At 47.3% G+C, this 60,948-nt stretch overlaps 1 protein-coding gene and 1 long non-coding RNA gene across 2 annotated transcripts; both read right to left on the bottom strand.

The window, feature by feature from the left end:
• Positions 1-949: 949 nt before the first annotated feature.
• Positions 950-18,986, bottom strand: LOC146356651 (uncharacterized). The gene is made up of 3 exons (XR_014787469.1): positions 18,777-18,986; positions 17,256-17,338; positions 950-1,523 (listed from the first exon to the last, which is right to left on the bottom strand). It is a non-coding gene; the product is annotated as an uncharacterized LOC146356651 (long non-coding RNA).
• Positions 18,987-24,557: 5,571 nt separating this feature from the next.
• Positions 24,558-39,178, bottom strand: LOC146356650 (vomeronasal type-2 receptor 26-like). Its single transcript, XM_084830239.1, has 5 exons — positions 39,117-39,178; positions 38,708-38,803; positions 36,503-36,788; positions 28,310-28,436; positions 24,558-25,462 (listed from the first exon to the last, which is right to left on the bottom strand). The coding sequence occupies exons 1-5, from the start codon at positions 39,176-39,178 to the stop codon at positions 24,558-24,560; spliced, it is 1,476 nt and encodes a 491-aa protein (XP_084686365.1).
• Positions 39,179-60,948: the final 21,770 nt, after the last annotated feature.

Below are 60,948 nucleotides of genomic sequence, written 5' to 3'. Positions count from 1 at the left end.
AGCAAAACTGAATAAAATGGCTCATTTGAAAACTGCTGCATTTTTGTTTTGTTTTGTCAGAAACATTTTTGAAAGAATCATTAAACATAGAAATCACAGGGATTGCAAGTAAAAACTTCAAGGGTCTTTAAAAAGTAAAACATTCCTTAAGCGCCACTTAGATTTTCTAAAAAAACCTAGCTAGGGACCCCCAAAAAACTATGTGCACCCCTGTAAAGTGACTTTTGAGATGAAGAAGACACAGATCAAACAAAGGAGTCCACAGAATGTCAGGATCCAACCACAACGTTCCCCTCTGTTGTTAGAAAGTTTTATGTCCTTTCTGCAGAGCACTTGTTTTTTATGTTTAAAACCTACTATAAGCTTACCTGCAATCTACCCCATCACCCTAGGCACATTTAAAAATGCTGCTAGGATTCCCAAAAAACTATGCTCACCACTGTAAATGACTTTGTAGCATTAATTCCCATTTTTGAGATGTGTCCTGAAACCCCATTACGTGCTTTGAGTAGGGTGTTTTAAATTTTAGGAATCAACTTTTTATCACTAGTTTCCATTACAGGGTAGAGGGGGGTGGGTGGGTGGGCCCCGAAATGTCTCATGCCGCATGTCTCCAGATGGGGGTTTGAGATTACAGGGGACCTGAAACCCCATTACGTGTTTTGAGTAGGGTGGTACTAACTTTTAGTGATGGGTGGGAGGCCAACCTCAGGGGCGGGGGGATCCTCAACTTTATCCAATCACAGTACCAGAATTCACACAATAGGACTAGTGCTGATAAAAAGAGCCCACACTTCTCTGAGTCTTTACACACACATACACGCACACACACAACCTGAAGGGAAGGACCTGGAAGCCTACCTACATGTGACTATACCTTAACTCTTTTTCCTTTGGCCAACTAATGTAGATGGGTGCAGATAAACTAAAATAAAATGCAATACAGTTTATGCTTCTTTTCCCAATTTATCCCCGCAGAAAAACTAAAACAGTATTCTAAGAGGCGCAGTATGCCTGCAGGCAAGTTCATTTCATATATATATATATATATGTTTCTCTTTCTGGGGTTGTTATATTGTAAAAAAAGAAAAGAAAAAGCTCTTTCTCTAAAACTGGTCTGTCTTTTTTCTTATTCATCGAACAATCCTCAAAGGCAGTCTTGATGTCGCAGGTCTATCAAGAAGGCATGCATTTTCTAGTTAATTTGTATGTTTTAACGGGGGGGGGGGGAAGCCACCTGCTGCTATCCGCAAAAATGAATCTGCATGACCAGTGAGTGCCAGTAGGTGGCGATGCAGGATCACAAATAGATCTCCAGGTTGAGGTTAACCATTTCTTATTTTTTATACTTTCAAAATTTATATTTTCATTCAGAGTTGTTGCTGCAATCTCTATGCATAGAACAACAGCCATTTTAGGGAAAACTAGTGCATGCAAGCAGCTTTGATTTTTGTCTTCACATTGTAGGAATGTGTAGGAATCCAGGCGTTTCTATCTTCAAACGTCCTTACAAATCCTTTTTCCTGCAATAAAAAGAAAATAGTAGCTTTTTTTTATGGAAGGTAAAACATTACAGTGGGGTCTTGTTTTTAATACAAGATCAGTATAACTTCATCATCTTAGAACCCACACCCAACTGAGATATCCCCCCCCCCATAATAAATATTAAAAGAACACACATCTGTAGCAAGGGATATGGGATCATAGGGTGGTGGGTTGTTTCAAACTTACCCATCCATCATGATCCATGATCAAATTTGCTTTGGTGTTTATGATATAGGCAGTGATAAAATTAGCAACTTCTTTTATATTCTGTCTTGTTAGAGTCCCATCGTGTGTCTGTGTAGCTTCTGTACAATTATACCTCCAAACAGAAAAATGGTTGAAATCCGCCCCAGTTGATTTTTTCATCGGCACACTCAGTCTGCATCACCACAGTAAAAGTGTTGAACGGATCAGCCAGACTATGAATTTGGAGATCAAGGATGAGGGGGTTTAACTGCTGTTCAATATCGTCTTGAATTGTAGAAACTGTTTTTTGCAAAATTAAGAATGTTTTGCAATTTGCTATTTTATGGGGTATTTGTCCACAAGCTGTGCTTAAATAAGCATGAACTAGCATAGCCGTTTCCCCCTCCATTCTTCTCAGGGGTTCTGCTAGAAATGGTCAAAAGGCTCTCACACCATACATAGTGCAGGGTGCAGAGCAAAAGTTTGAGGCAAGACTCTACATGCCTTTGGGTGATCAAACTAGCACCTTCTCCTTATTTACTATCTCATGAAATCACACACCTGACAGAGATGCGCCAAAATTAAGTCAAATGATAAAGAACTGTGTAAGGCCTGGGGGGGGGGTATTTTTAATGTAAAAACAACAACAACAACAACAACAACAACAACAACATGCTGTTTCTGAAAATATTGGCTATGTGTATAATTTTTTTTTTTTAATTGCTTTTTTTACAGAAGACTTTATGGCCAGCCATCCTTTTAGCAAGAAAAGGCCCAGGTCAGCACTCATACCGGCATCTGGTAGCGCGGATAAAACAGAATTGTTCTAATAATTGTCAAGTGGTTTTTAAGATTTCCTGTAAAGCTGAAAGCAGTGTGTGTGTTTTCTTTTTTAGAAACCACAACCAATGTTCAGGAGGGTGCTGTGATTAACCCCCCAAAGAAGGCCACAAGAAAAACTAAGCACATAGACTCACCACCTTCTGATGATAAAATAGGTAAAAAGTTAATGTTGGTAAGGGGTTCGGGGGGTCATATCTAAAGTAGGAATCTACTAAAGTGGTTATTGCTTTTTGCAGTGAACATGACGCCTGTTAGAGCGCCTTTTAAAAAACCAAAGGCTACCGGACCGCCAGCAGGCAAGGGTAAGGCATTGACTGTGTGTGTGTGTGTGTGTGTGTGTGAGAGAGAGAGAGAGAGAGAGAGAGGTTTGTGCCTAATTATAAGGATGTGCCCTACCCCTTCTCATTTTTGGTTTTAGAACAGAAACCTGCAACTGTGAAAAGTGCCCCTGCAGAACCACAACACGCTACAGGACCAAAGGCCAAGAGATCAAGATACGAAGGGCACCCAGAGTCTGCAATCTCTAAACCAGGGAGGGGGCTTGCTAGTTGGCTTGAGCATACTTCTAAAAGACTGAAGGAAGGCTGTGAGCTCATGAAGCGCCGTACAGAGACTGAAGCAGCCATACGCAAGTTTTTAAGTGCTGATAATGATGGGGTATCTGAAGTAAGCTCTTTTCAGAATATTAAAATGCATACAAAGCATCCTGCACATGGCAACACTTTCTTTAGACACGTACAAGTTGGAGGTGGTAAACCACACCGGAGGTGTTGGAAAAGATGGCATAGGAAGAACACATTCAACAAAGCATGATTTTACTGGTGGAGGAGGGTTAGTACAATATTAAACAGGGCTAAAAAAACACTCTCTGCCTGTAAGAATCAAAGGTCTCCTAAGAAAAGCTGCTCTCCAATGGCAGATTCTCAGGATGCCTCACAGTTTTCTGAGGCATGCATAGAGGGTGAGCCTCCAGAGGTGGTGTCTCAAGATACCTCACAGTCTTCTGAAGCTTCCAGGGATGCTTCAGGGTTGGACCAAACCCCACCCACAAATAACACAAATGCGGACCAACCCCCACAAGTATACGCAGAACTTGTGCGTAGGTGGGAGTGGGAACATGAGCGTTACAGGTCGATGCACATAGGTGAAGAATTTAGATTTGTTAATTTAGAGCACGTAACATCATTCTCACAGGCTGTGACTGCATTATACACAACGATCCAGCAAATCCTGGATGATGTTAATAGGAGAATCTCCCCTCAAGATTTTGTCCGATTTAAGGCTGGACAGTGGGGGATTGAATTACCCTCTTTTTTCAGTTAAAAGACATAGGGATGTTTTGAATGTAGAACATTTTCTTTCTCATATCAGTAATCTCATGCAAAGCCGTGCTGAAATATGTGGGGATGTTACGCTGCGGTTGATTGTTACAATTGTGAGGGCTCCACGGGGCGGTGGGAATCGGAGTAGGAAAATAGGTTCTCTCCTGAACAGTCAAATCATCCTTAGAAAACAACAACATTTGGTAGATCTAAATTACACAGGCACCAATCTCTGTTTTGCTGGGGGGGCTTTTGGCAGTAATGGCCAAGAGGACCCCCACAGATGCAGAATTGTTGACCGCCACCAGACAGTTACATATGGAACTTGGTTGGTCTGAACACAAAAAAGTAGCCCTGAGTGACATTTCATTGATTGAAAACCATTTAAGGGTCAACTTTCAAGTCATACATTTCGCAAAAAAAGGTTGGGGGCTATTTAAAGTACCAGGGCCTAGGTACCCCAAAACCTATAAGATGCTGCTACATGATGAGCATTATTATGGGGTGCATAGTGTAAAAGCGGTTTTTGGAGCTCAAAACTATTGTGTACAGTCTTTACCCACAGTAAGCGGTTTTTGGAGCTCAAAACAGTTGTGTACAATCTTTACCCACAGTCATAGTTGTCTATGGATGTGCAGGCTCTGCTTGAGTGCAGATTGTGCTGTAAATGTCAGTAAAATGAAGAGGTGCGGATGTTGTCGGTTGAACTGCAGATCCAGCGCCTGCTTAAATAGACATAGAGAATTGGCCTTAGAGGGTAAAGTAAAATGTGTCTTTAGAGACTATTGTGAACACTGTTGGACTTTCCAGAAAGGTGATCATGACTTTGAGCATTGTCCAGGAAGGCGGTGCACTGTCTTTTGGGGGTTTATCATATATGGTGATACACATGAGGGCTATATGGGGCGTCTTCAGAAGCCTAAAGTGTCGGTGAAATATGTGTTTTATGGCTTTGAAGCACACCAGTCTTCGGGATTTCATGTTCCTAATTTCTGTTTTGCAAAAGCGCTTGCGGGTGAAACTGTAGAACGCTTTAAGGATAAACCAGGTAAGGGCAAGGAGAAGAGAAAACGGCGTGTGAAAGCGTATGGGGATGTAAGCCCGTGGGCTATGGCTGGCAAAACGTGGGAGTTTAAGGGTGATTCCTGTCTCTCTGAATTTAGCAAGACCTTCACAGACAGTGCGCAGTTCAAAGGGTGCACTTTTATAGCCCATAACTCAAAGGGGTATGATGGTTACTTTATTCTCAGCCAGCTGATAAAAGAGAAACTGACTGTAGATCTAAGTACTCAAGGGGGGAAATTGCTATGTATCACAGTGAAGGGGCTAGATATAAAATTTATCGATTCATGCTGTCATCTACCCATGGCCCTCTCAAAGCTACCAAAAGCCTTGGTTTTTACTAGCACCAAGGGCTACTTCCCACATTATTTTAACAAACCTGAGAATTGGGACTATGTGGGCCCGCTGCCTAAAGCAGAGGCCTATGGTGCCCAATACATGATACCTGGAGAGTGAGAGAGGCTTTTTTAGTGTGGTATGAGGAGAACAAGTCAAAAACTTTTGAAATGCAGAAGGAGTTGATGTTTTACTGCAGGCAAGATGTTAATATTTTGGAGCAGGCATGCACAAAGTACCGACACGAAATCATGGAACTGACACAGACAGTGAGAGCATTTTAGAATGGTAAGAAGTATGTGAAGAAAAGGTTAGCAATAGATCCATTCCAATACCCCACTCTGGCTAGTACATCTTTTGCGATGTATAGGTTTAAGTTTCTGACGGAGTTTACCATTGCCATATCCCCACCAGATAATTATCACCGGCAGTGTAAACGGTTTTCCACCCCTGCAATTCGGTGGTTGAGCTACATAGAGCATAAAGAAAAGATTCAGATTCAGCATGCCTTAAAGGGTGGGGAATTCAAAGCTGGCCCTTATTTTCTAGATGGCTATGTTGTCATAGATAATAAGAAGACAGCCTTTGAATTTCACGGCTGCTTTTGGCATGGGTGTGTAGTGTGTTATTCTCCGGAGGATAAGAACCCCCTACAGGGTAAAGCATATGAATTCCTGTACAGCTCCACACAGAAAAAGGCTGCTGAAGTGAAACTGATGAGGTTTGAAGTCAGGACTATATGGGAACATGAGTGGAGGCATATGTCAAAAACAGATGAGGGCCTCAAGAGTTTTCTTGCTGATGCTCATTTTCCAGACCCTCTAGAACCTAGAGACGCCCTCTTTGGGGGGTGTACTAATGCGGTCTGTCTGTATTATAAACCTGAAGATGTGGAACGGATTCATTACTATGATTTTACAAGCCTGTATCCCTATGTGAACAAGAATAAAGCATACCCTTGTGGTCACCCTGAAATACTTCATGAGAACTTTAAACTGCTCTCAGATTACTTCGGGACTGCAAAGGTTAAAGTTTACCCACCCCGAGGTCTTTTCTTCCCGGTCCTCCCTACCAAGGTGGGTGGTAAGCTCATGTTTGCCCTGTGTGCAGCATGTGCAGCAGTGCATCAGCAGGAAACGTGTAAACATTCTGATGAGGAACGGGCTCTGCTAGGAACATGGTGCACTGTTGAGCTGAATGCAGCTGTAGAAAAGGGCTACAAGGTTGTGAAAATTTATGAAGTCTGGCATTTTGAAAAGCGGACCACCTGTTTGTTTTCAGATTACATTGACATGCACCTTCGCCAAAAACAGGAGGCTTCAGGGTACCCACACTGGTGTGTCAGCGCAGAAGATAAACAGCAATATATCGCTGATTATCTCCAAAATGAAGGGGTGGCGTTGCGCCCCGATGAGATTGCCATGAACCCTGCAAAACGGCAAATTGCAAAATTATTTTTAAATTCTCTGTGGGGGAAATTTGGCCAGAGGACAAACCTGCCTAACACACAAGTGGTGAGAGACCCTGATGAGTTATTTCAGATTCTGTTTTCTGATGCTTATGAGGTTTCAATGTGCGAACTTATCGATGCTGATGCAGCCTGCATGTCCTGGAAACATTCTGAAGACCGCATGATGACTCTAGGTAGGAAGAGCAGCCCTCATAGCGGCCTTTACAACAGCATATGCTCAGCTGAAGCTCTACACTTTGCTAGACAGCTTGCAAGAGCGCTGTTTGTATCATGACACAGATTCTGTGATATTTGTGAATAGGGAGGGGCAGTGGATGCCCCCTCTCAGAGATTACTTAGGAGACCTCACAAGCGAAATCCCTGCAGATGAATTTATCACAGAGTTTGTGTCAGCTGGTCCTAAGTCTTATGGTTTTAAACTTTCAGGACAAGGGAAAGTTTTTTTGAAGGTCAAAGGCATTACATTGAATACCACTAACTGTGAAAAAATTAATTTCAACAGTCTCAAAGACTTAGTTTTTGCCTACGTCTCAGACAGGAAACACAGACCGCCTTGTGAGATTGTCGTACAGCAGCCAGGTATTGTAGGGAACAAAAGCCATTGGACTCTGGAAAGTAAGACTCAGGAAAACTCAAAAGGTGGTATATGTTAAAAGAGTTATTACTGAAGGGTTTAACACACTGCCTTATGGATTTTGACTATGGATACATGCTGGCAACACCCCTTTTCAGCCATTCTAGCAGGGCCTAGCAACTGTGGGAAAACCTTTTTCATCAAAAATATGCTGGACAATGTTCACAGTGTGTTCTCGGTTGTACCTGAAAATATTGTGTGGTGTTATGGTTGTTGGTAGCCTCTGTACAAAGATTTGCTATGTAAATACTAGGGATGTACGAAAGTCACTTACCTGGTCCCGCAGCTTGCTTCACGGTGGGGGGGAGGCGCTTCGGTTCTCCCCCCGAAGTTCAGGCCGGGGGGGGGAGGCACCCTGCCTCGCCTGGCTGAAATTCAGGCCGGGGAGAAGTGCCTCGTCTCCCCGGCCGCGAAATACAAAAGTGAATGTTTAAAAAACAAAAAAACAAAAACATGATAGGCTACGTAATGATTTACGTACCCTATTACGGCTAGATTTCCAAAGTCAGCCGTGAAAGGATACATAAATCATTACGTAGCCTATCACGGGTGACTTTGAAAAAAAAAAAAAGTGCGTACACAAATGGCGGTGCCCATGGGCAACTATGGGCAACGCTATTTGCGTTCCCCTTATTTTCGCCGTACTCTACGTAAATCTTTACGTAGACTACAGGGACCAAATAAGGAACGCAAATGGCAGCGCCCTATGGGTGCCGCCATTTGCGTACGCGCTTTTTTCCCCCCAAAAGTCACCCGTGATAGGCTACGTGATGATTAACGTAGCCTATCACGGCTGACTTTGCAAATCTAGCTGTGATAGGCTACGTAAATCGTTACGTAGCCTATCACGGGGGTGGTTTTTTTTTTTTTTCGCCGCCGGGTAGACGGGGCGCTTCTACCCGGCCTGAATTTCGCCGGCGAGGGATGGGGCGCCTCCCCCCCGGCCTGAATTTTGGCCGGGCAAGGCGGGGCGCCTCCCCCCCCTCGCATGAACTTCGGGGGGAGAAGCGAAGCGCTTCCCCCCCACCGCTAAGCAAGCTTCGAGGACAGGTAAGGGACTTTCGTCCATCCCTACCAGCCGGTGCTCTCCAGGTAGGTTGTGGGGATGGGTATTGACTACTAACCCCACAGGTCTTTGGTGTATCCTCCCACTGGGAAACATGTCACAAAGAAACACGCCGTAGAAAATCTTTCTGGTGTAAGGTCTTGAAGATGGCACACGAGTTAGCTGCATGCTGTTCATGTTACATACAGTCAAACAGGACATTTCTCCTGTGATTTATTTCTACCACATTGTCAAAAACACCATACACAATCATGTTGACCATGGCGGCCAGGGCTTTAGCAAAACGGAATTCTGCTCTCAGGTTCCCAGTTTTAATGAAAGAATAGTGATCTCCGCATTCTTGGTCTGGCGTCAGGTCGTGTGTGTAACCAGTTGCATACTCCTCATGGTTAATTAAAAGGGCCCTATCTTTCGTATGTTTGCTGGCTGTTTGTACCAGACCCATGTATTCTCTTACACAGTTTCCATCTTCAAAATTGGGTTGGAGTGGCTTCGTGGGGATTTGCTCTCCATCCAGGTAAAGAGCTGCGAAATTAATATCATAATGCTGAAAATTAAATGGATTTTTATTGAAAGCTCCACTGAAGAAATCATTATCCACTAGGCCTATAACGACCTGTTTAGGCAGTTGCCCCCAAAATAGGTTTTCCTGATTGGCAACGCGGCTTCCTCTTGAAATGCTAAACACTTTCATACTCACACGATCCACGGGGTATTTGGCATTGGTGGTCAACAGAGCCTCTGCATGGCCTAAGTGAATGCCAGGGGCCACCCTCTAAGACCTCTTCCTATTGGTCCATGGTGGTGTGGCGAGTTCGTACAGGGGTCATATGACCCCGCCGGGCCAATCCAGGCATGGTTTGGAAATGGCCCTGTGGGCCATCTCCGTGCCTGTACCTGCTAGGGCTCTAAAACATCTTCCTATTGGTCCATGGAGGCATGACGAGTTCGTTCAGGGGTCACATGACCCTGCTGGAGCCAATCCGGGGGCGGCACAACTATCACCTTCGAAAATGGGGCATGGTTTAGAGTTTGATGCGAACCCCCCTCCTTTACTACTTGCCAGTGATGCAGCAAACAAAGACACCTCCAGAGGAACCCAACATTGTGGATGGAATGTTGGATGAGGAGGACCAGAAATGCCAAACCCCACTCAGTCATGGGACTCCCTCGCTGCCCTGAATTGTGTGTGGGGGGAGATGTAGTGTGTGTGCGTGCGCGTGTGTGCTGATTTCAAGCAGTGCCTTCCTGCAGCCACCATCAGAACCAATCTTGAGATTTTGGTAGACGCCTCAGTGAAAATGTCACCCCAGTGTATGGCTGCTGCGAAAGAGGCAAATCCCATGTTAGGCATAGTTAGGAAAGGGACGGAAAATAAATCTAGGGATGTGCAAAAGTCACTTACCTTTTTGATGGAGTGATTCGTGGTGGGGAGGAGGTGCTCCTCACCTCCCCCTGAAATCCTAACCTGGCCGGCTCCGCTCCACGGAGATTCCGCGGAGCCGCCGGCCAGAGCCACCCATAGCCAGACATCCTGCCGCTGGGCAGCCTGCAGGCAACCCCCCCCCCCAACTGCATATGCAAATGGCGGCGGCTACAGCGGCCGCCGTTTGCTTTCCCTTTTTTTCGCTGTTTCAGCCTACGTAAATATTTATGTAAGCTATTACGGAGAAAAAAAGGGGAACGCAAATAGCGCCCACTATGCTATTTGTGTTCCCCTTTTTTTCCACCGTAGTAGCTTACGTAAATATTTACGTAGGCTAAAACAGCGGAAAAAAGGGAATGCAAATGGTGGCCGCCGTGGCCGCCACCATTTGCGTACGCTGTTTTGTTTTGTTTGGTTTGCCGTGATAGGCTACGTAAATACTTACGTAGCCTATCACGGCCTCCGCAGGGACGCAAATGCGTTAGCCCTGCGTTAGCCATGATAGGCTATGTAATTATTTACGTAGCCTATCACAGCTATGATGAGGAAGCGAATGGCGGCCACATCGCAGCCGCCATTCACAAGTTAGCACAGATGGCAGCAGGTAAGTGCTCCTTTTTGCACGCCTTTCATGGGTTGGGGGGGCGGGGGCTTCGTTCCACCACGGATTTCAGGGGGCCGTATGCACTGGCATTCGGCCTCACTGAGATCCGTGGTGGAATTCTTTGACATCCCTAAATAAATCTGCCAAGATCCTGGGGCCCTTATACAGATCTATGGTGTGGCCACACTAGGCCAGACAAATGGGGAACTGGTGATGCTTTAATTGGAAGGGGAGAGATGAGTCGGAAGGTGTAAGGCTGATCCTTGGCTGGAAGATCTTCTTGTGCTTAGCCTGCCTAGTTAGAGCTTCCTGAGGCAGCCAGTTGTTGTGCACAGCAAGCACGATGATCCTTGTGCTACTGAGAAGGCCCTGAATCATGTCTAAGTCCTTTAGCAAGATAACCAGAGCGCCCTTCTTCAGAGTCAACTTGCTTGGTGGAAAACCACTTTGATTGAGAGTGTTTAGGAACTCCAAAGCGTATTGCACATCACGCCTGGCATCATTGCCAGTGACTTTGTCTGTGCTCATGTAAGTCCTTCCCTCACCTTCCATTTTGTAGGGATGTACGAAAGTCACTTACCTTTTCGAGGCGCTCCGTCCCTCCCCCCAAAATTCTCTCCGCTCATGTCCGCTCCGCAGAGATTCCACGGAGCCGCCGGCCGGGGCCACCTGCAGCTGGACATCCGGCCACTGGGCAGCCTGCAGGGACGCAAATGGTGGCTGCAGTAGCCGCTGCCATTTGCATCCCTGTATTTTGCCGTGATAGGCTACGTAAATATTTACGTAGCCTATCACGGCAACCCCCCCCCCAAAAAAAAAAACAGTGAACGGAAATGGTGGCTGCTACGGCAGCCACCATTTGCATTCCCTCTTTTTTTGCCGTGATAGGTTACGTAAATATTTACATAGCCTATTACGGCAAAAAAAAGGGGGTGGGATGGCCACTACACCATTTGTGTTCTTTTCTCTCTTTTTTTGCCGTTATAGCCTACGTAAATATTTATGTAGGCTATCATGGCAAAAAAAAGGGAACGCAAATGGCGGCCGCCATAGCCGCCGCCATTTGCGTTCCCTTTTTTTTGCTGTGATAGGCTATGTAAATACTTATGTAGCCTATCATGGCTTCCGCAGGGATGCAAATGGCGTCCTTGCATTAGCTGTGATAGGCTTGTTGTTGTTGTTCAGTCGTTCAGTCGTGTCCGACTCTTTGTGACCCCATGGACCATAGCACGCCAGGCCTTCCTGTCCTGCGCTCTCTCCCGGAGCGTGCTCAAGTTCATATTCATTGCATCCGTGATGCTATCTAGCCATCTCATCCTCTGCCGTCCCCTTCTCCTTTTGCCTTCAGTCTTTCCCAGCATCAGGGTCTTTTCCAGGGAGTTTTCTCTTCGCATTAGGTGGCCAAAATATTGGAGCTTCAGCTTCATTATCTGTCCTTCCAATGAGCACTCAGGGCTGATTTCCTTTAGGATGGACTGATTTGACCTCCTTGCAGTCCAGGGGACTCGTAAGAGTCTTCTCCAGCACCACAGTTCGAAAGCATCAATTCTTCGGCGCTCAGCCTTCCTTATAGTCCAGCTCTCACAGCCATACATTACTACTGGGAAAACCATAGCTTTGATTAGACGGACCTTTGTCGGCAAGGTGATGTCTCTGCTTCTTACTATGCTGTCTAGGTTTGCCATAGCTTTCCTCCCAAGGAGCAAGCGTCTTTTAATTTCATGGCTACAGTCACCGTCTGCGGTGATCTTGGAGCCCAAGAAAGTAAAATCTGTCACTGCTTCCATTTCTTCCCCTTCTATATGCCAGGAAGTGATAGGGCCAGATGACATGATCTTAGTTTTTTTAATGTTGAGTTTCAAACCAGCTTTTGCACTCTCCTCTTTCACCCTCAACAAGAGGCTCTTGAGATCCTCTTCGCTTTCTGCCATTAGGGTGGTATCGTCTGCATATCGGAGGTTGTTGATAATTCTCCCGGCAATCTTAATTCCGACCTCTGATTCATCCAACCCGGCATTTCTCATGATGTACTCTGCATATAAGTTAAATAAGCAGGGTGACAATATGCAGCCTTGTCGTACTCCTTTCCCAATTTTGAACCAATCGGTTGTTCCATGTCTGGTTCTTACTGTTGCTTCTTGACCCTCGTACAGGTTTCTCAGGAGACAGGTAAGGTGGTCTGGTACTCCCATCACTTTAAGAATTTGCCACAGTTTGTTGTGATCCACACAATCAAAGGCTTTAGTGTAGTCAATGAAGCAGAAATAGACGTTTTTCTGGAATTCTCTTGCTTTCTCCATGATGCAGCGAATGTTGGCGATTTGATCTCTAGTTCCTCTGCCTCTTCGAAACCCAGCTTGTACTTCCGGTAGTTCTCGGTTCGCATACTGCTGAAGCCTAGCTTGTAGGATTTTGAGCATCACCTTGCTGGCATGTGAAATGAGCGCAATGGTGCGGTAGTTTGAACACTCTTTGGCGTTGCCCTTCTTTGGAATTGGAATGTAAACTGACCTTTTCCAGTCTTGTGGCCACTGTTGAGTGTTCCAGATTTGTTGGCATATTGAATGCAGCACTTTAACAGCATCATCTTTTAGGATTTTAAATAGCTCGGCTGGAATACTGTCATCTCCGCTAGCTTTATTGTTACTAATGCTTCCTATGGCCCACTTGACTTCACTCTCTAGGATGTCCGGCTCAAGTTCAGTGACCGCACTATCATGGCTATCAGGGACATTCAGATCTTTCCTGTATAGTTCTTCTGTGTATTCTTGCCACCTCTTCTTAATCTCATCTGCTTCTGTTAGGTCCCTGCCTTCTTTGTCCTTTATCATGCCCGTCTTTGCACAAAACGTTCCCTTGAGATCTCCAATTTTCTTGAAGAGATCTCTAGTCTTTCCTATTCTGTTGTTTTCCTCGATTTCTTGGCATTGTTCATTTAAGAAGGCCTTCTTGTCTCTCCTTGCTATTCTCTGGAACTCTGCATTCAGTTGGGTATATCTTCCCCTTTCTCCTTTGCTTTTCGCTTCCCTTCTTTCGTGAGCTACTTGTAAAGCCTCATCAGACAGCCACTTGGCTTTCTTGCATTTCTTTTTCTTTGGGACGGATTTCGTTGCTGCCTCCTGAACAATGTTACGGACCTCCGTCCATAGTTCCTCAGGCACTCTGTCTATCAGGTCTAATCCCTGAAATCTATTCCTCACCTCCACTGTATATTCATCAGGGATATGATTTAGGTCATACCTGAAAGGTTTAGTGGCTTTCCCTACGTTCTTCAATTTAAGCCGAAATTTTGCAAGAAGCAGCTCATGATCTGAGCCACAGTCAGCTCCAGGTCTTGTTTTTACTGACTGTATGGAGCTTCTCCATCTTTGGCTGCAAAGGACATAATCAATCTGATTTCGATATTGACCATCTGGTGACGTCCATGTGTAGAGTCGCCTCTTGTGCTGTTGGAAAAGAGTGTTTGCTATGATCAGCGTGTTCTCTTGGCAAAACTCTATTAGCTTTTGCCCTGCTTCATTTTGTACACCAAGGCCATGCCTGCCTGTTATCCCGGTGATTTCTTGACTTCCTACTTTAGCATTCCAATCCCCTATGATGAAGAGGACATCTTTTTTTGGTGTTAGTTCTAGAAGGTGTTGTAGGTCTTCATAGAACCCATCAACCTCAGCTTCTTCGGCCTCAGTGGTTGGGGCATAGACTTGAATTACTGTGATGTTGAATGGTTTGCCTTGGATTCGTACTGAGATCATTCTATCATTTTTAAGATTGTACCCCAGTACTGCTTTTCCCACCCTTTTGTTGACTATGAATGCTACTCCATTTCTTCTAAGGGATTCTTGCCCACAATAGTAGATATGATGGTCACCTGAATTAAATTCGCCCATGCCTGTCCATTTGAGTTCGCTGATTCCCAAGATGTCGATGTTCAATCTTGCCATCTCATGTTTGACCACCTCCAGCTTACCTTGATTCATTGATCTGACATTCCAGGCTCCTAAACAATATTGTTCTTTACAGCATCGGATTTTCTTTTCACCGCCAGACACATCCACAACTGAGTGTCCTTTCGGGTTTGGCCCAGCCGCTTCACTCTTTCTGGCGCTACTTGGAAATACCCTCTGCTCTTCCCCAGTAGCATATTGGACACCTTCCGACCTGAGGGGCTCATCTTCCGGCGTCATCTCTTTTAGCCTTGTGATACGTTCCATGGGGTTTTCTTGGCAAGAATACTGGAGTGGGTTGCCATTTCCTTCTCCAGTGGACCACATTTTGTCAGAACTCTCTGCCATGACCTGTCCGTCTTGGGTGGCCCTGCACGGCATAGCTTATGGCTTCACTGAGTTACGCAAGCCCCTTCGCCACAACAAGGCAGTGATCCATGAAGGGGTGTGATAGGCTACATAAGTATTTATGTAGCCTATCATGCCTATATGGAAGAAGCGAATGGCGGGCACAGATGCGGCCAGCATTCACAATGCAGCGCGAACGGCAGCAGGTAGGTGCTCCATTCTGGGCCCATTTCACGGGGTGGAGGGGCGTGGGGCTTCTTTCAGCCACGGATTTCAGGGGGCCGAATGCAGTGGCATTCGGCCTCACCAAGATCCGTGGCGGAATTCTCTGACATCCCTACCATTTTGTCCCATACCACCTGGTTGATGCAGTCACAGCGCTCGTTCTTGGGACAGAGAATGCCCTCATCTGCATCAGCAGGTACAGCTGCCTCGATAAAGTCAGTCCCATAGGCAGCAGAGACAAATCCCTCATCGACAATGCATGAACTCTTCTGCGGTACCATTACCGACAGTCAGAAGGTAGACAGCAAAACCAGATTCACTCTCCAGGGTGTGCATGTGTGGGGGGAAACAGTAAAAGTCTTGGGGGGGGGTAGAAAATCAGGGGTTGCCAATTTCTCAACCATCTCCTGTGCCCTTGAAAGCAGCTTGATGATCTATAATTTTCAACGAGTGGTAATGCCACTCTAATCTAATCTAATCTAATCTAATCTAATCCTGCATTGAGCAGGGGGTTGGACTCGATGGTCTTGTAGGCCCCTTTCAACCCTACTATTCTATGATTCTATGATTCTAATCTTTTGCTAACATGATCTGGAGAAATCAGCAAGTTGGAGCATTCCAAGGCTATTTGCGTTGCCCTTATTTTTGCCGTAGTCTACGTAAATCTTTACGTAGACTACCGGGACCAAATAAGGAACGCAAATGGCGGCGCCCATAGGGCGCCGCCATTTGCGTACATGCTTTTTTTTTTTTTTCAAAGTCACCCGTGATAGGCTACGTGACGATTTACGTAGCCTATCACGGCTGACTTTGGAAATCTAGCCGTGATAGGCTACGTTAATCGTTACGTAGCCTATCACGTTTTTTTTTTTTTAAACTTAACTTTGTAATGCCGCCCCCGCCCCCGACGAAAAGCTGACGAACTGCCGCCGGGACCCGCCGCCGGGAGGGACATTCGGCCACGGTAAGTCCCATCCCGGGGGGGGGTGGCGGGGGGGGAGAATTTCACCGCCGATTTTGGGGGGCCGAATGCGTTGGCACTCAGCCCCCCAAAGATTCGGGGAGAAATTCTCCGCCATCCCTAGTCACTGATAACAGACACCATTGTGAATGTGCCAAGAGTCATGATGAAAGCATCATGCCCACGTGAGTAAGGTATAACTGAGCATGTGCAGAACCTTTACTGTGTCATCTTAATATGATTGGTTGTAAGTTGCCGCCAGATGTTGCTATTGGCTGTGTAACCCTTGCATGGAGGCTGCCTTGACGGCGGAGCCGCCCCGCCCAAAGGCTGCCTCTTATGTGTATCTATATGTGTGCCACCATTTTGGAGGTGTTGTTTTTCTCCTCTCAAGAGAGCAACCTCATGCATGAATAAAGTGCTTTACCAAATCCTCTGAACACATGTGACTTCCAGTCTTTTGGACCACTATTTCCCCGACACATGTCACGAGCAAGCTGGAATTTGAGGACACCATTCCAGGCATTGCATTTCTTCACTGACTGGCCAGTGATGGCTACACAAGTGCCCTGCAGGAGGATGGGCATGGTCTGTCTAAAATCACTGCCAAACACAATAGTCTTGCCACTGAAGAGTGTGTCATTGCTCATGAGCTTCTTCACCAGCTTGCTGTAATGGCCCCAGGAGTGCAACCAAGTCACCTGTAGTTTTACAGGGGCCTAGAGATCCATATTGCTTGGCTTAGGTTCATTATTGGTGCAATTCCCTTGCTAGTGGGCCTCTGAGCATGTGAGATGAATCAAACATTGATAGTAGCGGCCTCAGCACATTCCATGCTAAAGAAGGCTAGTATCTTATCAGGGCCTAGGATGTGCCTGAGAAGTGAGGCTATGTTTATGCAGAGTTACAGGTGGCTGTGCTGGGAAAGTTCTGTTTTCCTTCTCAACAAGCACTGTTAGTCTATGCTGGGAAAGTTGCAGATGAACGCTAATGAATGCTTGCTGCTGTCGTGCTGCCTCACTGCTGACATGTATGGTATAAAACCCATTGTACCCCATGGCTCTGGGTTCAGAGAAGCTGTCTGATGATCCAACCATTGGGTACGCCTGTGTGCTGTAAGTACTCAATAAAGGCTCCTTGTAAGCAAACCTGGGTCTGGCTTATCATTAGGGATGTCAGAGAATTCCGCCACGGATCTCGGTGAGGCCCCCCGAAATCTGTGGCGGAATGGCCTGCCACCCCCTGCACCCCCCGCGGACCCCCCCCCCGGGATGAGACTTACCTAAGGAGGATCTTCCGGGCGGCGGCGGCGGATCCGGCGGTGGCTTTGGTGGTGGCGGTGGCGGCGGCAGCTGGTCTTCTTTTCTTGTAAAAAAAAAACCACAGCAACATGATAGAAGCCTATCATGGCTGGGTTAAAAAAACAAACAAAAAACCACGCATGCAAATGGTGGCGGCTACGGCCGCCACCATTTGCGTTCCTTATTTTTAGCCGTCTTAATCTACGTAAATATTTATGTAGACTATGACGGCGAAAATACAGGGGAACGCAAATAGCGTAGCGGGCGCTATATGCGTCCCTTTTTGATTCGCCGTTATAGCCTACGTAAAGATTTATTTACGTAGAATTTTGATTCCCCCCCCCACAATAACTCTCAAATCAGAGAGCTACACCTCTCAGCCATGCACCTCCTCCTCCTCCTACCTGCTTGACTGTCAAGGACCACCAGCCGTCTCCTGCTCACAAGGGGGAGACGGCCAGCTAGTGGCAGGGTCATGTGCCATGCTGTTGGTCGGCTGTCATTCACAGCCAACCAGGGAGGAGGAGGAGGAGGAGGTGAGGTGCATGCCCCCACTGCTAGCTGTCTTCTGCTCACCAGGGAGAGATAGCTAGCAACTTGGATGTGCACCACGCCTCCTTCTCCTCCTGCCTGGAAAATCCATGGTGCTTTTTGCATATAAGTCTATGTGCACATAGGCTTCAAATCTCCATGTCTTTTAATACCATGGAGATTGCGATGGAGGTGGAGGGACCAGCGAGTGGAGCAGGGGCTGGGCAGGCATCCGGAGAACCCAGACGGCTGTGGGTTTTCACATCCCAAAGTAACGCTACCAGAATGATCTTTGTTTCCGAAATGCAGCCATTTTTCTCCAGTTATTCAGTCTCCCCACCACCACCACTGTCACTGATTGGAGATTGCTGGGTTATGTTCAGCCCTGATTTGGCAACTAGAGTTTCCATTCACCAAAGCTCCCTCCCTCCTCCTCCTCCCCCTCCCCCTCCTTTCCCTTTCCCCCCTTCCTCTTCCTCAACCCCTTGCTGCTGCTCAGAACACATTGTAAGAGTTCCGAATCAGTGAGTCGGACATAGTGCCTCGTATACAAGCTGCTTCGCTTCAGGTTGCCTTGTTGCTGTTCTGCTCTGCCTCGTATCATGCGGAGGCACCTCCAAAGCAGCCCACTTCAATTTGCTATTCGGGCTTTGGACTGAAGCGGTTGTTGTTGTTGTTCAGTGCACAGCCCTAATTCAAAATGAATCAATCAAAAACAAAACAAAACACCTGAGTATAACCCTTCATGCATCTGTCCATAAAAGGTTCTGCCTGAATAAATCTGGAAGTCTTCGAAGTGCCACAAGGAGGAAAAAGGTGGGATGTAAATGTAATAAATAAAATCAATAAATATATTTTGAGAGAACCTCTGAACAAAGACATTTGCCACACAAGGCATGTTCAGGCCTGCCCAGCCTCAAAATTCCCCAATATGAACAACCCACAGTTAGGGATGTGCGAAAGTGACTTACCTTTCGCGGATTATGTTGATGGTGGTGGGGGGGAGGCGTTCTATCCCTCCCCCTGGAATCCTGGCCAGGGGGGCAGGTGCTCCGTTCCTCCCCCCCCCGGAATCCTCCAACGGCCGGCTGTGCTCCGCAGCAGCTCCGCAGAGCAGCCGGCCAGGCCTGGCCAGGCCAGGCCAGAGCTGTCCTCAGCTGGATTTCCGGCTGCGGAGGGCTCTGGGTAAAAAAGCAAAACCAAAAAACAACACGTACGCAAATGGTGGCGGCTACGGCCGTCGCCATTTGCGTTCCTTCTTTTTACCATCTTAATCTACGTAAATATTTATGTAGACTATGACGGCGAAAATCAAGGGGAACGCAAATAGCGTAGCAGGCACCATTTGCGTCCCCTTTTGATTCCCCGTTTTAGCCTATGTAAAGGAGCTGCCGCCACCCGGAAGATCTGCCCCAGGTAAGTCTCGTCCCGGGCGAGATCTGCGGGGGGGGGGTGGCGGGGGGGTGGCAGGCCATTCCGCCACAGATTTCGGGGGGCCGAATGCACTGGCATTCGGCCTCACCGAGATCCGTGGCGGAATTCTCTGACATCCCTACGCAGTTGGTGTTTCATGTGTTTAAACATGACTTAACCAAGGGAAGGGGATTGATGGGAGATTCAGGAGAGATAAAAGAAGGACTCCTTCACACAGCACATAGTTAAACTATGGAATTCTCTACCACAAGATGTAGTGATGGCCACCATCTTGGACGGCTTTAAAAAGGCTGCCTCCAGTATCAGATGCAGTATGCCTACGTACACCAGTTGCTGTGGAAGAGGAGTGGGAGGGGGTTGCTCCACTTGTATCCTGGCAATTGACAAACAAAACAGCCCCAGATCCATTCCTCAGTGACCAGGTGAATCCACTTTTCTCAAAGAACCAGGTGAGCAGAAGGAGAAAAACAAAACCTCTTGTCTGTTTGTATAAAGTCAGATACATTTCTTGCCCATCAAAGAAAATTCTTTTTAAATAGTCCCCAAGATATGCTCTGGGTGGAATAAAGAAGAGAAAGAAAGAGCAGGATAGGGAAGGGAAGGGAAGAATGAGAAAATAAGAATGGTGATTGGAAATGGAGGAGGGAGAGAGAGAGAGAATACCCCAAGCCAAATATGTCCATTCAGAGGACTTTAGGAGGCTGTGAAGGCTTCATAAGGATTGCATATACAGTCAGGGCCAGAAATATTGGAACAAGGATAACTGTTTTGGCAGTTGGCCTCTGTACACCACCACATTGAAGTTGAAAGGAAACACCCAGATGGGAGCGAAGTCAGGACTTTCAGCTGTAATTCAAGGGGCTTGACAAAAGTGGGGCTCTAACCATTCAGGAAGGACAGCCAGTGGCATACACACACACCCATCGTTGGTGGCACATAAGTAATGGAACGAATGGCTGACAAGCAGCTGCATGGCCAGGTGTGGCCTGTTTCCTGGGTGCCCCATGACCAATCAAGCAGAGAAAAGGCCTGGAGGTGGTTCTGAGTGTTACATTTGCATTTGGTAGCTGTTCACTGGAACTCCCAACATGAGGTCCAAAGAGGTGTCCATGCGAGTGAAGGAGGCCATCATTAGGCTGAGGAAACAAAATAAACCCATCAGAGAGATAGCAAAAACAGTGGGAGTGGCCAACACAACAGTTTGGAACATCCTGAAAAAGAAGGAATTAACTGGCAAGCTCAGCAACAGCAAAAGGCCTGGCAGACCATGGAAGACAACTAAAGTGGATGACCACAGAATGCTGCTCATGGTGAAGAGGAACCCTTTCACAACATCTAGCCAGGTCAAGAACACTCTTGTGGAGGTGGGCGTGTCATTGTCAGCATCTACAATCAAGAGACGGCTTTATGAATGTAAATACAGAGGCTTCACAACAAGGTGCAAACCACTGGTAACGCTCAAGAACAGACAGGCCAGATTAGCCTTTGCCAGCAAACACCTAAAAAAGCCTGCCCAGTTCTGGAATAAGATTCTTTGGACTGATGAAACCAAGATTAACTTGTGCCAGAATGATGGGAAGAGAAAAGTATGGAGAAGGAAAGGAACAGCTCATGATCCAAAGCATACCACATCATCTGTCAAACATGGTGGAGGCAGTGTTATGGCATGGGCATGTATGGCTGCCAATGGAGCCGGGTCACTGGTGTTTATTGATGACCTGACTAAAAGCAGCAGGATGAATTCTGAAGTGTATAGGGCTATACTTTCTGCTCAGATTCAGCCGAATGCTGCCAAACTGATAGGATGCCGTTTCATATTGCAGATAGATAATTACCCAAAACATACAGCTATAGCTACCCAAGAATTTCTCAAGGCAAAGAAGTGGGATGTTCCTCAATGGCCAAGTCAGTCGCCCGATCTCCACCCAACAGAGCATGCTTTTCACTTACTGAAGACAAGACTGAAGGCAGAAAGACCCACAAACAAGCAGCAGCTGAAGGCAGCTGTAGTGAAGGCCTGGCAAAGCATCTCGAGGGAGGAGCCTCAGCCTTGGGTCATGTCCATGGGTTCCAGACTTCAGGCAGTCATTGACTGCAAAGGATTTTCATCCAGGTATTAAAGGCAACCCTTAAGTTTGAAATGATGTTGGTTTGTTCCATTACTTATGAGCCACCAATGATGGGTGTGTGTTTATGCCACTGGCTGTCCTTCCTGAATGGTTAGTGCCCCACTTTTGTCAAACCCCTTGAATTACAGCTGAAAGTCCTGACTTGGCTCCCATCTGGGTGTGTTTCCTTTCAACCGCCAAAACAGTTATCCTTGTTCCAATATTTCTGGCCCTGACTGTAGTACTTAAATTTATGAGGTGAGGTGGCTGAGGGCTTTTTCTTGCTTTTTTAAAACTGTAAAACATATTTTAAAGACCCTGCACTTCATGGAACATGACATCACTTAGTCCTAACCCTCCTTTTGGTATAATCTGAGGCCTGCAGCTATTTAGGAGAAATTAATTAGGGATGGGCGGATTCCCTACCTGCTGGTCCATGGGGAATCCGCCTGCAGGGAGAGGCGATCCATTCCTCTTCCTGGAATCCTCTTCAGCCAGCCCCGCTCCACAGCGATTCTGTGGAGACGCCGGCTGGCTCCGAAGCACCAGCGATACGGCCGCCATGCCATATTGCTGGCTGAGGGGTATTGACTGAATGCGGACACAAATGGTGTCCAGGATGCCATCTGTGGCTGTAAAGGTCTTAGTTTAAGGTAAATGCAGCTGTAAATGGCTGCATTTAGCTTAAACTAAGACTTTTACAGCTGCAAATGGCATCCTGGACACCATTTGTGTCCCAGCTTTTCATTCATTCAATAGGCTACACAAATATTTGCGTAGCCTATCACATGAAAAAACAGGGCTGCAAATGGCATCCAGGATGTCCATTTGTGTCCGCAGTCAGTCCCCTTCAGCCAGCGATATGGCATAGCGGCCATATCGCTGCAATCCAGAGCCGGAGGATCCGAAGAGGATTCCATGGGGAGGCAGAGGTAAGTGTTCTGTTCCGCCACGGACTCTGGGGGGCTGGATTCTTTAGAATCTGGCCTCATTGGAGTCTGTGGCAGAATTGTCCGCCATCCCTAATTAAAATTGGGAGGGAGAAAGAAGTTTGTGGAGGCTGATTGAATCCTTTCCTCTGCAGAAGCCTAAAGTTCCAGTTTTGGTCAGTAAAACCAGATGCTTTGTGAAATACCATTATTTCACATGGAGTCCTTCCCGCCCTTCCCTCTCCCTCTTCAAAATTTCATTGCAAGCAAGCTCCCAGCAGTGGGCATGTAAGAGCAGAAAAGTAGGGGGAGAGAAAACAAGCGATGTTCAGACTGTGGAAGGAAGGTGGCAGTCTCCCTTAAAGTTTAAAAGACTCATGCTAGACTTGCTATTGGTCTGCTAAGGGAGTGAGTCCTAAGGTCTCTTAGAAAGTGCAAGATTACTGAGCTCAGAGGGTAGAAGCAAGCTTGTATTAAGGTAGATGATGGCAATTGGGGCAGCTCTAAAGATCTGGGGACCAGCTCGAAGAACTGGGGCCCATGCCAAGCTGGGCCCTTTCTCTAACAACACCTATGCCTGGCATTCTTTCTTAACTGCAGATGCCAGGATTGAACCTGAGCAGACCTCCACCATGTAGAGCAGGAGTACTAAGACTGGTATGGACCCTCACCTCCCCAAAATTGTAAGTCTGGCAGTACACGGATCCTGCCTAGGTTTCCATGGGAGTCAATGCCACAGGAAGAGAGTCCCTGAGCTTAAATGCAATCCCATCTGCCAGGACAACAGGAAGCCTCTGAGGAGGGTTTGGTTAGAAACGTCCCCCTTAAGTCAGCGTGGAGAGTTCAGTTCAGTTGCTGAGTCAGGAAGGCAGTTTGTATTTTGCAAAAAATACTGGATTTGGGCTGGGCAGAGAAAAGATGTAGGAGGGTTTATGCTTTGAGGGGCAGTTCAGGGCCCAGGAGAGGAGGGGGTATTTTTACCATCTGAATAAATATCACCACCCCTCCCTGGATGTAACTTTTTCTCCTTCTCTCTTTTTTTAGCAACACCCATCCACCAACCTGCAGGCGACATCTCTCCCCACCTCCTCCCCCAATTCTTTGCCTTTATTTCCAAAAACGTTTGTCCAAAGTGCCTAACACTTTGTTTTAAAATGACCACACAAAGCCAGCATCCAGAGGGGTAGAAGGAGCCCTGCAGCAGCGGGGAATGCAGTTGGTGGGATCCAAAAGGCCAAGAAACACAAAAAGAACAACCTGTGACATGTCCATGCAAAGGTCAGATGTATACAGGAGAAGCACAGTAACAATTCATAATAGCAGGAACTTCCAATGATACAATCTTCCTGGTTTTGCTATAGTAATTTAACACTTCGGGGGGTGGGTGGGGTCATCCATGCTCTCAATTAAGCCCAAAATGAATAGAATCAAACATGCTGATAAATTCTAGTTCAGTAGTTTCACTCTGGAACCTCCATTTTGAGTCTGTATAATGAAGTATGATTACCTTTGGGTCAGCCACGAAGTGTCCACAGAGGCCAAAGTGGTGAGTGCGGATATTTACCTCCTCTCTTGGCTGCAACCCTCTTTGCCATAGCAGGCCCAAGTGAGTGGGAATGCTTGTTTCTGAAAGGAGGAAGGCCAGTGGAGTTCACATAATGGAGCTTTTCCAACCTGTCTCCTCCCGGAAATAACTGCTTCTGTTTCTTTTGGGGCTTCCACTATGAAGCACTAAATCTCCCTTGTGTAAGTGGTAGGTCCCGCTTGTGCAATGTACCCACTTGCAGAAGGGAATTGCTAGGGCTTTAAGGAATCCATGGGGTGGGGGGGCATAAGCACCCAGTTGGATTCTGCCCAAAGGGAATAAACTGGACTGAGAATTCTTCTTCCTTACAGTTTACATAGGTAAGTAAAAATTAACAGGCTGCTGGGGAAAAAACAACAACAATCTGTTCTATATTCAGGGCCAGGTCTGGCTTCTAAAATGAATTTATTTATTCATTTATGCATAGAAATCTTTTTATACCATGTTTTGGCACTGAAATGGAACTACAAGGCATTTTACATTGGGAAAATCTCAAAATACCCGGATAGCATTCAAACATAGAGTAAAACAGTTAAAAACAACAATAACAACAACAACACATAGACAGCAACATTAAAATGTCAAAGGGATTTTCTCTGGTGTGTTTCCAAAGTTGGAATAAAGCCTCTTTTGCCAAGCACAGAATATAGTGGAGAAAAAAATAGCAGAATATTTGGTAAAAAAGAAAAATCTGATTTATACTTTTGTTTTCATCATAAGGTGCTCCTTTGTATTCAGATCTGGTCTCATAATAATAATGTAGCATTTGGGAAGAAAGATGCAGCCCAGCAACCCAGCACTGGAGGCCAAGATGGAAAAGACCTGCACAGCTACCATGTATTTCCCCTTCGTGCTCAGATAGGTGGGCACAAAGGAAATCCAAACACTGCTGAAGACCAGCATGCTGAAGGTGATCAGCTTGGCTTCATTGAAGGCCCCAGGCAGCTTCCTGGCTAGGAAAGCCACTGTGAAGCAGATGGCAGCCAGGAAACCCATGTAGCCAAGGGCACTATAAAAGAGGATGACAGACCCTTCATTGCATTGTAGGATGATCTCCCCAGGCTGAGAGTGCTTGTCAGAATCTGGGAATGGGGGGGTGATTCCCAGCCAGATGGTGCAGATGACAACTTGGACACCGGAACAGTAAAGGACAATGGAGTTGGCCAGACTCTTTCCCAGCCATCCCCTCACCCTGTTCCCTGGCTTTGTGGCCAGGAAGGCCAGCACCACAGTGATAGTTTTGGCCAAGAGAGAAGAGACGGCAACTGAGAAGATGATGCTGAAGGCCATTTGCCGGAGGAGGCAGGTCGCTTTCCTTGGCCGGCCAATGAAGACAAAGGAGGACAAGAAGGAAAGCAGAAGGGAGACAAGGAGTATGTAGGAGAGGTCCCGGTTGTTGGCTTTAACTACTGGAGTTTCTAGGAATTTAATGAAGATTCCTAACACAAACGCTGTGATTAAGGACAAGAATAGGGCAAAGGAAGCCAGGATGATCCCCAAATATTCTTCATAGGAGAGGAAAGTTATCTCCTTTGGGATACATTGATTTTGGTCCTTGTTTGGATGCTGATCATCTGGACACTTGCTGCAATGGTCTGCATCTGGACAAAGGAGAAGAGAAACATCTCCCTTATCTCTTTAGCAATCCCTGTTCCTTTACATTCCATCAAATATATTCTTCTGGTGTGATTAGCAACACACATTAATTTCATGCAGGTGTGGAATATCAGGCAAGCTTTTCATATTTGCACACCATTACTCCTGTTGCCAAGTTATGAAATTATATAATTAGATTCCTCCAGGAGAATTCTGGATTAAAATCTGGGATTCCAAAGTCCAATGCAACTCAACTCAATCTCTTGGTAGAAGAGTAATTAAAATTTTCTCATCTTTGGGGCTTCTCAGATGGGAAATAAAAGTGCCAGACAATTAGTGAATGTTGCTTGGCTTATCAGTACCCTTTACCGATACGAAAGGAATCCAAAGAAGAAGGGCCAGGTTATGCACTCAGGGCACCTTGGGGTTAGTGCTCACACTAGATTGATAGTGACATCGCACTTACAGAATCGTAAAATGACTCATAAAAACAGGAATGTGATCAAAGAAGTAAACCAGGGGAATCGCCTCAGATCATAAATGCAAGTGATATGTTTTGAGAAACAGGATGGAGTCAAAGAAATAATTCTTGTGTCAGAAACACACCTGTAACATGTTGGTCATGAAATTCTGGAATATATTCAAGGTGTGTGTGTGTGTGTGTGTGTATACACACATACACACACACACATACACACACACACACATACACACACACACACACACACACACACCTTGAAAAGAACTTAGAAATTCAGTATTATTATTCAGACAAAAGTGATGGGGAGAGCAATGCTATGGCCACTGGACAGCATCGGGGGGGGGGGATAGTTTGGATTCCTGGGTCCAAGGTCAGAGACAGTGCTTCAACCTTGGTCCCAGGAGTCTGAGCTCCCCTCCCCTCCGCTTCCCCCTCCACCTTGCAGCTGACATGGAGAGAACTGTGCCAGCTGCCTGTCCTAGTTCCCAAAAAGGACCTCCAAGAGAATGGAAAGGGGCATTTCTGTGGCCTAGGAGGAGAGAGGACTGGGGAAGTAGGGATACATGCTATCCCCAGCCCTCCCAGCCTCCTCCCCCGCCCCTTCTCAGAGCCCCTGCTAGATGGCAAAAATGCAGAGCGGGAGAAGCACAGAGGTACTGAGTTCAGAGGCTGATGGGCATCGAGATAGGAATTCATCCTTAAAGAATAGAAATGTATTCTTAGATACATTTTCCCCTAATGGAACATATTCAAATGAAGAAAAAACAATTGAAACATGTGTTACAGCCACACACACACACACACACACATGATTTAAAGCATCGTGGTAAGTCGTTTCTGCTCTACTTAAGAGCTGTCAGGGTGGAAACTGAGCCGATAGAACCCCAGCGCAGTTCTGCTTCTGAGGAGGATCAGCAACTGGTGGGAGAGGAGCACGCTCATCTCTCACAAGCACACCAGCTGGCAGAGATTCCTCCTGCCAGCATTCCTGAGATAGATAGTGACCTTGGTAGTGAGCAAGTGTGGGAGGGGAGCTTGCTAGATGCTCGACGCAGACGCAGGGAGCGACGAGCGATGGAGAGCGCGGAAAGGAGGCGTAGCGCCCGTTTGGTGCTCAAGCAACGGCCACGTCCCATGGACCCAAGGGAAAGAGGGAGGATCTCTCCCTAGCCCATAAGTTCAGGGTCTTCAAGTGATTCTCCTTCAGACGGGGACCAACTGCCTACCCGGAGCATAGGCTACTCTGCTGTTCCTTGCTTAGTCGCTGGTGATTAGCATCTGAAAGAGTCATTAAGTTGTAAAAGGATTAAAGCCTTGAAAAGAATCCTTTCGTCTGTGTCTTGAGTTGGCTATTGGAGTCTACTGAAAGAGGCCTCTAGGGCGCTCCTGACCGTAGCCTTGACTTAAGGTGATATTGAATCTATCATGAGTTTGTGGGGCAATCTACATTACAACTTTAAACTGGTTTTGAACCTGTTTTTAGCAATTACGGCTACCAAATACAGGAATTCTGGGAATTGTAGCTCTAGGAAGAGGGGCCGCTTGGGCAGGGGACAGGGGTCTCTAGCAAAGAATTCTCAGTACTCTCATGAAACTGCAGGATCCCTTTAGATCAACCGGTTTGAAACCAGGCCTCATTATTCTCCAGTATGAACAACCCACCGTTGGTGTTTCGTGTGTTTAGACATGGCTTAACCAAGGGAAGGGGATTGGTGGGAGATTCAGGAGAGGTAAAAGAAGGACTCCTTCACACAGCACATAGTTAATCCATGGAATTCTCTACCACAAGATGTAGTGATGGCTGCCAACTTGGACAGGTTTAAAAGGGCTACCTCGAGTATCAGATGCAGTATGCCGACGTAGACCAGGTTCTGGGGAAGGGGAGCAGGAGGGTGTCACTGCACTGGTGTCCTGCTTGTGGGCTTCTGGCTGGCCACTGTGTAAACAGAATCCAGGACTAGATGGACCCTTGGCCTGAACCAGCATGGCTCTTCTTATGTTCTTATGTTCATTTACAAATAAACTCAAGCATTATAGCATGACACTAAGCTTCCATTGACTTCCTTCCCAAGGAAACCAACCCTTGGTGAGCAATTTCTCACCACTCAGAGAAGTGGGGTGAAGGTAACCATTAACCATGGAAGACTAGCATACAAGGCAAAGTGCAGAAGAGGCATCTAGGTTGGTGGTGCTGATCCCTGCCCCATCCTCTGCCTCCACACCCTCCAGCCCTCAGTCCATCCTCCCAGGTCATTTCTTGGGACTCACTTTGTGAGACGAATTATGGATATTGCAATAAAGGATCCAAGTTGAGGAATGCCCTTAAGGAAAGAAAACCCACATTTCTGCAATTTTCCCCAGAGTCACCCACCTTCTTGGGAGGAGATGGTCCCCTCCATACAGGGAGGACAGGCATAACAACAAATTGGCTTTCCTTCCTGAACCACCTTGACGAATCCAGGGCGGCAGCTTTCCACACACCTGGAGTGAGGCAGGGGCTGAGCACAAAAACAAGGACCAGTAAGGGAAATATGTTAGGTCCGTTTTAGCTACAGAAATGGGAGGCAGAGTTGAAAGGACCCAACAGGGCCTCTACAATTGAATGTGAAGCCTGTAACTAAGCCCAAACACATGCCACCGAAATCACCGCATGTGGCTTCCCAGTTTACTCTCCCTGGGGCTTATCCTCCCCTTCCTCTTTTGTTTCATTGTGTCCAGTTTTAAGGGACCGGTCCACTTGCAGTCTAGTATCAAGTGCCATATAGACTGGAGGTGCTATATAAATGGGCAAATAGTTTAAGTAGCAAGTAACCCGCAACCTGTGTTTGAAGGCAATACTTCTGGTTCAAAGCTGGGAAGCAGAGCTGGGAAAAGGCTCCCCTCTCTCTGAGATCTGGAAGAACTGCTGCTCGTTGGACCTGACAGGGAGTCCAAGGCAGCCCCACCTGCAGTAGCCTCCCCCAGCCTGGTGCCCTCCAGATGTGTTGGACTGCAACTCCCTTCATTCTCAGCTAATGCCCATGAAGGGTTGGAAAAATGGAAGTTGCACTACAATGTATCTAGAGGTCAGCAGGGTAAGGAATGCTGACCGAGAGCCTGTTACATCTACTGGAGGTTTAGAGAGGGTAAAGAACTACAGTGACATGGAAGGAATTATTTTCCTCACCTTGTTGAGCCATTGGGGCCACACAATGGCATCCTGGTCAATGGTGAACTTGAGCTCTGGGGATCCCCGACTTTCCATTCTCCCAAATTTCAATTTAACAAGAGAGTTATTGGGAAACTTCACCCAGTTCACGATGTCAAAGTCAGCTGCTAGGTCTCCGTTCCCGTCCAAATGCACTCCATCCATAGAATTATTGTAAAACTGGGAATTTCTCAGGAAAGGGTGAAGCTAGAAAGGTAGAGAAAACACCACCACTGAGAAAACAAGAAAGCACACTTGATATGGCACTTCTTCCATTTTCATGCTTGTATCTTCTATGGCTCAGGGCTGGTTCCAGACTCAAGTGGCTGTGCGTGTCTCTTAGCATGTGCAAGGGACCTGTTTTCCTCCCAGAAAGTCCTTTTGTCTGCTTTAGCAGTTTAGGAAGCTGAAGCCATTAAATATATAACCTTAGTTTTACACGCCAAGGAGAATTCTGCAATCTGGGCCTGGTCTTACCCTCAGGTAAAGGGAGAGAGCCCACTTCATGGGGCATATTTTGGGTACCACTAAATGGCAGTAACCCCTTCATGGATCACTGCCTTGTTGTGGTGAAGGGGCTTACATAACTCAGTGAAGCCATATAAGCTATGCTGTGCAGGGCCACCCAAGACGGACAGGTCATGGCGGAGAGTTCTGAGAAAATGTGGTCCACTGGAGAAGGAAATGGCAACCCACTCCAGTATTCTTGCCAAGAAAACCCCATGGAACGTATCACAAGGCTAAAAGAGATGATGCCGGAAGATGAGCCCCTCAGGTCAGAAGGTGTCCAATATACTACTGGGGAAGAGCTGAGGGTATTTCCAAGTAGCACCAGAAAGAGTGACGCGGCTGGGCTAAAGCTGAAAGGACACTCAGCTGTGGATGTGTCTGGTGGTGAAAAGAAAATCCGATGCTGTAAAGAACAATATTGTTTAGGAACCTGGAATGTCAGATCAATGAATCAAGGTAAGCTGGAGGTGGTCAAACATGAGATTAGGGATGTCAGAGAATTCCGCCACGGATCTCGGTGAGGCCGAATGCTAGTGCATTCGGCCCCCCAAAATCTGTGGCAGAACGGCCTGCCACCCCCCCGCCCCCCTGCGGATCCCCCCCAGGATGAGACTTATCTGGGGCAGATCTTCCGGGCGGCGGCAGCTCTGCCGTAGCCACCGCCATTTGCGTACGCGTTGTTTTTTTGTTTTGTTTTTTTACCCAGAGCCCTCCGCGGCCGGAAATCCAGCTGCGGACGGCTCTGGCCTAGCTGGGCTGGGCTGGGCCTGGCTGGCTGCTCCACGGAGCTGCTGCGGAGCACAGCCGGCCGTTGGAGGATTCCGGGGGGAGGAACGGAGCGCCTCCCCCCCGGCCAGGATTCCGGGGGGAGGGACAGAATGCCTCCACCCCCACCATCAACATAATCCGCAAAAGGTAAGTCACTTTCGTACATCCCTACATGAGATGGCAAGATTGAACATCGACATCTTGGGAATCAGCGAACTAAAATGGACAAGCATGGGCGAATTTAATTCAGATGACCATTATATCTACTACTGTGGGCAAGAATCCCTTAGAAGAAATGGAGTAGCACTCATAGTCAACAAAAGGGTGGGAAAAGCAGTACTGGGGTACAATCTCAAAAATGACAGAATGATCTCAGTACGAATCCAAGGCAAACCATTCAACATCACAGTAATTCAAGTCTATGCCCCAACCACTGAGGCCGAAGAAGCTGAGGTTGATCGGTTCTATGAAGACCTACAACACCTTCTAGAACGAACACCAAAAAAAGATGTCCTCTTCATCACAGGGGATTGGAATGCTAAAGTAGGAAGTCAAGAAATCACCAGGATAACAGGCAAGCATGGCCTTGGTGTACAAAATGAAGCAGGACAAAGGCTAATAGAGTTTTGCCAAGAGAACATGCTGATCATAGGAAACACTCTTTTCCAACAGCACAAGAGGCGACTCTACACATGGACATCACCAGATGGTCAATATCGAAATCAGATTGATTATGTCCTTTGCAGCCAAAGATGAAGAAGCTCTATACAGGCAGTAAAAACAAGACCTGGAGCTGACTGTGGCTCAGATCATGAGGTTCTTATTGCAAAATTTCTGCTTAAATTGAAGAACGTAGGGAAAACCAAGCTGCATGTGGCACAGAGTAGTAGATGGCAGTATTGCCACCGAAACTCTCCCACGACCTGAGTTCGATCCCAGCGGAAGCTGGGTCCCAGGTAGCCGGCTCAAGTCGACTCAGCCTTCCATCCTTCCGAGGTCGGTAAAATGAGTACCCAGCTTGCTTGGGGAAAGGTAGTCATGACTGGGGAAGGCAATGGCAAACCACCCTGCTACAGTCTGCCATGAAAACACCAGCGAAAGCGGCACCCCTCTAGGAGTCAGCAATGACTCAGTGCTTGCACACAGGGAAAACCACTAAACCATTCAGCTATGACCTAAATCATATCCCTTATGAATATACAGTGGAGGAGAGGAATAGATTTCAGGGATTAGACCTGATAGACAGAGTGCCTGAGGAACTATGGACGGAGGTCCGTAACATTGTTCAGGAGGCAGCAGCGAAATCCATCCCAAAGAAAAAGAAATGCAAGAAAGCAAAGTGGCTGTCTGAGGAGGCTTTACAAGTAGCTGAGGAAAGAAGGGAAGCGAAAAGCAAGGGAGAAAGGGGAAGATATATCCAACTGAATGCAGAGTTCCAGAGAATAGCAAGGAGAGACAAGAAGGCCTTCTTAAATGAACAATGCAAAGAAATCGAGGAAAACAACAGAATGGGAAAGACTAGAGATCTCTTCAAGAAAATCGGAGATCTCAAGGGAACGTTTTGTGCAAAGACGGGCATGATAAAGGACAAAGAAGGCAGGGACCTAACAGAAGCAGATGAGATTAAGAAGAGGTGGAAAGAATACACAGAAGAACTATACAGGAAAGATCTTAATGTCCCTGATAACCATGATAGTGCGGTCGCTGAACTTGAGCCAGACATCCTAGAGAGTGAAGTCAAGTGGGCCTTAGGAAGCATTAGTAACAACAATGCTAGTGGAGATGACAGTATTCCAGCAGAGCTATTTAAAATCCTAAAAGATGATGCTGTTAAAGTGCTGCACTCAATAGGCCAACACATTTGGAACACTCAACAGTGGCCACAAGACTGGAAAAGGTCAGTCTACATTCCAATTCCAAAGAAGGGCAATGCCAAAGAGTGTTCAAACTACCGTACAATTGAGCTCATTTCACATGCCAGCAAGGTGATGCTCAAAATCCTACAAGCTAGGCTTCAGCAGTATGCGAACCGAGAACTACTGGAAGTACAAGCTGGGTTCCGAAGAGGCAGAGGAACTAGAGATCAAATCACTTCGCTGGATCATGGAGAAAGCAAGAGAATTCCAGAAAAATGTCTATTTCTGCTTCATTGACTAAAGCCTTTGATTGTGTGGATCACAACAAACTTTGGCAAATTCTGAAAGAAATGGGAGTACCAGACCACCTTACCTGTCTCCTGAGAAACCTGTACGAGGGTCAAGAAGCAACAGTAAGAACCGGACATGGAACAACTGATTGGTTCAAAATTGGGAAAGGAATACGACAAGGCTGCATATTGTCACCCTGCTTATTTAACTTATATGTAGAGTACATCATGAGAAACACTGGATTGGATGAATCACAGGTTGGAATTAAGATTGCCGGGAGAATAATCAACAACCTCAGATACGCAGAGGATACCACCCTAATGGAAGAAAGCGAAGAGGATCTGAAGAACCTCTTGTTGAGGGTGAAAGTGGAGAGTGCAAAAGCGGGTTTGAAACTCAACGTTAAAAAAACTCAGATCATGGCATCTGGCCCCATCACTTCCTGGCATATGGAAGGGGAAGAAATGGAAGCAGTGACAGATGTTATTTTTTTGGGCTCCAAGATCACTGCAGACGGTGACTGAAGCCATGAAATTAAAAGATGCTTGCTCCTTGGGAGGAAAGCTATGGCCAACCTAGACAGCATAGTAAGAAGCAGAGACATCACTTTGCCGACCAAGGTCCGTCTAATCAAAGCTATGGTTTTCCCAGTAGCAACATATGGCTGTGAGAGCTGGACTATAAGGAAGGCTGAGCGCTGAAGAATTGATGCTTTCGAACTGTGGTGCTGGAGAAGACTCTTATGAGTCCCCTGGACTGCAAGGAGGTCAAATCAGTCAGTCCTAAAGGAAATCAACCCTGAGTGCTCATTGGAAGGACAGATCCTGAAGCTGAAGCTCAAATATTTTGGCCACCAAATGCGAAGAGAAAAGTCACTGGAAAAGACCCTGATGCTGGGAAGGATTGAAGGCAAAAGGAGAAGGGGACAGCAGAGGATGAGATGGCTAGATAGCATCACCGATGCAATGAATATGAACTTGAGCACGCTCCGGGAGAAAGCGGAGGACAGGAAGGCCTGGCTTGCTATGGTCCATGGGGTCACGAAGAGTCAGACACGACTTAACGACTGAACACTAAAATGGCAGTAAATGGTCAGTTATGTAATGAAGGCTGCAATCTTATACATGTCTACACAGAAATGAAGTCCACTGAATTCAGTGGGATTCTTCCCAAGTAACCTATTAGACAAATTTACCTAGGAGAAAGTCCACTGAGCTTAATGGGATGTCTGAGTATGGATGAATAGGATTTTGCTGTAAATATTATTGCTTCAGGCAGATCTATGATGGGACCAAACCTGGAATCCTGGGTATACTGCACCTCAAAAAGGATATTGTAGAGATGGAGAAGGTGCAGAAAAAGCCACCAAGAGTATTAAGGGCTGTAGTCACTCCCTTATGGAGGATGTTTACAGCATAAGGAACTGTTTAGCTTAGCGAAAAGGTGAGTGAGGGGAGATCATGCTGTAAATATTGTGTCTTTGGTATGTGCTTGGGAGATAATCTGCATTTCCCCTTTCAGGCATAAACATTGATTTAGAACAATTGCTCCTGCCAGAAAACAATTCTCTACTTGATATAAAAGCAGATGCAAGAAATGCTTCTGCCCATAGTGGAGAAAGAGAGGTTTAACACAAAAGGATGAGGGAAAGTACAGGTTGGCACAATAGCAAAAGCCACCCCCCAAAATAAATAAAAAATATACATACAAATCAAACAGTATCAGCACATGAGCCATTCATACATATCCAGACACCCGTTCAGATGCCAGCACTACACACACTGACAACGGGAAGGAGGGAGGGGTGGACAGAGGTGCCCCAGTGGAGCCAGGTAGATGACAAAAGAGTGGGGCATAGGGAATGGGCCAGTGCAGACACCGAGGAGTTGCACCACTGATGTGGGCCATGACCAGACCGGCTGAGTCCTCTGTGTCAGGTGTAAGGTGACCCAAAGATAAAGCAGCATATGGCATTTCACAGCTGTTTTCGCTCCATAAATATCTGGCTTTTCATTTCATTTTCTTACATTCTCAGCTTCTAAATCCAAGGTGACCATGCTGGAATTGTACAATTGATCGTCATGTTCAACAGAGGTATCTGTGATGGGAAAGCGAATACCTGCCATGGCTGCAGCCTTTGAATTTCCAGCCTGCCTCCACCCTCCACCACCCTCCTCTTGGATCTGGACAGATAAGCAGCATCCAAGGCACGGGACAGAGCATGGACAGTGTTGTAAATGATGTAGCTATTGAGAGACAGGATTCTCTCCACATCCTCTTGGGGCAGGGCCTCCAGTTTGTCATTCTCCCTGCATCTTGTCCAGCCTTTCACAGACAATGCATGCCTTGAGTATGAACAAGAAAAAGTTTTCTCCACAAACTGCTTGATAGTAAAGGAAAAGGGTGAAAAGTCATCATACGTTGTCCTTTTATTTGGCTGCAGAATGAACGAAAACATACCAAATATATATTGGAAAGGAAGACCATTATACTTCAACTCCAAGGCGAAGTCCCACAAAGCGGTTGTGACCCAGACTTTTCCTACAATGGGTTTCATCAAGAATTCAATATACCGTTGCATAACGTTTATTCCAATTAAGAAGTATCTAGTCTCTGCACAATAAACAAAGACATTGACTTGTCTCCAATTCTGGAATGAACGATGAGGGAAGTCCACTTCATTCCTATTCAGTCCTGAGATGCTTTGTGAGAAAGCAACACAAACACCGTTCCTGATGAGCTCTGGGGTCAAGGCCCTCATGCATCTCTCTCCATTGTTGGTGTCTGGAACAACAAGACCAATCAACGTCCATTTGAAATGCAGGAGAAGTTTCACGATCCCCAGGTACTGGGTTCCTTCTTTGGGGACCATCCGGTAGAAAAAGGGAAACTGAGTTTTATCACTCAGAACATGAGAAACAAAAGCATAACTGACCTGGCAAAAAAGGAACAGATTTGTGGTTTGTTTTGCTTCTTTTCTGTGTGAGTGTGTGTATGTGTGTGTGTGTGCGTGCGTGCATTCGTGTGTGTGTGTGTGTGTGTGTGTGAGAGAGAGAGAGAGAGCAGGGGACAGAGAAGGCAAGAAAGGGGGAATTGTCAGGCCCTCACTTGAGTTCTCCTAATTTTTATCCCAAATCTGCTTCCCTGCCATTTCCACCCATTGGTTCTGGCCTTGCCCTTGAGAGCAGCAGAGACCAAAATATGAGAGCGCTTTCCCAGATACCAGATGAGAGGACAGCCCCTGTTTATTAGGGATGAACGGAGCTCAGGAAATGAGTAGCGACTGGAGCAGCAGCAACTCCATCACATACGGCATCTCTACACCAGCCTAAAATCCTGCATTTAAAACGGGGCTTTCTGCTTCAGTTTTAAATGCAGGATTTACACAGCCTATCACGGTAAAGGCAGCCACGCAAAAGGCCGCCATTTGCATCCCTGCTCTTTGCCGTGATAGGCTATGTAAATACTTATGTAGCCTATCACGGCTGCAAGGACGCAAATGGCAGCCGCAGGAGCCTGGCCGCAGCCAGCCGGGAGACCAGCTGCCACTGCCGGAGCTGCCGCCGCTGCCGCCGGAGCCACCGCCGCCCCAGGTAAGTTCTGTCGCAGGGGGATTTCCCTCCCCCTCTACTGATGTCCCTGAGCCTCTCTTACTTTCTGAGCTATAAGCATATGAATGAGGAGCAAACTACACATGATGTTATTCATGTGAATTGGCCTTGAGTACAGGACATAAATAGCTTCACAGATATCTAGTGAGCTCCACAATAGAGATAAGGACTGTGGTATGGTGGTCGGAAGATTTTAACACTTTGCAGCCCTCTGTGGATCAGGACCACTTATATTCATGGGGAGGGGAAGCTCCTTTTGAAGTTCTTCACAGAACTTTTGGGTTTCCTGGTAGAAGACCCAAAAGAGTTGGGTTCAGTCTGCCAACCCCATCCCCCTGCACCTGTGGTATTTTGTAGATGCCCAACATGGTTGAAATCTGGATGGAGATGTCTGTCCCTTCTAGAACAGCCAAGGGGTGATTCTGTGTTCTACACTTGTAGTTGGGAACATTCATTTGCCCAGGAGAGAGCAGGTCCAGCAAGGCATCCGAAGTCAGTCTGGCATCAAAATAGTTGTCATGGGTGTTGTAGCCCAGGGTGATGTTGGCTAAGAGCTTTGGATTCTGATTGATCTCCTGGGTGGCAAAGAAGAAAGACAGGATCTTCCAGTACTCTGTGGGTCCTTTCCTGAAAGAAAGAAAGAAAGAAAGAAAGAAAGAAAGAAAGAAAGAAAGAAAATTGTCACATTCTCATCCTGTCTTTAATGAAACAATTGTATTCAGTTGTTGCCTCTTTCGGTCCACGAGCTTCTTTGCTTCTTTGACCCCATGGGTCTTCCAAGCAGTATAAATCTTGGCATTACATTTCTAGAAGTTTCCTCACGCTAACCCTGATCCCGAGCCAAAGCCAGAAGCACAAGAGCCAATCCCCACTTAATGCTTTGCTTGTGTAGGCTCAGCTGGGGAATGTGTGTCCGGGGTCAAGAGCCAGGATCCATTTTAAAACAAAACCAGAGCAGATGTGCGCCCCGGTGCTGGAATCAGGCACATTCAACCCTTGAAACTGCAGGAGAAATAGTGGCAGGACAAAGGGTGAGGATTTAGTTCATTAAATGATGGGGCGTTGCTCCAAGGCCACTTTCCCCATACTGATGCCCTCCAGTGCTAACAACTTCAATGAAGGTGTGTGTCAGCATGCCTGGATGCAATTGTGGTAAATGGAACGAGCAGCCTCTAAATGGGAAAGTACATAGCTGAACGATTCTTTTCTGTGTGAGTGTGTGTATGTGTGTGCGTGCGTGTGTGCATGCGTGTGAGAGAGAGAGAGAGAGAAAGAGAGAGAGTGAGTGAGAGAGAGAGAGAGAGAGAGAGAGAGAGAGAAGGGGACAGAGAAGGCAAAGGGGGGGTTGTCAGGCCCTCGCTTGAGTTATCCTAATTTTTGTCCCAAATCTGCTTCCCTGCCATTTCCACCCGTTGGTTTTGGCCTTGCCCTTGAGAGCAGCATAGACCAAGCCTGGTCCGTCTTCAGATATCTGACCAGTGCTGTCACATCTCCCCTTCATCTTTTCTTCCCCATGCAAATGACACCCAGCTCTTTCCACCGTTCTTCACTGGCCTTGGTTTCCAGACTAACACTCGCAATCTTAATAGGCAGTCATGAGGGGGGATGGGGGGATAGACCGGGGCGGGGCGGGGGGAGGGAGGGAGGGGGGGAGGGAGAGAAATGCTCTGCTTGTTCCTGTGCCTGTTCACATTGTTGAAAATAAAAGTGGATGTTTGTTCCGCATGCCAAGAAGAGTACAGAAGGACATTGTAGCTTAAAAGGAGCCTGGCCTGGCCTGGCCAGCGGCAGTTTCAGCTTCTGGAATGGTGGCTGTGCTCTGGTCAAATGGACCCAATGGCCCTCAATTGAATTGTCTCATGATATGTTACTTCTCTTCAATGCCATTTGCTCTACCTTGCGTGCCATGTTTTCGGAAGACAGATGGGATGTAAATCAAATGAACCAGCAGGTTTTGCACTGAATGGAGGCTTTGTTTGATGCGCACGCACGCGCACGCACGCACGCACGCACGCGCACACACACACACACACACACACACACGGAAAAATATGAGAGCACTTTCCCAGATACCAGATGAGAGGACAGCCCCTGTTTATTAGGGATGAACGGAGCTCGGGAAATGAGTAGCGACTGGAGCAGCAGCAACGCCATCACATAGGGCATCTCTACACCAGCCTAAAATCCTGCATTTAAAGCAGGGCTTTCTGCTTCTGTTTTAAATGCAGGATCACAACTGACTCCCTTTACAGGCACTTCCTTTCCCCCCTCCTCTTCCCCCCCTTCTCCCCCATATCTGAATCTCCCATGATCTTTCATTGATCTCTCTCCTCTTCTTGCCACTTTAACTCTTTTCACGGAGGGAACTGAAGCGGAACACATGGGGTTAATTTGACAGCTCGTGATCTGCCATCTATTTAAAAACGGAACAAAGGGCATTGAGTGCAGGAGGGTCACGGCGTTGTGCAAAGAGCCCGCCAACTTCGGTGAAGGCGCAATCCCAATCACAGGATAAAAGCCCTGTGTGATGAAGCCCAAGGACTTACCAGTCAAGACTGATAGAAGGCGGCTTGTTGAAAGTGGATGGTAGAAACCTTGCTCCTGTGGCATAGATGACCCCGCCAATGAGGAGGTCTCCTGGCCTGTAATGATTCAGTGGGGCTGATTCATCCCTTTCCAAAGTCAAGGGGCATTTGGCCTGGAGCATCCCAGAGGTTGTCTTGGGCAGCAGCAGCAGCCATAGCAGGATCATTCTGGAAACGCCTGACACAGCCTCCCTCCTCCTACCTGCTCCTCTAAACTAACTGGATGTAGAATGAGAGGAAGGCAAAGTCCTCTTGCAAGATGGATGGGTCAGTGGCTTCCCTAATATAGATGAAGGTCAGGGAGGCGAGGGCTCACATCTGGAGGAGTTGAAAGCAAATCCACTCTACACACCTGCCGAGTCCTCCTCACCTGACCTCAAGCTCAGCCAAGCTCTCCATGGCCCCGGAGGCCTGTGCAAGACGCTGCTGCATGTTGCTCAGTATTCTGATGTTTACTTCAGTGGACTCCAGGGGGAAATTTGAAAAAAGAGTCCCTTGAGGTTTGGCAGAAAGAAGAATAAACCACTATGATTTTGATAATTATACACGGAAGAAGTTGCATCACCTCTGCAACTTCCTGAAGTCTCTATTTGGTCGGAGAAAAAAATGTTTGCAAGAACTCACAGATCTGGATCCACACTCTTGACATGGGCTGGGGTGGTGGGTGAGTGAGGCAGGTGAGCTTGGCCTGACCTTTACCCGTGAACACCCTCATATGGACCAGGATCAGGATAGCCTTGGGGATACCAGCTTCAGCCGTGTGCCGCCCTCCCCATCTGAGAGGGACCCTTCTAACCTGGCACCCTCTTACCATGCCCAGACTCAGCACCCACCAGGAACAGCAGCCCCAGACACCAGTGGGCCCCTTACATCTTGTTGGGTTGCCATTTTTTTCTTCTTCAAGGTCACATGTGGGACCCACACAGGGGAGATCTGGAGCCAGGAGGAGACACTGGAGGCAGTGGGGCAAGAGATGCCCAATTTCGCCCTGTCCTGTCCCCAGAGAGGTTGCTGGGAGTGGCTCTGGGGCAGTCCAGGAAAACTCAGCCAACGGGAAAATACCCCTGTGTTGACCAGACCGTTGAAAGAGTCCCAGAGAAATGCCTGAGGAGGGGATAGAAAGAGTTCCAACTTTCAGCGAAGGTACCACACGGGGGTGGCATGGGTGGGTGGGTGGGATGGAGCTGAAGCTATAAACAAATGTCTGACCATGGGAAAACAATGAAACATGGGAAAACAGTGACCCCCCCCTCCTCAGTGGATGCTCTCTTGCCTCCCCCCACCCCAGAGTCCTCCCTGTGTGGCATCAGAAATGGCAACTCCAAATCTTCCCATCAGCTTACATAAAAATGTAAGGAGAACTGTGTTGGATCGGGTCCAAGGTCCACCTCATCCAACATTCAGTCCATGGAGTGGCCACCCAGCTGCTTGTGGGAAACTCACGAGCAGGAGATAAGTGCAAGAGGACCCTTCTGCCCATGTTCCCCAGCAACTGGTGTACATATTTTTGTTAGAAGACCTGCAGTTTCACATTTGAGTTGGATGGATACCATCTGTGCCGGGTGATTTATTCACGTTCATTTTGTCAATAGCAGTGAGGCCTTCATCATTTGTCATGACTATTTGCCTCAGTTCCTCGTCATCTGCAGTGAAGGCAAATGAAAATAATTCATTCCTCTTCTCTGCAGTATTTTTTGTCCTCCTTTAATACTCCTTGAACTGTGTTGTCATCCAAAGGTCCAACTGCCTCCCTAGCTGGTTTCCTGCTTCTGATATATTAAAATAATTCTTTATTTTTGCCCCTGATGTTGTTAGTGTTATGCTCCTCAGAAGTCTTTTTGGCAACTCTTACCGTCTGCATCTCCTTTGTGCACGTTTGTGCTCCTGTTGTTCTCCTCATTTGGGCAAGATCCCTGCACAGGCAGACCCCCTCCCACAAGGCTTTAGAGGGGGAGGGCTTCCAGTTGGCTTCTTCCAGTGGGGGAAAACGGTGCCAAAGAGAAGTACCACCAGAAACAGGTTATGTTTGGCCCCTGCAGGCGGTTGGCACAGAAAACTCTTGGAGAATGTGGAGAACTGGTGTCTCCACTCCGCCATCCCCAGTGCCCTGTGTGAAGCTAGAAAGGCAGCATCATCTCCTCAAGGGGTCATAGAATCATAGCATCATAGAATAGTAGGGTGGGAAGGGGCCTACAAGGCCATCGAGTCCAACCCCCTGGGTCCATCCCAGATGTTTAAGCCTGAGCATCAGGCAGAACTTTGGGGCCGCTACACAATTCCCCTGGGGATTAAAAGCTTCTGGCTCTTGGGTGAGTTGGCGAGGCAGTGCTAGTCCCCAGGAGACCCCCACACAGAGACCCCTTCCATGATTCTTATTTGAGGGCTCACAGGGGGCTTCCAGGGGGCTCGTTCCACTGCTGACTCTTGTAGAGTCCGGATTGTAGAATCTGGCCTTGTTGGTGCCATGGAGTCTGGATCCACCCCAAAGGTGTCCCGTCCCAGGATGGTTGCCAGCTTGAGGCAGTCAGAGGGAGCAGCCCCATAATGGAAGGATGGAGGAGCTGACTCTGGGGAGTGGGGGGATGCTGAAGCTGCTTGCCAGCCCCCCCCCCCAGGGCCAAGGCAAGCCCACCCTCATCAGTGAGAGGAATCTTTGTCCCACTGGGCATCTCATGGCTGCTCTTTTCCATCAGACTAACAGGCCAACTGACTGGACCCTCCCTGATTAAGGAGTGGGTGACGCTTCCTCCCCGGAGCCCCACCTCAGCTGCAGCCCACCTAGTCTGGCAGAAGGAGGAACTGTGGTGCTCTTTAATTCACCCCCCCACACACACACATACATCCTATAGAGCTTCCTCTGCCATCTTTTGCAGCCAAAACCTGCCTTCTCAGTCGGGACAAGCCAGGGGACCTTTGGCCTGGAGAGTGATGCTGCTGCTAAAGAGCAAATTCTCACTGTCTGGTGCTTCTCTGTGCCTGGGCAGAACTGCGTCTCCAGGACATTGGGACAATACTTTTGACCCCTCCCCCATTAAGAGACCAAAGTTATCTTGCAGAGATAACCATTTATTTATTTATTTATTTATTTATTTATTTATTTATTTATACAATATTTATGTACTGCTCCACATCACAGATTTTGGAGCGGTGAACAGCAAAAAATAAGTGAATAAAACACCACGTTAAAACAATTAAAACATTTTGAAAAGAAACATGTTCTTCTGGTAAGACTGAATTTAATAAACTGTGGCTGGTCACTCAAGGAAGGTCGCCAGAAGCAACACAATGTTGGCACCTGCCTGACATCCAAAGGCAGGGAGTTCCACAGGAAGGGGGCCACCACACTGAAGGCTCTTCTCCTGGTGGACTCCAGCCGGGCCATGGGTCCATGTGGAACCAGCAGGAACATGCCCTCTGATGACCTCAGTGACCGGGCAGGTTGGTAAGGAAGGAGGCGCTCTCTCAGGTCTCCTGGTCCCAAGTTGTTTAGGGCTTTGTACTAGAGCTGTGCCCAAACAGCATCTCAAAATGATCCAGCCTATTTGTGGGCAGAGAAATGGGGTGGGGGGACAATTTCACCAAATTTCTCCTAGGGGAGGAGAAATCCTCCAACGGTTTCTCACAGGTAGGGCTCCCTATTGACAGGGGTTGTAGCACAGCTTCCTCCTTTTCCCCCTCAGGGTTTTTGGCTTGTTGCACTGCTTCTGTAGGTGGCAACAGCATCGACTGCACGGAGACTTTCACTTTTTTGAGGCAGAATTTTGAATTTCTTTTGGTGGTGGTTTTGAGCTCTAATTACCTAATCACGTAATCTGATGCCCCCCACCATCCCAGTGGGATACCAATTAAGCCTCCCCCCCCTTAAATCCAAAGTTGGTGGTCCCTGGGGAGAGAAAAGGGGCAAGAAGGATCCAGAAAACCTTCAAGGCTCAGGGAGGGGTGGGTGGGAAAGTGAAGTGGGAGCCCCCAGGAACCCCCCCTGCATCCCTTCTGCCAGTTCCATTGCCTCTCCAACTGCCTCGTGAGGGGTTGGGATGCTTTGCCCAGGAGGATCCTCCCTTTGAAAGGGAGTGAAGAAGGGAGAGGGAGGGAAAGGAAGGCGTGGGCAGGGCAGGACTCTGAGGAAGAGAGGAGGTGGCCGTGAGGAGGGGGGCTGAAATGGCACAGACTGTCCTTGCTGGATCAGACCAAAAGGTCTCTCTGGGTCACCTCTCTTTCACCAACTGTGGCTGCCCAGGGACCTTCTCTCTGCAACGTTGAGCTAGAAAAGCTGCACTCATGACGGTGCAGGAGCCCCCACAGAGGGAAGGAGGTGGCAGCAGAAATGCGGGGGGGGGGCAGTTGGAGGGGGCAGAGAGCACAGAACCACTTTCCACCCCATTCCGCAATGCGAGTTCAGAGTGGGAATTCTGCAGGAGGGAATACCCCTGCTGGCTTTAAGAACACAGGAAGAGCCCTGATGCTGGATCAGACCAAGGGGTATCGGTGGTGCTTGCAGGAAGATCTCTCCTGAAGAGAGCTTCGGCTATTGGGTGGTATAGAATTGAAATGAAATGAATGAATAAATAAAGATCATCCCTTGGCACCCTCCCCAAGTTAGATCATCCAGGCAGTTCCATGAATGAGCTGGCTTTTGAATTTCTGGTCCTAATATGACACTCCAGCCATGACACCACCTTGCCTTCATCTGGTGGTGGGTTTGTTCACTGCATCACTGGCAGACATTCCAACATCTTAGGCAGAGATCTTCTTCTAGTTCCCTCTCTCCCTTTCTCCCTTCCCTTCCCCATTTGTTGTTGTTGTTCAGTCATCGTGTCTGACTCTTCGTGACCCCATGGACCATAGCACGCCAGGCCTTCCTGTCCTGCGCTCTCTCCCGGAGTGTGCTCAAGTCCATATTCATTGCATCAGTGATGCTATCTAGCCATCTCATCCTCTGCCGTCCCCTTCTCCTTTTGCCTTCAGTCTTTCCCAGCATCAGGGTCTTTTCCAGAGAGTTTTCTCTTCGCATTAAGTGGCCAAAATATTTGCGCTTCACCTTCAGTCTCTGTCCTTCCAATGAGCACTCGGGGTTGATTTCCTTTAGGATGGACTGATTGGACCTTCTTGCAGTCCAGGGGACTCGTAAGAGTCTTCTCCAGCACCACAGTTCGAACGCCTTCCCCATTTAGGGCTTCACAAATCCTCACTTTGACCATCTTTAAGCCCTGGGGAGGTTCCATCCCCTCTTGCCCTCCAGGATTCCTGTCTTTGTAACAGCCAAAGGGTGGGGATGGGTGGAAGTCCAATCTGGGCGCAACATTCCTAGCCAGGATGCCCAGTAATTATGGGTGTCTACACCTGTTGAGTGTTTGTCTGTCATGCAGCTTTTAGAAGAAAAGCAAAGAAATGCATGAAGCACAACGGTGCTGCGGGGAACCCTAGCAGGAATATTTGAGAATACACAACAATATTGGTAAGGAGGAAGATAATTGAAACAATGTGAAAAATACATCAGTGAACTTCAAAAGATAGGAACAAAACATGGGAATTAACTAGTATACTGGTTTATACATTGTTCCACAACGTCTTCCTCCAACACTTCTTCACACAAACATTTCTTTACAGTTTTCTTCCTTTAGAAAGACACTTCTTGGCAGTTTTCTCATTACAATTCTTACAGTTCTTGTTCCAATTAATCTCAGTTGGTTCAACACTTGAGAACTATATTTTAGGACTAAAACCCTTGCAATATTATATTACTCATAATGCCCAGAACACATAAGGAATGGAACAGAATGGCCCTGAACCGCCACTTCTGAATGAGCAAAGCCAACAAAACTCACCGGTCACATATCACTCCATGGCAGGGATGCAATAAGCCACAAAACATCCACAGAAACCACGTTCCAATGTCTGTGCAGGCTGTAGTCTGTATCCCACAAAACAGGCCGGAACGGCAACTTCCAAGTGAGCCACATCAACCAAACTCACTAGTCCCACCAGACTAGATGGGATTGACACAATGAGCTCCAAGATCTCCACAGAAACCATGTTTCAGTGGCCGTTTCAGGCCATAGTCTGTATTCCACAAAACTGGCCAGAATGGCAACTTTGAAATGAGCCAATTCAATGAAACTCACCAGTTACACATTACCTCAAGGGACTGATACAATAAGCCACAAAATGTCCACAGAAACCATGTCCTGAGACTTGTTCTGGCCACCGTCCATCTTCTCAAAGCAGGCCGGAATGGCAACTTCTATGTGAGCCAACACCTCCAAACAAGGAGTTTCCAACCCTACTATTCTATGATTCTATGATTCCCCCACCCCACTACACACTCCATCCACAACTTGTGGGGGAGGGAGCAGCAGCTGTGGCAGCCCCTCTTGCAGGCAGTGCATGCTTTTTTCTGTAATGTATGTATGTATGTATGTATGTATTTATTATTGCATTTATACCCCGCCTTTTTTCCTCTTGCAAGGCACCTAAGGCAGCTGACATTATCCTCCTCCTCTCCATTTTATCCTCACAACAACAACCCTGTGAGGTGGGTTGGGCTGAGACTGAGAGTGTGTGACTGGCCCAAAGTCACCCAGTGAGCTTCCATGGCCGAGTGGGGACTAGAACCCAGATCTCCCAGCTCCCAGTCCAACACTCTTGCCACTACACCACACTGGCTCTCTTTATGTACTCCTTGTGAAGCCTAAAACAACATAATGACAGCACAAGATCATCACTCAGTTGCTGTGATAAATGCAAAATGCAATTGAGGATGATGATTGGATAGTGGTATCTCCTTTCTCCAGTAACTTCTAAAAAGTTGCTCTATATTGCGGGGTGGGGGGAGGCTTTATAAAAAGATTTCACTCCAAGAAGCCAGATTCTGGCTGAACATCAGAAAAAACTTCCTGACTGTTAGAGCAATGTGACAATGGAAACAACTCCCAAGGGAGGCGGTGGGCTCTCCCACACTGGAGGCATTCAAGATGAGGCTGCTGGACAGCCATCTGTCAGGGATGCTTTGACTTAGATTCCTAAACTGATCAGGGGGTTGGAATCGATGGTCTTATCGGCCCCTTCTGACTCTACTATTCTATGATTCTACAATTCTATGTCACCTATTCTTTTCTGACCTGAGAGCCAGGCCTGGTTCCTAAGATTTATTTATTTATTTATCTATTGAAATATATTTATACCACATGTCGGCAAGGAAAGGGACCACAAGATGAAAATCTCAGAATACCTGGAGAGCATTAAAACAAAGTGTACAACAGTAAAATAAATAAATAAATAAATAAAATCCATAGCCTGTGGGATTAGAATGTCAAAAGGATTTTCTCTGGTGCTTTTCCAAAGTTGGAATGAAGCCTCTTTTGCCAAGCACAGAATATAGTGCAGAAAAAATAAATAAATAGCAGAATATACAGGTATTTGGTAAAAAAGAAAAATCTGATTTATACTTGTGCTTTCATCATGAGATAACCTTGTTTTCAGATCAGGTCTCAATACAATAATGTAGCACTTGGGAATGAAGATGCAGCCCAGTAACCCAGCACTGGAGGCCAAGATGGAGAAGACCTGCACGGCCACCATTTCCCCTTCGTGCTCAGGTACATGGGCACAAAGGACAACCAAATGCTACAAAAGACCAGCATGCTGAAGGTGATCAACTTGGCTTCATTGAAGGCCCCAGGCAGATTCCTGGCTAGGAAAGCCACTGTGAAGCAGAAGGCAGCAAGGAAGCTCATGTAGCCAAGGGCACTATAGGACATGGCAACAGACCCTTCGTTGCATTTTAGGATGATCTGTCCAGTCTGGGTGTATATGTCAGAATCTGGGAATGGGGGAGCGACTCCCAGCCAGATGGTGCAGATGACAAATTGGATACCAGAGCAGAAAAGGACAATGGAATTAGCCAAAGTCTTCCCCAGCCATCCCTTCATTCTGTGATCCCTTCCCTTCATTCAAACAGCGATCGTTTTGGCCAACAGAGAAGAGATGGCAACTGAGAAGATGATGCTGAAGGCCATTTGTAGGAGAAGGCAGGTTGCTTTCCTTGGCTGGCCAATGAACAAGGATGAGTAAAAGAATGAAAGCAAGAGGGAGATGAGTAGAATGTAGGAGAGGTCCCTGTTATTGGCTTTGACTATTGGAATTTCCAGGCATTTAATGAAGAGTTCTAACAGAAAGCCTGTGATTAAGGAAAAGAATAGGGCACAGGAAGCCAGGGTGATCCCCAAATGTTCTTCATAGGACCGGAGGGTAGTAACCTTGGGGATACATTGGTCCCGGTTCTTGTTTGGATGCTGATCATCTTGGTGCAATGGTCTGAATCGGGAAAAAAATGAGAGAAATATCTCCCTTACCTCTTTAGCAATCCCTGTTTTCTACATTCCATCAAAGATGTTATTTCTCGTGTGATCGGCAGCACATCTTAGTTTAATGCAGGTGTTGCAAATCAGGCAAACCTGTCATATTGGCACCACATTATTCCTGCTGCCCAATGAGGAAATGCAATAATTAGATTCCTCCAGGAGAGTTCTGTGTTAAAATCTGGAATTCTATAGCCCAATGCAATTCAACACATTCTCTTCGTAGAAGAGTCATGTCATTTTTCTTATCTTGGGGCTTCCCAGGTGGGAAACAAAATGCCAGACTCTTGGTAAATGATGCTTGGCTCATTGACTTTCTTACCACTAAGAAAGGAACCCAGACTAGAGGGGCCAGGTCTTGCATTTGGGGCACCTTGGGGTTAGCGTTCATACGAGACTGATAGTGACATCGCCCTTACGGAATCACAACATGACTCATACAAACAGGAATGTGATCAAAGAAGTAAACTAGGAAGATCTTCTCAGACGGTAAAAGTAAGAGATCTGTTTTGAGAACACATACTGATAAGACAGGATGGAGTCAAAAGAAATAATTCTTGTGTCACAAACACACCTGTCATGGAATTCTGGATTGTCTGTCTGTCTGTCTGTCTGTCTATCATCTATCTATCTATCTATCTATCTATCTATCTATCTATCTATCTATCTATCTGTCATCGATTTGTTGTTACATTTATGTCATTCGATAAGAAGTTTGAAATTGAAGATCATTATTCAGACAAAAGTGACAGGGAGAGCGATACGATGGCCCCTAGACAGCGTCTTGGGGGAGAAGGCAATATGACAGATTGGATTCCTGAATCCAAGGTCAGAGACAGTGCTATAACCCTAGACCCAGGAATCCGAGCTCCCCACCCCTTCCCCCTCCCCCTTGCAGCCGACCTGGAGAGAACTTTGCCAGCTGCCTCTCTGAATTCCCCAAAGAGACCTCTGAGAGGATGGGAACAGGGCATTTCTGTGGGACTGGAGAAGCAGGGACTGGGGAGACAGGGATACGAGCCCACCCCAGCCTACCCCAGCCTCCATTCCCTCTCCCTTCTGCAGAGCCCTAGCTAGTCAGACAAAAACACTCTTCTAGCAAAAATGCAGAGTGGGCGATCCTGGTTCATATGGAGGCGTTTCATGGGTAAGGGCCAGGCCAAGCTCACCTGTCCAAGCCCCACCCCCACCCCCCAGCCCATGCCAAGAGAGTGGAGCTGCATCGGTGAGTTCTCGCAAACATGTTTCTCTCCAGCTGATTGGAGAGTTCGGGAAGTTTCAGAGTCCATGCAACTTCTCCCACATATAATTATCAAAATCATAGTGATCTATTCTTCTTTCTGCCAAACCCCCAGGGATTTTTTCCAAAGCTCACCTTTGACTGAGTCCTCTGACGTACCCATCAGATGACGTCTTGCGTCCAGGCACAAAAGGACTGGCACAAACAGGCCTCCTGTGCCCTGGAGAGCTTGGGTGGGCAGGGGAGGAAGACGGTGTGTGTGTGTGGAGTTGATTTACTCTCATCCCCTCCAGATGTGAAGCCTTGGCTGCCTGGGCTGAATCTCTACTGGGGACGCCACTGACGCCTCCATCTTGCAAGAGAACTTTGCCTTCTTTGTATTCTAAATCCAGTTAGTTGAGAGGAGCAGGCAGGAGGATGGAGGCTGTGCCAGGCATACCGAGAACGAGAACGCTGCTGCTCTTGCTTCTGCTGCTGCCCCAGGCCACCTGCGGGATGCTCCAGACCAAATGCCCCTTGACTTTTGAAATGGATGAATCAGCCCCGCTGAATCACTACAGGCCGGGGGACCTCCTCATTGGCGGGGTCACCTATGCCACAGGAGTTATGTTTCTGCCATCCCCTTTGGACAAGCCTCCGTCTACCAGGCTTCAAGGGTAGGTCATTCTGGGTGTGAACTGGAGGGGACTTGCTGATGCTCCATTCTCTACCATGTTCATGGGCGCCACTCATCCTGAATGGCCCAGGACTGTCCCTCTTAGCTGGGAACTGGGGAATCGCCATCCTTTTTTTGCCATGGGGTGGGGGGTGGGGGGCATCATCCCTCCATTCAGTGCCCAGCCTTCTGGTTCATTTTTAAAAGTGCGGTAACATAATATAGGACAATTTGATCTGCTGTCATGTGGGTTTGCAGAAGGAATATCCACTCCTCTTTTAACCCACGTGAGGAGAGGCTGTGGCGAGGGGGAGAGGGCACATCTCCACCCCCACCCCCCATGACTCCACCCCCCAGTAAGATTGCAAATGTGTATCTGGACACCAACTCCTCTGAAGAAGGGTGAAAAGAGCTGGGTATGTTTAGCCAGATGAAAGGGAGAAATGAGAGCAGTCCTCAAATATCTCACAGGCTGTTGTGCCAAAGATGGAGCAGGATTGGAATCTGTTGCTCTCGCGGGGAAGACCAGAACCAAAGGTTGGAAGTCACAGGGAAGAGGAATTGGGCTAAACATTAGGAGAAACATACCAACCTGCTGCCCTCAAGGTCCTTTGGACTACAACTCTCAGCATTCCTACCATTTTCTGTGCTGGCTGGGGATGGTGGGAGTTGAAGTCCAAAACAGCTGGGGACATCAGGTGGGGGAAGTCTGCCTTAGGAGAAGCTTCCTCATGAAACAAGCTGTTGAGCAGTGGAACAGGCGGCCTCGGGAAGTGGCGGGTCTCTCTCCCCAGAGGGGTTTCAGCAGGGCTGGACGGCCACCTGTCAGGGATGCTGTTGTTGCGTCCTACGCTGCTGATCCTGCACTGAGCAGGGGGCTGAGCTAGATGGCCTCCAAGGTCCCTTCCAAGTGTGAAGTGCTGTGGTTCATTTCCTAGTGATCCCCAACATGGACTTGGCCTTTTCCCACACTTATTCCTACTCTTGGCTTTCTGTTCCTTAGAGCAACATTTTCACCGAGGTCTGCAGCACCCTCTTGGATCCTATCAGCATATATGTGAAGTGAGGAATTTCTAGCCTATATGCACAACTTTATACTTACATTAAACTGCATTTGCCATTTTAATGCATATTCTCCCAGTTTGGAGAGCTCTTTCTGGAGCTCTTCATAATCTATTTTTTTTCTTTTAACCACGCTACATAATTTGATGGTCTCTGCAAACTTGGCCAGCTCAATGCTCACTCTAAATTGCAGATCATTTGTGAAGATATTGAAAAGCTTTGATCCCAATACAGATCCCTGGGAGAGCCTCCTGTTTACATCCCCCCACTGAGAGAATTTACCATTTCTTCCCACTTTTTGATTTCTGTTCTTTAACCAGTTACTTGCCTCCTCTTACTCGAGGACTGCTAAGTTTGCTGAGGAGCCTTTGGTGAGGGACTTTGTCAGAACTCTATTTCTCTGTCCACCAGATCACCCCTCTTCACTGGCATCTTGACACTCTCAATTAGACACTTGACACTCTTCAGCGGCGTCTTGACACTCACAAATATTTGCGTAGCCTATCGCGTGAAAAAACAGTGACACAAATGGCGTAGTGGATGCCATTTGTGTCCAGAGTTAGTTAGCCCAGCAAAGCCATACGGCATGGCACGGCAATGGCGGCCAGCCGTATCGCCAGCGATGCAGACCTGGAGGCCAGCTCTGAAGGATCCCTGCAGAGTGAAGCCAGCCCGGACGGACTCCAGGGGGGAGGGACGGATCGCCTCCCGCCCTGCAGACCCCCCCCAGACCTGAAAGGTAGGGGATCCATACACCCCTACAATGCAATGCACGGGACATCCCCCACACCTCTGCTGGCTTTCTACCCTCATAACTTTTTTTAAAAAATCCTTATGATTGGGTTTGTTTACCTGGAAAACTAACTTGTTACTAGGAGAAGGTGGGGAATTTATGCATAATTATTTCTTTACAGTTACTGACTATGAGCAGGGAGGGAAGAGTCAACTGCCCTGGTCTCCTCACCTTGTTGCTAAACTTGCACGGGGGCTTAGCTCTGTGTGCCGACGCTTCGTCACTAGGGTGGCAACTCAGGTGAGGTCATGACAACAAGCGCTTTCCCCATCCTCACTTTCTCACACACAGAGAAAAGATTTGTTCAGTTATTTTCTTCCAGATTTAGAGGCTGCTTGGATACCACCGCCTTAGAGCAGCCATCACCAACCTGGTCTTCTTCAGGTGTTTTGGACTTCAGTTGCCTTCAGCCGCAGCCAGCATGGCCAATGGTCAGGCATGCTGGGAGCTGTAGTTCAAAACAACTGGAAGGCACCAGGCTGGAGGAGGCTGCCTAAGAGAAATGCCCCATTATTTAAGAAATCTTTCCAATCCGTTGTCCTGTCGCAATTTATCAAGGGTTGCAGACATGCCTAATCCCAGCACTGGGGTGGACATCTGTTCTGGAGTTTTGTTTTAAAATGGATCCTGGTTCTTGACCCTGGGAAAGGATCTTCCCTCCTTTCCTGGCTGCTTCTACGCAAGCTAAGCACTAAGTGGGGATTCAGTGTTGTGCTTCTCGTTTGGCTCTGGGTCAGTGTTAGTATGAGGGAAGTTGTGGAAATGTAACCCAGAAACATTTGCCTCGAACAGACTGTCAAGTAAATAAGCAACAACTGAATATTTTTGTTTCATTGCATACAGGATGACAATGTGGCACTTTTTTTATCAGGAAAGGATCCACAGAGTACTGGAAGATCCTGTCCTTCTTCTTGGCCACCCAGGAGATCAACCAGAATCCTCAGCTCTTAGCCAACATCACCCTGGGCTACGACATCCATGACAACTATTTCAATGCCAGACTGACTTCGGATGCCTTGCTAGACCTGCTCTCTCCTGGGCAGGGAAATGTTCCCAACTACAGCTGTGGAAGGCAGAATCACCCACTGGCTGTTCTCGAAGAGTCTGCCTCCGACATCTCCGTCCAGATTTCAACCATGCTGGGCATCTACAAAATCCCTCAGGTGCAGTGGGGGGAGTTGTTTACAGGCTGAGTCTAACTCTGCTTGGGGTTCCATCCAAAAAAATCAAAAAGTTCTCCACAGAACATCAATTGGAGCTTACCCTGGCCATGAAAAGAGGTGAACTGGATCTACAGTGGGATGCAAAGTGATGGGGCTCCCCTCCCCCCTTGGGTTTGAATGTGTATTGGGGGTACACTAGCTATATGTGAAAGAAAAATCCCACACTCAAGGGCAACTTTGTTCCTCATTCATGTTTGTAACTCAGAAAATAAGGGGGCATTCATAGACATCAGTGAGGGGATGGGCAAACTACTTTGCAGCTGCCGGTCACCCCTAAAAGTCAAGTGTATTCTTATTCTGGGTTCTGTTTTTTGGCCACATTCAATAGTGCTGTGACAGTGAGATGAACTGCTGGGAACTTGCTTCCCTTATGGACAATTAGGAGATGCTCGTTAGTTCAGGGCATCTTCATTTTTCACTGTTCTGTCATCATGCAGCCTGAATATTTTTTTCATCTTAAATTCTGACTATTTGTTCTAATGGCATGAAAAATGGCACAGATATTTCCAGTCAATAGGTGTCATCTGGCCAGCTTTCAGAAGTATCCAATAAAGAAATGAAATGTGGTTGTGAAGCAAAACAAACCACCTGTCTCTTCCTTTCTTTGCCAGGTCAGTTATGCTTTTCTTTCTCATGTTTTGAGTGATAAAGCTCATTTCCCTTTCTTCTACCGGATGGTCCCCAAAGAAGGAAGCCAGTACCCAGGGATTGCCAAACTGCTCCTGCATTTCAGATGGACGTTGATTGGTCTTGTTGCTCCGGACACCGACAATGGAGAGAGATGCATGAGGGCCTTGACTCCCGAGCTCATCACAAATGGTGTTTGTGTTGCTTTCTCACAAAGGATCTCAGGACTGAGTACAAATGAAGCAGACTTCCCTCAGGCTTCATTCCACCACTGGAGACAAGTCAACATCTTTGTTTATTGTGCAGACACTAGATACTTCTTAATTGGACTAAATGTTATGCAACAGTATGTTCATTTCTTGGTGAAACCCATTGTAGGGAAGGTCTGGGTCACAACTGCTTTATGGGACTTCACCTTGGCATTGAAATATAATCGTCCTCCTCTCCAACATATCCTTGGCATATTTTCCTTCACTCTCCAGCAAACTAAAAGGTCAAAATATGATGGCTTTACACACCTTTTCTTTACTATCAAGCAGTTTGTGGAGAAAGCATTTAATTGTGCCTATTCAAAGCATGCATTGTCTGTGAAAGGCTGGACAAGATGCAGAGAGAATGAGAAATTGGAGGTCCTGCCCCAAGAGGACGTGGAGAGAATCTTGGCTGCAGACAACCACATCATTTACAACTCTGTCCTGGCTGTGGCCCATGTCTTGGATGCTGCTTATTTGTCGAGATCCAAGAGGATGGTGGTGGATGGTGGAGACACGCTGGATGTTCAAAGGCTGCAGCCATGGCAGGTATTCCCTTTCCCATCATAGATACCTCTTTTTGAATATGATGATCAGTTGTATAATTCCAGCATGATGGCCTTGGATTTAGAAGCTAAGAAAATGAGGTGAAATGTTGGATATCTATGGAACAAAACCCACTCCCTGTGCTGCTCCATCTTTTGGCCTCTTGTCACCGGCCTCAGAGGACTCAGTCAACGTTGGTGTAACTCCTCTGTCTCTGCCCAGGCCCATTCCCCATGTTCCACCATTGGAGTCAGCCATCTTGCTGTCCTTCCTGCCTTCTTGACTGGAATGCTATTTTGACACCTACCTGGCTCCACTGTTGCCCCTCCCTCCTTTTGTCCATGTGAGTGTCATGGGTGTAGTGCTGGATATATATCTGAAATGGATATTAATGGATGGTTCATGTACTGATGGCATTTAACAGAAATGTACAATTCTGATTTTTCTGGTGACTTCTACAATAGAGCCAAGCTTTCCCCCTAACATTAAATTAAACTTACATTTTTCCACAATGGAAAATCTAGATTCGTTCCCAAACATATGCTAAACCGATAATATTTCCAGCTCAATCCTGTGGGTGCCTACTCAAACCCAGGTCCTATTGAGTTCAGTTGAAATTACTACCAGGTTTGTGTTCATAGGATGTCAGCCTTAACTACCTAACACTCCATTGGCTTCACCTGGCTTGCAACTTTTTTGCGATGTTTCCCCAATCGCATCTGCTCCTTTTCCAGTTTCCTCAGTGCTTGAAGCCCTGGCTTATCATCGCTGTAGACTGGGGTGCTGTGCTGTTTCCACTGAGCTCTAATCGAATTATTTTCTTGATGGCTGGGTGGAGTCTGAGTGGAGCCTGGGTTGGGTCTGGGGAGAACACAAAGAGAGAAACTAGCCCCCATTTTGACTGCGAGGACCTCATTGACCACAAGGGGAGTGACTTCTGAGGAGTCAGTAGTGGGCTTATTGTTGGAAAGAGAGCAAAACCACCACCCCATTTTAATGCACAAGATCTCCATATGGAAGCTGTGAAGGAGTTACATCCTAAGGCAATGGACCGAAGCCTCAAGATCACGCTTAATCGCATTTCAAGAATTGAGGGCTTTGATACGTGCCATGTCAACTGAGAAGCTTCTCTGTCATTTCTGTGGTCACTGAGAGGACAAGCCTCATTCAGCACAATGGGAGAAAACACCCCTTGCCTGGGGTCATGGGCTGTGTTCTAGTGCTTATTTTCAATGATGTTTTAAAAGTTGGTCCTTTGACATCCTGCTCCAAAACATCAATGAAACTTCTGGAAAACAGGGAGAGAAAGGGTTGGATCACTGAGGTCAGAGTGACACACCCACAAAGGCCAGACTACATGCCCCATGGGCAGGACTATCATACTGGACCCAGTGCGATTGTGGAAACAGGTCAGTCATGGAGCTGCGGTAAGCTGGAAAAGTCGGACTACAAGCTGGAAAAGTCAGAATATAAGCAGTCTCAGAAGAAGCGTTTTTTCAGCAATAAAATGCGGGGCTGGTGCTGAATGGCCATGACGTCATGGAAACACAGAGACCTCACTGCGCAGCCAGGTTGGAGTAAATCGCTGGTGGAAACACAGCCAGAGAGAGGGGAGCCTTTTCCCAGCTCTGCTTCCCAGCTGTGTGCCAGAAGGATTCCCTTCAATCACAGGCTGCAGGTTATTGGGACTTCTCTGCCCATTTGTATAGCACCACCAGTCTGTATGGTGCTTTACAGACCACCAGCGGACATGTACCTTAAGATCTGAGACAAGGGTAAGAAGAGAGGAAGGGGAGGAGAAGGCCCGGGGGGGGGGGACTGGGAAGCTGCGTATGCTCAGGCTTAGATATGGGCTTCACATTCAATCCTGGAGACCCTGTTGGGCCCTTTCAACTGTGTCTGCCATTTCTGTAGCTAAATTGGCCCCAACACGTTTTCCTTGATGGTCCTTGTTCTGTGCTTAGCCCCTGCCTCAGTCCCGGTGTGTGGAAAGCTGTCACCCTGGATCCGTCAAGGTGGTTCAGGAAGGAAAGCCGGTTTGCTGCTATGACTGTCCTCCCTGCGCGGAAGGGACCATCTCCACCCAGGAAGGTGCGTAACTCCATAGGAAAGTGCAGCCCCTGTGAAGGAGGGTAAAGATCCACCCAGACATGTTCTCTAATACTTTTCTTAAAGTCATTTCTAAACTTGGATCCTTTATTGCAACAGCCACAATGTATTTCACAAAGTGACTCATGAAAATTGACCTAGGAGGATGGACTTAGAACTGGAGGGGTGGGGAGGCAGAGGATGGGGCAGGGCTCAGCACCCCCAGCCTTCATGTGTCTCCTGAACTTTACATTGCGTGCAAGTCCTCCATGGTTACTATTGTTATGTTCACCCCACTTCTCTGAGTGGGGAGAAATTGCAGGGATGGAGTGTTCTCCAAGGTTTGGTTTCCTTTGGAAGGAGGTCAGGGGAGGCTTAGAGACATTTTGTAATGTTTCAGTTTGTTCACATATGAACACAGGAATAGAGGAAGAACCATGCTGGCTCAGATCAAAGGCCCATCTAGTCCTGCACTCTCTTCAGACAATGGCCAACAAAATACATCAATGGGAAACCCAGAAATAGGACACGACTGCAACAACACCCTCCCACTCATGATCCCCACCAATGATGTACATACATAGGCTCACTGCCTCTGATACTGGAGGTAGCAGATAGCCATCAGGACTAGTAGAGATTGGTAGCCTTTTGCTCCAGGAATTTGTCCAATCCCCTTTTAAAGCCATCCAACTTATTAGGCATCACTACTACATCTTGCGGAAGTGAATTCCAATGTTTAACTCTGCGTTGTGTGAAGGAGACCTTCCTTTTATCCGTCCTGAAACTCCCACCAATCAGCTTCACGGGATGATCCTGGTTGAGCTTAGGCTGAGCACAGATGGAGGCTGGATGTGGGTGATGGGAACTGCAGTCCACTTTTTCCACATCAGTTTCTCTCTCTCTCAAGAGAGAGAGACATCCAGCACCACAAGATGCTTGCAGAGCCCAAGTTCAGCTCTCTGTGACACCATTCGCATGACCCAACAATCTACAGTGGGTTGTCAGCATTGTTTGTCTCACGGTGGATTATCGTGATGTGCAAACCGGCACCATGTCTCCTCCTCCATCTCAATCAAGCTCAGCTCTATTCTTTGTCTAAGCTGTGGGAGGGGGCAGGGAAGACAGGCAAGCTCTTTCCCACAAAATGGCTCTCCTCTTCCAGAGGAATCACCAGAATCTTTGTTATTGTGGGCCACTGACCTGTGATTTTCCTAGCAAAGGAGGGATCCTTGGCACCTTTCTGAGGACCAAAAGGCATTCTCTCAGAATACTCCTGGATCCTCTCACCTGTCCTCTTCAAACAAAATGATGGTTACAGCATAAGTGGGGAACTAAATTTTGTTGCGGGGCTTCCCAGCCTGCCCTCCACGGCCTAAAATACATCAGGGAGAGGGCCAGGCCTCTGACATCATGTCCTTTCCAACCAATGTACCACATGGATGATCCACAATGAGCACAAACCACACTTGGCCAGGCCGCACCCCCCATAGTTATGTCCAATCACAGGCTGGAGATAACAGCAGGGATTCTTTCAGGGGTCCAGTCTTCCCACTGGAGGGATTCATGAAGGTTTCATGGGATTAATATGGAACATATGCAGGCCAAATTAGGCCCACAGAAGGGAGTTTCTCCATCCCTGGGTTAAGGTCACATTTAAATGCTTGAAACACCAAATGTGGGTTGTTGACATGGGAGAATGATGAGGCCCAGCAGGCCTGATCGTGCCTTGCATAAGTTGCATGACATTAATACCTCTTGCCAATCACACCAGAAAAATATATTTGATGGAATGTAAAAGAACAGAGATTGCTAAGGGTATAAGGGAGATGTTTCTCTTGCTTTTTTCTAGATGCAGACCATTGCACCAAGTGTCTGGATGATCAGCATCCAAACAAGGACCGGGATGAATGTATCCCTAAGGATATCACCTTCCTGTCCTATGAAGAATATTTGGGTATCATCCTGGCTTCTTTTGCCCTATTCTTGTCCTTAACTGCAGGCTTTGTGTTAGCGATCTTCATAAAATTCCTTGACAGTCCAGTTGTCAAAGCCAACAATCGGGACGTCTCCTACATTCTCCTTATCTCCCTCCTGCTTTCCTTCTTGTCCTCCTTCCTCTTCATTGGTCAACCAAGGAAAGCAACCTGTCTCCTCCGGCAAACGGCCTTCAGCATCATCTTCTCAGTTGCTGTCTCTTCTCTGTTGGCTAAAACGATCACTGTGGTGTTGGCCTTCCTGGCCACAAAGCCAGGGAACAGGGTGAGGGGATGGCTGGGGAAGAGTTTGGCCAACTCCATTGTCCTTTCCTGTTCCGGTGTCCAAGTTGTCATCTGCACCATCTGGCTGGGCATCTCTCCCCCATTCCCTGACCCAGACATGCACTCCCAGCCTGGAGAGATTGTCCTGCAATGCAATGAAGGGTCCATTGCCATGTTCTACGCTGCCCTTGGCTACATGGGCTTCCTGGCTGCCATCTGCTTCACGGTGGCTTTCCTAGCCAGGAAGCTGCCCGGGGCCTTCAATGAAGCCAAGCTAATCACCTTCAGCATGCTGGTCTTTTGCAGCATTTGGGTGTCCTTTGTGCCCACCTACCTGAGCACGAAGGGGAAATACATGGTGGCCGTGCAGGTCTTCTCCATCTTGGCCTCCAGTGCTGGCTTACTGGGCTGTATCTTTCTCCCCAAGTGCTACATTATTGTCCTGAGGCCTGAGCTGAATACAAAGGAGCATCTCATGATGAAAACAACAGAATAAATCTGATTCATATTGTTTCCAAATACACCAGTGGTCTGTCATTGTTATAGGAGTGTGCAAGGTCCAGATTCAGATTTCTGAAGCACAGTGCCCATTTTGTGACATCCACCATTTTCTGCAACCCCTAACACCACACCTCCCTCTACTGGTCAGGGTTGATATTGCAGTCTTATGGTGAGTCTTCCTTTTGAAACTGAAACTTGCGAGTGAGCTTTACACAATCATCACTGTGAATTCCACCACCCCAGACACATCCCACTTCATGCAAATGACCCCAGGACCTTCCCCCTTTGTACCAAAGATTCAAAAATGAAAATTGCAAAAGCACATGGCTTAGTCCCAGTTGTCATGACACTGCCAAAAGACAATTCCTTCCCCCTCCCTTTCCATTTCCCTCTCCCTCTCCTCACTCCTCAGGCCGGGCAAGGGGGATGGGGGATAGGAATGGAGGAGGCCTATTAGGGCTGAAGCCCAACTGTCTCTCCCCTAATCCCCCTCCCCCTTGTTCCCTTGGAGGAATAGTCCCCTCTCACCTATGTTCCCCAGCATACTGCCTCTGAAATTGGAGGTAGCAAATAGCCATCATGACTTGTAGCCACTGATAGCCTTCTCATCCATGATTAATTTAACCCCTTTTCAAGCTATATCTTCCCATACTTTAGTGTATTTATTTAAAGTTTTGTAAGTTGCCTTTTAGGGAAAACCATTATCTCTAACTCTTTCTCTCTCTGTGTGTATATATATGCATTATAAATAACCCTACACAATATAAGCAGCATAAAGCAGTAGCAGCAGAAATGCCCAATGCTGCCAGGAGATGTTACAGACCCTCATCTATTCCAGCCTTGCAGCATCCCTGACTATTGGCCGTGCTGGCTGGGGCTCATGGGAGTTGAAGTCCAAGTCATCTGGATGGCTGCAGTTGGGGAAGTCTGCTCTTCCCCAAAACAGATATGAAACTAGTAGGGAGACACAATGCCATCACTACATCCTGTGGTAGTGAATTTCATAGTTTAACTCTGCACTGTGTGAAGGAGTCCTCCCTTTTATGTGTCCTGAACCCAGCTATTAGTAGTTTTAGAGTGGCTTAGATCCATAATGCTCTCTGGCTTTGGTCAGAGGGCTGCTGTTTCCCTTAACAGGCCTCTTAACAGTTTGAGTAGACCTAATTTCATGTTGTTGTGATGGTGATGATATTGTATTTTTCCTCACAGCATTTGGATATAATGTGCCGTTAGGAAATAAGGGTGTAGAGGTTTGAATAGCCTGACCCTTGTCCTCCTCTTGGAACTATGCCCTCATTGATGCGAACATCTTATTAAAAACTCATAAAAGCTGATGTACATTCTCTTAACTGAGGTGAAGGGGTGGGGCGGGGTCTCATGACTGCATCACCCTTAACTCCGGATGCCTAAATCTGGTCTTGGTGGTTCTCCCAACTAATCTCCTGCACCAGCAGCCAGAGGCAGCAAGAAGACCCCCTTATCCCACTCCCACAATCCCAGGGCAGGAAAGGAGAACAGGGCCACAGCAACACACCAGCTCCCTCAGCAAGGGTGTTTAGGGTTGGGGCCTTTTCATGCTTTTCAATGCAGGGGGTGGGTGGAGAAATTATATAGCAAAGTTTCTTTCACATTTTGGTGATGGTGAAAAAAGATGGAGGCAGATGGGTGGTGCCAACGAGAAGCAAGACCATGTCTTGTTCAGCTACTGAAGCATTAACGTCCCTTGTAAGAGTCAGTTTGTGCCAGTCTGGGGGATTTCTCACACAATCCTATGCATGTTCACTCAGAATTCAGTCCCACCCTGTTCAGTTGTCAACTGGGCTTTCTCCCTAGTAAGTGCGCATCGGACTGCAGCTTTAGCTGCCTTCCCAAGGTCTCTGTAAATGTAATATCAAAACCAGGTGTTTCAATTGAATAATTATTTCCTTAGATTTATATCCACCCAACTGACAAATGCCACCAGGGCCATGTACAGTCGTCTGATGCATCTTATCTTTGGTCATGCGTGCACATTGTAAACACCCACGCAGTGCACAGATGGTCATTTTGCACATCAGGGTGCCTTGTTTTGAACTATTTATAGCATATGCTAAAAATCATGCTTTTCCAACTATAACTACTCTTACCTGTAGCTGATTTATTATTCCACCTTTTCTCCAGGAGCTGAAGGTGGTGTACAAGATCCCTCCCCCACCCCATTTTTATCCTCACAATGATCCTGTGAGGTAGGTCAGGCTGGGAGGTTGTGACTGGGCCAAGGTGACCCTGTGAGGTTCACGGGGAAGCTGGAATTTGGACCCGATATCGGAGTAGGACGTGATAGTGTGTGAATTGGGATGCGGGGGCACACAGAGCACAGGCCGGGGGGCACGATTTTCTGGTTCGCCTCAGGCAGCAAAATGTCTTGACCCAGCCCTGCTTACAGGCTCCAGAAAGGGAGTTCTGGGCTGGACAGGGGAGAATGTTAGTCTCATCCATGGGGTGGGCGGGACAAGGGTCTGGGGTTTGTCATACCAACGTGGAAAGATCCTGAGTCAGGACCCACTACTTCTCTTAGACTGGCAAGGAAACGAGGGCAGGGGGAAGGGAGCAGAGGAGGGG

The sequence above is a fragment of the Heloderma suspectum genome, chromosome 2 (genome assembly GCF_057233095.1).
Source record: "Heloderma suspectum isolate Gila_16-S chromosome 2, 16-S_ref, whole genome shotgun sequence".
Classification (NCBI taxonomy): domain Eukaryota; kingdom Metazoa; phylum Chordata; class Lepidosauria; order Squamata; family Helodermatidae; genus Heloderma; species Heloderma suspectum.
The sequence above is the reverse complement of the archived record's forward strand: the minus strand, read 5'-3'. Positions and strand labels throughout refer to the sequence as shown.

What these genes read in the sequence shown, in the direction of transcription:
- LOC146356650 (XM_084830239.1), bottom strand. Translation starts at nt 39,178, where the DNA reads ATGCAGCAGCGTCTTGCACAGGCCTCCGGGGCCATGGAGAGCTTGGCT. An exon ending in CCTTCTATCAGTCTTGACTG is followed by an intron (nt 36,789 to 38,707) that starts GTAAGTCCTTGG and finishes TCTTTCTTTCAG; the next exon opens with GAAAGGACCCACAGAGTACT. An exon ending in GCATCTACAAAATACCACAG is followed by an intron (nt 28,437 to 36,502) that starts GTGCAGGGGGAT and finishes TTTTGTGCTCAG; the next exon opens with CCCCTGCCTCACTCCAGGTG.